At 29.0% G+C, this 72,089-nt stretch overlaps 4 protein-coding genes across 8 annotated transcripts; 2 read left to right on the top strand and 2 right to left on the bottom strand.

Moving 5' to 3' along the window:
• Nucleotides 1-3,824: 3,824 nt before the first annotated feature.
• On the bottom strand, nucleotides 3,825-8,813 carry LOC137831270 (65-kDa microtubule-associated protein 1-like). 2 transcript variants are annotated; one of them, XM_068638872.1, is made up of 10 exons: nucleotides 8,569-8,813; nucleotides 7,518-7,609; nucleotides 7,232-7,435; nucleotides 6,841-7,101; nucleotides 6,516-6,731; nucleotides 6,076-6,231; nucleotides 5,684-5,995; nucleotides 5,230-5,317; nucleotides 4,424-4,572; nucleotides 3,825-4,250 (listed from the first exon to the last, which is right to left on the bottom strand). In XM_068638872.1, exons 2-10 carry the CDS (start codon nucleotides 7,590-7,592, stop codon nucleotides 3,948-3,950), a joined length of 1,764 nt encoding a protein of 587 aa, XP_068494973.1. In that variant the 5' UTR covers nucleotides 7,593-7,609; nucleotides 8,569-8,813; the 3' UTR covers nucleotides 3,825-3,947. The 2 variants fall into 2 exon arrangements, with proteins under 2 accessions (XP_068494973.1, XP_068494974.1); XM_068638873.1 differs by lacking the exon at nucleotides 8,569-8,813 and adding an exon at nucleotides 8,437-8,556.
• Nucleotides 8,814-30,077: 21,264 nt separating this feature from the next.
• Nucleotides 30,078-32,345, top strand: LOC137831269 (uncharacterized). Its single transcript, XM_068638871.1, has 3 exons — nucleotides 30,078-30,447; nucleotides 31,318-31,470; nucleotides 31,940-32,345. The coding sequence occupies exons 1-3, from the start codon at nucleotides 30,172-30,174 to the stop codon at nucleotides 32,036-32,038; spliced, it is 528 nt and encodes a 175-aa protein (XP_068494972.1). The 5' UTR covers nucleotides 30,078-30,171; the 3' UTR covers nucleotides 32,039-32,345.
• Nucleotides 32,346-55,289: 22,944 nt separating this feature from the next.
• LOC137831268 (uncharacterized) lies at nucleotides 55,290-59,648 on the top strand. 4 transcript variants are annotated; one of them, XM_068638869.1, is made up of 10 exons: nucleotides 55,290-55,407; nucleotides 55,730-55,846; nucleotides 56,316-56,424; nucleotides 56,518-56,599; nucleotides 56,734-56,819; nucleotides 56,897-57,000; nucleotides 57,132-57,262; nucleotides 57,346-57,439; nucleotides 58,152-58,207; nucleotides 59,401-59,648. In XM_068638869.1, the coding sequence occupies exons 2-10, from the start codon at nucleotides 55,802-55,804 to the stop codon at nucleotides 59,495-59,497; spliced, it is 804 nt and encodes a 267-aa protein (XP_068494970.1). In that variant the 5' UTR covers nucleotides 55,290-55,407; nucleotides 55,730-55,801; the 3' UTR covers nucleotides 59,498-59,648. The 4 variants fall into 4 exon arrangements, with proteins under 4 accessions (XP_068494970.1, XP_068494968.1, XP_068494971.1 ...); XM_068638867.1 differs by having other exon boundaries at nucleotides 55,331-55,407; nucleotides 55,635-55,846; XM_068638870.1 differs by having other exon boundaries at nucleotides 55,333-55,407; nucleotides 55,787-55,846.
• A 9,096-nt stretch (nucleotides 59,649-68,744) lies between these two features.
• On the bottom strand, nucleotides 68,745-70,385 carry LOC137831267 (upstream activation factor subunit spp27). Its single transcript, XM_068638866.1, has 2 exons — nucleotides 70,053-70,385; nucleotides 68,745-69,069 (listed from the first exon to the last, which is right to left on the bottom strand). The coding sequence occupies exons 1-2, from the start codon at nucleotides 70,224-70,226 to the stop codon at nucleotides 68,941-68,943; spliced, it is 303 nt and encodes a 100-aa protein (XP_068494967.1). The 5' UTR covers nucleotides 70,227-70,385; the 3' UTR covers nucleotides 68,745-68,940.
• Between the last annotated feature and the right edge of the window lie 1,704 nt (nucleotides 70,386-72,089).

Here is a 72,089-nt window from a genome sequence, read left to right as displayed (position 1 = left end):
TTGAAAGTCCATAAAAAAGTTCATTAGGTTTAGATAAAATCTTATTGATTAGATGAATGATTATTCAGCAACTCAAGTGATTCTCAGGTAATCTACTGCAATTGACACTTTTGGTCTATTTTTCTCATCCCTCAATCATTGCTAACTGCCTATTTGATATATTGCATTATAGAATTCTTTGTAATGGACAGAAAAAATAAGAAGACAATAGTTTGGATTTCCAAAGTCTAAGCTCCTTCAAGAAATACATCATCTAATAGAGATAACACAAGGTTTGAGTTTAGAAGAGTAATCAATTATGTAAGCAATGAAAGTATATTATTTAAATTTTGATCCCTTCTATGCATATAATGGTTTATATGGACTTATTAAGTAGACTCTCTGAGTCCAGTCAGCAATATGAGACAGTATTTTATCTTTTTTTTGTTTTTTTTAAACAGCATAGTTAGATTTTATGAAGTATAGTGATTTTTTATATCCATCTAACATTAAAAGGAAAAAAAAATGTTTGGCAAAATTTTGTGTTACTTCACATCAAATTTGAGGAGTAAGTGTAAAATGTCATCTACACAAAAAAAAAATATACTTAAATTTAAGTCTTTTTTAAACAGGTTTTACTCTCAAATTTACAAAAATCTTCAGAAATTTAAAAATAATAAATATTTGGAGGAAACAAGTGTCATCCCACTTATCCAAAGAACATAATGTAACAAATCTAACCCATTTTATGAGTATAGTTTGCTTCCTGCTCCCTATGATTATTTTATTTTCTTATATTCTATGATTTCACCTGAACTTCATTTATTTTAAAATAAACCATTTTATCTTTTTTCTTAATTTTATAATAATCATATTTTTTAAATTTGTAAATTGTACAATTTAAAATAATAAATCAAGTTTTAATATCACGAATTCTATATTTTGAAAGATTAAATATAGTCTTTTAAACAATATTATCCCTATTATAATAAATTAGTTCACAATTGTACAATTTAAAAAAAAAATCTCAAAATCTCAACCCCCAAGGTGTTTTTTTTTTTATTCCTTAGGTGAGTTACTCTCTAATGTCCTTTTACCTTTGGTGTCTAGCCTCGTCTCATGCGCCAATGACAGCAACGATATGGTCGCATTCTGACTCTTCAGAAGCAAGAATTATCCTCGTGCTTCGGGTTTTGAGGACAACCACAAACTGAGATAAAAGTAACAACTTCAAATTGTTCTGTTCGACCGGGACCTACATGCGAATCACTTTGTCTATTTGCATCACCTTTTTCGGAGACAACAAAGAATCAACCAAGTCTTGTTACTGTTTTAAGAGGAAACCGAGACTGTCTTCAAATCTTATATTTAACAACTTTCATGTCATTGTCGTTCTCAAATCTTATATTTTAAATTTACTTTTTAGTTTAAAAATATATTTACAAATAATATCATCTAAATTATAAGATTAAAACTTTTAAGTCTTATAAACCTCTTTATTAAAAATATATTAACTTGATAATAAATTTAAGATATAGGATTTTATGTTATAGAATAAAAAAATATTATTTTATATTAAAAATAACTGTCTTACAATATTCACAACGATAAATTAGAAATTAGAAAGAATCATTTATAATAATCACTACTAAATAAATATTTCTAGGTTAATATGTAAATAGTATATTATTAAATGGGATTTTATGATACTGTTACATTGAACAAAAAAAAGGAGGTTATAAGAATGAGGTGGCAAATAAAACTCATAAAACATAAATTAAAATCCTTACAATTCATTTGAAGATTTTCTTGGAGCATTTTTAACTTTTAATAAATTTAATGGAAGAACAAAATGAAATCATCATAGGTACAAGAAGAAATCATAGAGATGCAAAAAGGAACTGTTGTTCCTATATTAAAGGCCCATTTATATTGGGCCATAATCTTTGATGCTTATGTGTGGTTCAAGTTGTGAAATAAATGAGTGGCAAGTGTTATTCACACTTCTTAATTTTACTAATATACCTCATTTTTTAATTTTTTTTAAATATCCTTTTTGAAGAAGAAATTTTAAAATTAAAATTTTAACATATTTTGAAATAAAAAAAATTCCAAGTATTAAAAATTTTAAAACCTTAGTTAAAAAATTCAATATCAAACCATTTGTGCTGATAATTTTTTATTCTGTTGGAATTGTTGATTGTTAATATTACCGGAAATATATTAATAAAACACAAACTAAGTCACTTATAAAAAGAAAACGCTTACCTACAATATATAATATCTAGATTTTTGTTTTTATTTTGATAATATACATCCCATCTAATAAATGTAAATTATAAAAGTAAATCTCCAAATTTAACTACCAGTAGTCATTGTATTGAAGGTTAGTTTTGTCCATCATAAAATATTTAAATAATTAAAATAAATAGGAGAGATAAAGGGGCATTAAGTTTACAAATAACTATTAATATATTAAATGTTACAAATTTCAATAAACAAAATAAAAATCAATTTCTATTTTAAAAAATACAAATACAATGCTCAAGATACATGGTTAGCTCACTTAACATACTGACAGGCCTAAAAACTAGGAGGCCCAAAAACTAGGTAATATAATTTGGGAGTTTCTTTCAACACCTGTCAAATTCTCCAGCACGCATAAATTATGTAAAATGATCAAAATATTTCATCTAATTCACTATTATTTCAATATACTCTGAAAAATTTATTCCACAAATACATTTTGTAACATATAAACGTTTTGGAAATTTTATTTTGGAAATTCTGGTCCAGAAAACGTTTTTCAAAAATGTATTTTATGAATTTTGAAAATTATGTTCCAAAAGCATTTAAAAAAAATAATTCAAAAGTTATTTTTAAAAGAGATGAAATAGTTTTTTCCAAAATTATGGGTGTAGGAAGAAATTTGTTGGAGTGCTGAAAGAAACACCCATACAATTTAAGCCAATTATTCCTACATCTCCATAGATTTCTTCCGGGTAAACGTAAAAATTTCCATTTTATTTTTGCTGAGTATTACAAGTCATTTTTTCTTCTAGAGGTGGGGGAAGAATTTCACACTGTTCTAAATGAGCTTCATTTTGAAGAATTCATGATCTACACACATCATGGACTAACTAAATTTTCTGCCAACAACCCATATTTTCAAATTTACCATATATAGTAAGGATAACTTAAGTCTTGCAAAAAATATATTGGACACATTAATATGAGATCTCTACAAATAAAACAGAAATCACAAATGAGAGAAACAAAATCTAAGGCAATTCTATCTTGCTAACAGTGATTTCCTGGCAGACTCTCTCCTCTTGTGGTAAGCTCCATTTAATATAGTTTTTTTTCTTTCTAAGTAATGTGAAGGTCCAATGTTGGTAGTATATGCAATAAATATTAATAAAATATAAAAAAAATAGCACACCTCTAAGAATTTTTCAAAAAGTCATATAATAACAAAATCATAAGCATTCCATCCTTGTCTACTTCTCTTGTCACTTTTGTTGCATTTTCTAAATCCAGAAGCATAGAGTAATGTGCATAAGCAGAATATATAAAATACATGTCACAACAGTTGGTCCACTCAATCATATGCAACTCTCTCAGTTACTAACCTTTCTGAAAAGAAAAGGAAAATTAAAACTTGAATGAGACTTGAGGCATGGCCAAACATTGGATTCAAGTTGAAACAAGTCAGGGAGATAGGAACCTTGTGATGCAAACGGCAAAAGACTACCTACCACCATGCATGCATTCCTTTCATGTGAAAGTGCTTCAAAGGATAAAGAAACATGTATTCAGAAAACCTCTAAATGGAACATATAAGATACACATCTCAAAAGAGTTCCTCAACTATTACTCATCAATTACGTAGTACATCTTCTTACAGATTTAAGTAGTAGTATGACAATGATACAAAATGACATTGTGGGACTAAAATACATATTTCACTAGGGTGATGTTGGAACTGGTTCAGTACCAGAAACAAGGGAAGCAGCATCTTCTTTTGATATTGATACATAGTTAATAGGAGCAACTGGTCTAGTATTATCCCTTTTTCCATCCTTGGTTGTGGACCTGCTTCCATTTTGATGAGCATTAAGAGATAGCCGTCTATTTGGAGTACCGTTTGGTCCTCCGTTCGGACGAGGGCCAACTACCTTCTTGTTGCCAAGTGGCCTTGCAGGGCTAGGTCTCGAACTAAATACAGGGTCCTGATCTGTGGTTTGCTGCTCATAATACTTTTTCTGGTCCTAAGAAACATGATATGAACTTTTTTTCAGTTCAAGAGTAATCAGCAAAATAAGAATGAACAGAAATAGATAACTTGCAAGTTCACTTTTGCTGCCTGACTGATTAGCAAATGCTCAAATAACTAATTTGAGAATCAGTTATTGTAATCAATCTTAACATAAGTGAAACTTACCCTCATCCTTCGTTTTTCCTCTTGCCGTTCATGCCTGAGCATGGCATATTCATCCAACATAGCAAGGAGAGGAACACCATCATATGTGAATGACATGTTGTGTGCCTCTTCCCAAGTGCGAGTTTTAGCAACCAATGTATCAACCAAAGCTGTATTTTCCACCCAAAAAGAAAAAACATGATCAATTATTATGTGTTCATGCATGCCACAAAACTATGATAGTACACTACTATCTACCAGACAAATGAATTTGTCAATGCATTGTATTGTTTGTTTTTTTTTTATCAGCAAAGAATAAATAAAATTAAAATGGGACACTTCAGGGATGTCCCAACCCGTATACAACAGTCAAGAACTCCATGCAACAGAAGCTTTTGGTTCTTGACCACCAATCAATGCATTGTATTGTATCTACTTGATTGCCATAAATCTACAAATGATGACACCCTCTTAACTTGAATAAAGTACAATATATTTACACAAGAAAACGTGAAGGTATATGGACAAGAGGTACAATACAATCCTCTTTACTTGTATTAAAGTACAATATATTTACAAAAGAAAACATAGTTTACACGTCAAAACCTGAAGATATATTTTATCCACAGTCTGACAATAATCATGATAACAATTTAATTTTGAATGCTTGATTATATCCATCCAGTGCCATCTATTTAAAAAATTAAAATCTTTTATTGTCATTAAAATAGTTTGTCAGTCCAATATGGCACCTTCTTTTGAGCTAATGATAATGGATCAAATATATAACAACTGTTTCTGGTGGTTGTTTATTTTCAGTCACATACCTGGAATTTTGCTGACCAGTATTCGAGCTTTCTCTGCACGTTTGAGGTTTATGTGTGCACCTCTACTTGCATTATACCTGTTTTCATCCTGTTTTACAATGTAAAGAAAAAGAAAATCAATAAGTGTGTGTTAGATAACATTAAAATTACGTTCTTGCTGAGGCATTAAAATTAAATTGACACTCAAGTAACATCATCATGTCTCAATGAAATATCATCACAACCATGATATTCATCATTTTACCGCCCTAAAATCCTTAATATTTCAGTGGAAGTTCTCACAACAATGATATCAGTTTAACCTCGAAGATTACAGATCTTATTAGCATTATTCTAAGTGTCCAGGCTAAAATGGTATTATTTATTTATTTCAACTTTCCCACCAAGGTTGCAAACTTGCTATCATAGAGAATATAGATTCGCATATAGAATGAAGATGGTTGATTATAAGTACCCTATTATAGTCTTCAAGCCAACTCTCTTCTTCACATGCAGACATCCATTTCTCAACCTTGTCCAATATTTCTTTTCGGCTTAAAGCTTCTTCTTTTGCTGCAGCTATCTGTTTGTCCATGTCAGTCAGTAATTCAGATGGTTCAATGTTTCCAGAGTCAATCAATGATAAAATATTCCCTCGAGCAGCTTCAGGGTTTATTTCTACATGAGCACGGGCATATATATCTTCAAGCTCATCTTGCTTCTTGAAAGCAATTTCTTTCATCTTGCTGGCTTTCAGCTGATCAAGCCTTTCAACTTCCACTTCAGCCTTCATAATACAAAACAAGAGAAAATCAGTTAGCATCATCTTTTAACATGAGCTTGTAACCATCAGAAAGTCATTTTTACCTGCTCAATCAAATCCAGAGCAAGGGCACCAGGAACAGTGACTTCATCTACAGAAGCTGAGATATTACAAGTAACGTGGTCAAATAGTCTCCTTTCCTCTGTAGGGGTATCCATTAGATTCCACAGATCAATCAACTGAGAAGCTAATTCTTGAAGCTGCAAAGGGTGAATAGGTTAAAGTCAAATGTATGTACACACACACACATAGAAGATCAGAAGTCATGCAAAATTGAATGCACCATGTTTCCAGATGATATCATCATTAATGAGGAGCCAAAGTGAGAATTGATGGTAATGCCATGCAAACATGAATAAAAACACTGGTTTGCCGTAGCTAGTAACCTTTGAAACAGATATTAATTGTAACCATAGTATAAGTAGAAAAATGTAAGGATGAAGGAAACAAAACAACTGAACTGACATAATTCTAAATGCATTACCTTGTGTAGCCGCTGCCTTTTATCTTCTTTCAGTGCAGAGACTGTCTTAGCCAGTTTAGCTAGTGTGCCATTGCTTATGCTTTTGGAATGAACACCAACAGCATCATTTAAGCTTGGATGAACTTCAGTCACAATACTAAAGAACTCCATACCAAGGACAGCACATATATCATGCACTGTACTCACATATTCAAGAACTTTGTGTAACCTCTCACTCTACAAGGCAATACAAAGTAACAAAACCCTCAATGTATCGATTAGCAAATCAAACAAAAGTTTCAATTTTTACTAACCGATAGATTATTTGATGATCTAGCAAAGTTACCTTTTCCCTTTGAAGTTCTTGGAGTTGGGATTGATATTCATCCAACTTCTTCAAGGACAGGTCAGACTCATCAACTGTAAATGATCCTAATCCAGTCTGATCAGGGTTCAAGTCCCCAGTTATCTCTCCACATATTTGTTCGATCTGTAACTGTACATCTGAAAACTCCTTTACTCTTTCCTCTTTTTGTTGCCAAAGCTGTTCAAGTATTGGTGCTATGGCTGCAAGTTGTTCCTTAATAGTACCTGAAGTCTTGTCAGGCTGCAAAGAAACCAAAAAAATGCACAGGAAACTAGATTAGCATTTCAGTATTTAAATGCGTCTCGACTCGAAAGTTATATCAGCAGTTATTGTTTGTTGCATTTATCAGGATATATAATTAGTCACTAACCATTCCCGTGAAACTGTTTTCACCAAGAGCCAATAAAAGACTAGACAGCTTAAGCTTAGCATCAGACAAGGATTGAAGTAGTTGTGCCCTTGACTTAGCAGCCAGCTCAACCTTTCTTTTGTACACATCCAAACACTCTTCCTCTATCTGAAGGAGCATCTTGTCTCGCTCCTCATCAATCTCACCAACCTCATCCCATATTTCCTGCAGTAAATAAATCAAGATAACCTCAATGCCTTGTAGACCAAGCCCGTCCGCAGTAACGTATATGAAAAGCATAAGTTACCTGAAGCTTATGTAACAAGGAACCGCAGCTGATTTCATCAAGAAGGGGATTTTGACCACCATTTGCCGTCGCCATTGAAGTTCACGCACAATCTAACTTGCACAAAAGGGGAAAATAATCATACAAAACTCCTACCTTCTTCCCCAAACATAGAGAAACACAAACATATCTAGACACAAGAAACAAGCATGTATCCATTGATTCCATGGACGCAAAAGCAGAAAATGGAAAACTCACAATAATGAGTACAAATAAGATTCTTGTTCGAGATCCCACTAAGGTTAAAGATTAGATCAATTTACCCGTATATAAGTGGGATGATCCTTACCTTAAAAAACAGATTTTACGAGAATGAGTTAATCTTAAACTCACTTTTTAATATGTATCAGAGTCTATTCTAACCAGCTTTTCTGGACCTATCGTGTTAATTCAACATTAAACCTTGACTCCACTCAGCACAAAAGCATAATCTTATACCCAGTTACACAGACTAAACAAAACATAGCTCTAACAGGATCACAACAATTGAACAAAACAAGTTCATCTTTAACCGAATGCACACGCGCAAAAAAGCCACCTCTCCTCTACAAAGTTTTAAACGTAAAAAAGCCAGAAACTAGCAAGAAACAACAAACAGACCCTCTTATAAATCTTCAAAAATTTCACCCATTTCAGAAGCATTCTCCAAGAATTAAAAACAAAATACAGAAAACAATTACTCCAAGAATGAATAAGAGCTAGAAGGATCACAATTCACAATCATCCTGGGCACTAAATCAACACAGTGGCAACTCAATCACATCACCAGAAGAAAGAAAGACCATCACATCCAATGTCAACCCTGACAAGAAAAAATAAATAATTTTTTTGAGCCAAATATACAGAAGCACAATGCAGAATCCAGAAGCAGCAATCTTACACCTTGCATTGACAAAGTAAGAGTAGGAAGCAAAAGGATCTTCTGGGTGTGGAAGATCAGGACAAGAGGAACTGAACACGAAGCACAGTGTAGGTAATTAAAGAAGCAGAAGAGAGAGAAAAAAATGGTTACCCAGTTGTCTTTTCAGCCTTAAGAGGGTATTGGATTTGTGTGGCTTCAGATCCAAGCATTACTCAAAAGCACACACAACACTGTGAGTGTGTGAGTGAGAGAGAGAGAGAGAGAGAGAGAGAGAGAGAGAGAGAGAGAGAGAGACAAAGTGTTTGTGTGAGTTGAATGAGAAGAGAAAAAAAGAATCTGTGTATGCAATCTTTGTGTGCAAGGACATAGGACCAAGACTATATCACACTGTCACTGCTTTTTTCTGGTTCCAAAACTCAATTACCTTATTGCCCCCCATTTGGCGGGTATTTTACCGATGTGACACTCTTGAACTGAAGGGATATTTAAATAGTTTAATGAAGAAAAAAATGTTGAATAAGTTCTTTATATTTTTTTATCTTCTTTTTAGAATCTAATAATTTTTTAAAAGTTAAATATTTTGTTTTACGTATAAATCCTTTCTATTATTTACGTATGTCAAATCAAAAACAAGTATTCAATAATTAATTAAAATAATTAATATAAGAATAAGAATAAATACGGATAATTATTATTAAAAACTCTTAAATTAAAATTTTATAATTTATTTACTATTTACTTTGAACAAAAAAAACGAATATTCAAAATAAAAACCATTCATACATCGAAGATCTCAAAATTATTTAAGAAAAAGAAATATTATTCAACTAAGTTCTGAAAAGTGAGTGGCGGAAACTTTAGACTCTTATCCGAAAATTTAAAAAAAAAAGCGTTCGAAAGTCTTATTCGTCTCTCTCTTTAATTCAAAATTAAATAAACTATGACTTAAATTATATTCTCTTTGACCTTTTTAAATAAATTAATATGTTATTTATTACAACAATTATATTAATAGATTGCTGAGTACAACGTATTCCAAAATACAGTTTTATGTAGAATGGCATGTCTATTATTCTTATATTATTTACATGTAATCATATCTTATTAATAATTTCTGTGTCATATAACAATTCAAAATAATCAATAATAAATATAAGGATAAGTTAATAAATCACTAAAAAGGTATTAAAAGCTTAAATACAAATAATAATTATATTCATCCACCCATCTTATAATTAAGGTTTACCTAAAATTTCATAAAACATTCTTCAGATATATATAAAGATTTAAAGATTGTATTGAATAATACAATTTGAATCTAATATCTATCTTATATATAATGAGATAAATAAGAGAGATAATCCATATTAATTATTTTTCTTAGTACATCATTGTCTACGTGACCAATTAGACACTCCAATCACAAGTCTTATGTTACATCATTAAATGTCACCCTTTCAACATTATTTGAGTGATTGTTGTTCCAAGTATGAAGAAAAAAAGTTAATTTGTACTGAAATTTGCTCTTTCAAATTCATATCCTTTATATCAGTTCCTAATAAACGTAATTTGACCCAAATGATATTCAATTCTGAAATTTAACTCAAATTTAATATCAACTTTCAATAAAAATAAATATTTAATTTATTTAAAATGAAATCAAATTGTGAATCTATAACAAGTTCAAAATTCAAAGAATTCAATGCAATAAAAATAATTAATAACAACATTAAATGAAAATGTCATGAATCCAACAAATTCCCAAAATGTTATCTCACAATCTATCTTTCAAACAACATTTAATTAACTATAATATGATTTAACCTATATTTCAACATAATTCCTCAAGTCGATCATCCAATTAAATAGTTAAAGTTAACTTATTTTCCAAGAGAAGAATTAAAAATCATACAAACTTATTAATTCAAACTTCCTCATCAAAATTCTGATTGATAAAATTAATTTCAACTCTACCACCTTTTAACTTATAAATTTTGAAAGAGAAAAGGAGGGAAAAAATCTTAAAAAAAAGGAAAGATATAAAAGAAATGAGAGAAATAATAATTTTAAAAAAAATAAAAGATTAAATGTTTAGTTTTTTATTATATCCCTTAAAAAATAACTAAACTATAATTTCATTCTTTATTAGTTTTAACTTTTTCTATCTAATATTCAAAAAAATGTCCTTAATAACAACTCCAATCAAGATTAAGGGCTTGTTTGTTTTTATGGATGTACATTGATATCTATTATATACAGAGATTATTGTGGAAAGACACGTCAACATTCGTGATTTTCCCAATTTATCCCAAATTTTGTTTTGACATGCGGAAGGCAAAGGAAAAATAAACGGAACAAGAAAACAAATAAAAAAATAAAGATAAAATCATATTAGAAAACAAAAATATTAAGTATATTTATAATAAAAATATAATTATAATAAAATATATAATCAATTATGAATAATATATAATTGATTATGTATATAATTTCTATAAATTAAATTTTTTAAATATTATTATTATTATTTTAAAATTTATATTATTATTATTTAATTTTAAATAAATATATAAATTAATTACTTAATTTTTTAAAATATAAAAATAAATTTGTAATCTTAATATTTTATTAACTAAAAAAATTAAAATTCCAATATCACTTGTCACATTATTCATTTACAACCTTATTATATTTATGAAAATTTTATGTTCAAAAGAAGGATAAGAAACTCATATTTTTTTAAAAAAAATTAAAATTATTTTGATGATAATAAGATTCTTCTTATTATTATTTTATTTAAAATTTTATTCTTTTTATTTGTTACTTTTTTCCTTAAGTCTGAAAATTAATATTAATATAAATTTAATTGGCTAAAATGATAGTAATTAATAGTTAAATTAAGAAGTTACAGCGGCAACATACAAACTTATGTTCAGCTTTCTTTCAATTGTTGTATGTATGAAAATATGTCACACTTTTCAAGAATAATTTGGGTATTTGAAAGTAATTATGTGGTTTTTATGCAGGATTAGGGTAATTCTGGTGTTGATTAATAATGTGTTGGTTGATGGTATATTAATGAATTGTTAGTTGAAAGTCTCTTAAAAGATTATTATTGTATCATTAATTTGTGTGATAATGGCGTGAGAATTAGGTATGGATCTAATTAAAGCATCAACTATTTGTCATAGCCTATTATTAAATTATTGAAACTCATCTTTCATGTATTATTTGAGTGGTACATATATACGAAAAATATCAAAATATTTTGTTATAGTTAATTTACCTTTCAGTGAAATCTGTGGTTAATTTACATATGATTTGGTGTATCCATATGTTGATCTTAATGTTTAAATACAATTTTAGTTTTTGCTTGAAATTTTCATAATTTGGTGTAGCTAATTGAAATAATTTGTGATTGGCTGTGATACATAAAAATCAAGCAGTTTTTTTATAAAAAAAATCCATAAGGTCAAAACCAATGTAATATGATCACCTATTAAATCGGTTTTTGCATTAATCAATGTAATATATGACTTTTTTAATTTACAAGTATATATTTATCTCAATTGTTTTAATGTCATTTAACATTTTTTTTTATTTAGATGGTGCTTTTTATATTATGATCAAAGCTGGTATAATTTTATTTAATTTTGTATCAGTTCTACAATTGATGTAAAAAGTGTTGAACTTGTTATATATATATATTTTATTACTCATAAATGATCAATATAAAAGTTATTTTTTAAGTAGTGTTTCTTCAAAGTGTATTTTTATAGGTTTGGAAAAAGTACTAATTATATTTCTATTTTTTGGGTATGGAGTAGTTTTGAATGGTTTTTTTTTTTCATACTAGTTTGAACATTGAGAAGCATTGAATATGACATATTAATTTCTCTCCTTTTCTTTACACAACATCTTTTATAGCTGACAATACTTATCTTCCTTGGTAGCAGAACTTTTTACACTAAACAATGATAAAAGAGCAAATCGTACAAGACGTATAAATGAGTCGAAGTTTGAAAATAACTCGTTTCAAAATCATAGAGTGTTGTATTTTTGCTCTAACAAATAATTCTTCCTTCTTCTTATCTCTCTAGCCCCCTTCCTCCTCATTTTCAAAAAATTTCACGATTTATTATCTTTTTTCAAAATCAAAATCATACCATAAAGCAGCAGTAGTGTTTTGAAGCATTTTTTACCAATCAAGTTTGAGTTTAGAGTAATTTTTTTTACTTTGAAAAACCTCTCAACTTCTTCTTTTTTCTAATAATTGTGAGCACATTTATTGGTTGAGTCACTTGAGTAAACTAACCCTCTTAGCTATCTTATTGAAATTTGGTTTTGTTTGGTTGTGTTATTTTAGATCTCTATAATTTTGGTGTTCTTTCAACCTCAACTAGTTAATGATTAAAGTAAAACTAATTGTTGAACAAGGTGCTTTGGTGTCTCCAAATCCAAAAGGAATGCTTGAAGACCTTTGTTGGTTTTCTATATGTGTCTAGTAGTCTTTGAATTATTAATCCACTCTTTATGATGATCCAAGGTTAATTGAATCTTAATCCTTTTGAAAAAATATGTATTTTCTAAAGAGTGTGAAAATTCAACCTGTTGAAATGTCGATTCAACCGGTTGTTTTACACTTAGTAGATTTTGAACAGGATTTGAAAAGCTTAACTTTGTTTTGACTTTGCTGTCAAACCAATTCAACCGGTTGTTTCGAGAATTCAACTGGTTGTTTTTTCTGAAAACCTTAACATAATTCTATTAAGTTGTACTAATATGTTTAAATGATTCAAACTGATTTTGGTTTTTGATTTAACTGCTTTGACCATCTGATTGGAGTATAAAAAGGTTGTTTTACACTCTTGGTCATTAACTAAGAAAGAGAGATCAATCAAAATAAGTTTACAAGAATTCAAAGTGCTTTTGGATCATCTCAAAGTGTGGAATATGATTGTCTTGTAATTCTGGATTGTAACCTTTGATTTTACCCAAGTGTATTCTATTCCCTTCTTCCTTAATCATTGTATTTCTGTGTGATCTAGTGTGGTGCAGTTTCAAAGGGTTGTTCTGGAAACTATGTGTTTTGCCAAAAAGTGGTGTGTGTTCTTGAGGGGTTTAAGATCATTACTCTTGGTGTGTGTTGTGTAATCTAGGTTTGACTACATAGTGAATTCTCAGTGGTTACCTGAGGACTAGATGTAGCTCTTGGTTAATAGTGAACCAGTATAAACATCTTGTGTGAATCTCTCTATCCTTACACTCTTTAAACTGCTGGTATAAACAATCGGTTGTTTCGCCAAAACAACTGGTTGATTTTTTGGAATCAAACTAAAAATAGTTTTCTAATTGGTTGATTTTTCATAGTCTTTCACTCTAACTTCAATACTTGCAAAAATCTTTCAAAAACAATTCACCCCCCTCCCCCCTGTCCCCTCTGTTGTTTAAGGCCTATAATTCTAACAATTGCTATCAAGAGTTGAGTTCTTGAAAGTCATTCAAGTTTTCGATCCTAAAACCTTTTTCAAATGGCTGAAAAACTACCCTTTAGGGAAGGTGCTTCAATAAACATGTCACCTTTGTTTTATGGTTTGAATTATCAATTTTGGAAGGTCAGAATGAAATCTTTGTGGAATCAATTGATAGAGGAATATGGGATGCTATTGTAAATGTCCCTTTTGTTCCTAAAGCTAAAAAAGATTATGTTTTCATTGAGAAACCTTGGTTCCATTGGACTGAGAGTGAAAGCAAAGAGCTCAATATGATTGTATTGCTGAAAACATCATCACATCTACTCTAAATTCTGATGAGTTTTTCAGGGTCTCACAACGTGTTTTAGCACATGAAGTATGAAAAAGAAATAAAAAAAAAAAACAAAGAGTTATATATATTTGCAAGAGATAAAACAATTATAAACATTTATAATTTATAATTGATTGAAAAAACGATTATAAATAATATTTTTTAAATAATGTGTATATTTTTGTTTATTAAAATTGTTTATGTTATTTTTTTATGAAAATATTATTAAAAAATTAAATATATAAAGTATTATAATCTATTGGAATAATTTATTTATTATTTTCTAATAAACTATATGTTGTATTTATTAAAAATTTTAAAAAAGATAAATAAAAAATAATAAACTAATTTCTATAATTATAAAGGATCTGACTTTAGGTTTATAAAATATAATCATAGATTTATTCCTTCAAATTCATGCTATTAATACAAAAAAAGAAAAAACATTATTAATGATTTAGTTATTATTTTTCATTAGTAGATATTCTAATATAAAATAACAAATTAAAATATATTTTTAATTACAAATTGTAGAATTCAAAATGTTGACTTAGTTTAAAATGAAAGGTATATGTTAGTTGATTGTACAATATAATAAATTAAATTAAATTTATATAAAATTAATCATAAATAATTTTTAATTTTTAAACGATATTTTGTATTATGATTAATAAGGGCATATTTGAGAAAACTAGCATAATTGTTAGTTCGTAAGTTTGATACTAGCTAATAAAGTCAACTTACTTACATTGTTTGTTTCATAAAGTAAATGTAAAATGACATCAAATGGTATAACTATATAAGTTTTATTATATAAATAAAATTTATTTCTTTTGGAAAAAAATATTATTATGTAATTATAATTTTTGATTTTTTAAATAATTAAAATTCTTATTAAATTTTTTATTACTTCTATTTATTTTTAAAAAATATTTTTTTATATGAATAAGTCATTTTATTTAAACGAGTTTGTGTAATGAGTATTAATCAATTTTATTTTTTAAAAATGATATTTGTACTATTTTTTATTGTGTATGTAATCTTAGTAAAACAAAGAATCAAAAACACCCATTTTTTATCCTTTCTTTCTCCCTCTTTCTTTCTCTTTCTTCTCTCTTTAATTTCTCTCTCATACTTTATTTATTCCAAAATCTAATCATGTTATGTTGTAGTTGAGGAGTCATGGTACATTTCTACTCGATTAGATTTTCAAATAGAGTAAGTTTATTTATACTCTAAAGATCCCTTATTCTCTGTTTTTCTTTATGATTTAGTCATCAATCTTGGTGGGGTCGAGTAATCCTCTCAACTTATTCTACTATGTACCGAATTTTTGTTTTGTTTAGATAGCTTGCATTAGGCTCTTATATCTTGAAGTTTATCTAGACCGAGGAGATAAAATTCTAGAGGTTGTTTGGAAAGCAAACAATTAAGGTAAGAGAAACTAACTTTAACTTTCAATAGTACCCTAGGTTAGATGATTTGAATGTGGAGAAGACATGGTCCCAAGTTTCAATTTCTCTTACAGAGTTGTTATTTGATAAAATTGTTTGATCTTATGTTTTGTGTGTTGTAAAAACAGAGTATGTATTGCAAAATAAAGTGCAGAAACAGAAATAGAGGATGTGCGGAAAAACCCTAACTTCTTCATAGTGCCGTTGGAGGAAATCTCAGAAGCATGGGTGAAGTGGAGATAGTTTCCAAGTTGAAAATCAAACGTTGCCCTTTCAACCTTGGATCGTGGCCGCACGAATCGAAAGTTGGGCGTCTCCGCACTGCTGGATTTTTGAACGTTGTAGATCATTACGAGAGGAGTGGGAGGTTGACTCCTTCCTTCACGCTGGTCTTCCCTCTTCTGCGGCGACAACCTTGAACCCACTAGGGTTTGAAGAGGCGGCACCCTTGGGGGTTCTCCATCTATAAATACTGTTTTCCCCTCTTCAGAAAACGCAACTCTCACTACTTCATCTTCTTCCTCCGCTCACCATCTTCTTCTTTTCCCAATTTCCACTTTTCACTTTCTCTCTCCTCTTTATTTTAATATTATAATATTTTTTGGGTTCTATTTGGTATTACTCTTTTAAAGAGAAACTTGCTAGTTCTGATCCTCGGAAATTACCGGGAAGTTCCTGTTGTATCCTGGGGGACTTACGCAATACACTGCGGATAAGTCCTTACGGACAGTGATTACTCACGCATCGGAAAACCATTTTTTGTTCGTTTTAAAGCCTAAATTACTACAGTCGTAAGGACTTATGGCTGAAAATCCGAACAACAACGACAACACCGCTACGAGAACATCAAATGTTGCTTCCGCAACGCAAACCATTTTTGCGAAACCTTTTCCGGACGTCTCCAAAATTGAAGTCTTCACCGGTCAGAACTTCCGACGTTGGCAAAAACGCGTGTCCATCCTATTGGACATGTACGAAGTTGCTCATGTACGGAGTTGCTCATGCACTTACAACTGCCAAACTCGACTCAACCACGGCTGCGAAACAAGTTGACGACTGGATCCATGCGAATAAGGTATGTCGTCACACTTTACTGAGTGTGTTATCTAACGATCTGTTTGATGTTTATGCTTCTTATAAGAATGCGAAAGACATTTGGGATTCTCTTATCCTCAAATATACTGCCGAAGACATCGTCAGACAAAGGTTCGTAATTGCAAACTACTACCGTTGGGAGATGATCGAAGGCAAAGACATCAAAATCCAAATAAACGAATATCACAAGATGATTGAAGATATCAAAACTGAAAGCATAAAATTGCCAGATGAATTCGTGTCCGAACTCTTGATCGAAAAGCTTCCGCAGTCTTGGACAGATTACAAACAACAACTGAAGCACAGACAGAAACAGATGTCTCTATCAGATTTGATCACCCACATCATCATTGAAGACACAAACAGGAAGGAGTGCGCTGCTGCAAAGGCCAAAGCTTTGTCTGCCAAAGCAAACGTGATAGAAGACAAACCAGCTCCAAAAAGGTACGAGAAAAAATTTGATCACAAAAAGAAACCTAATAACAAATTCTCTCGTCCCAGTGGAACTAACCCCACTTTCAAGAAAAAAGGTAATTGCTTTGTCTGTGGAAAGCCAGGCCATCATGCACCTCAGTGCAGACATAGGGCTAAAAACGACTATCCTCCTAAGGAAAATCTAGCCGAAGGGGAAGATACTATTGTGGCAGTCGCTTCACAAGTAAACCTTGTGACAAATGTGAGCAAATGGGTGGTAGACTCTGGGGCTACCAGACACATCTGTGCAAACAGAAATGTGTTCACCTCCTACACAAGTGTGGGGGATGGAGAAGAACAAGTATATCTCGGTGACTCCAGAACAACTCTTGTCCTAGGAAAAGGAAAAGTTCTTCTGAAGCTCACATGTGGTAAAACTCTAGCTTTGAATGATGTGCTACATGTGCCATCAATTAGAGTTAATTTGGTCTCTGTGGCATTACTAAGCAAAGTTGGGGTTAAAGTGTCATTTGAATCTGGCAAGATTGTTATGACCAAAAACAATGTTTTTGTGGGAAAGGGATATTGTGATCAAGACCTTTTTGTATTAAACATTTCTGAAATTATGAATGAATCTAAATTTTCTGCTTATATTGTTGACTCGTATGATATATGGCATGCTAGATTAGGACATGTGAATTCTTCGTATGTTATAAAATTGCAACGACTAGGATTAATCAACATGCATGACAAACAAAGTAGTAAATGTGATGTATGCGTAGAATCTAAAATAACGAAGAAAACATGTCACTCTGTAGAACGTCAAACTGAAATTCTTGGTTTAATTCATACCGACCTTGCTGATTTAAAACAAACCATGTCTAGAGGTGGTAAAAATTATTTTGTAACCTTTATAGATGATTTTTCTAGATACACCAAAGTGTATTTAATTAAACATAAGGATGAAGCTTTTGACATGTTTTTAACTTATAAAGCGGAAGTAGAAAATCAACTTAATAAGAAAATTAAGAGAATTAGATTAGATAGAGGTGGTGAATATGTTTTATTTAATGACTATTGTGTAAAAGAAGGTATTATTCATGAAGTAACCCCACCATATTCACCTGAGTCTAATGGAGTAGCTGAAAGGAAAAATAGGACTCTTAAAGAAATGATGAATGCCATGCTTATTAGTTCTGATGCTCCTGATAATTTATGGGGTGAATCTCTGCTTACTGCGTGTTTTTTGCAAAATAGGATACCACATAGGAAAACTGGTAAAACACCCTATGAGTTGTGGAAAGGTTATCAACCTAATTTGAAATACCTAAGAGTGTGGGGGTGTTTAGCTAAAGTAATGTTACCTGATCCTAAGAAAAGGAAAATAGGCTCTAAAACATCTGATTGTATGTTCTTAGGATATGCAAAACATAGCGCTGCCTATAGGTTTCTAGTTCTTAATAGTGATATAATTGAACGTAACACTATAGTAGAGACGAAAAACGCTGAGTTCTTTGAACACATCTTTCCTCTAAAGAGTAGTGGTACATCTGAACAACCTATAGATAGTGCTAGTGATACCTTGAGTGAGGATATTAGGAGAAGTAAAAGATAGAGAAAGGAAACATCTTTTGGAGATGACTTTTATACTTATCTAGTTGAGAATGATCCAATAAGTTTTGTAGAAGCTATTAGTGCTCCTGATGCTAAACATTGGGATAAGGCCATTAAAACTGAGCTTGATTCAATTAAGAAAAATAATACGTGGACCTTAGTAGATTTGCCTAAAGGAGCAAAACCCATTGGTTGTAAGTGGATCTTTAAGAAGAAGTACCATCCTGATGGATCCATAGAGAAATATAAGGCAAGATTAGTAGCTAAAGGGTTTACTCAAAAACATAACATAGATTACTTTGATACTTTTGCACCTGTTACTAGGATTTCCTCTATCCGTGTATTGCTAGCCTTAGCATCTATCCATAAGTTAGTAATTCACCAAATGGATGTTAAAACAGCTTTTCTGAATGGTGAATTAGAAGAGGAAATTTATATGACTCAACCTGAAGGTTCTGTAGTCCCAGGTCAAAAGGAAAAAGTATGCAAACTTTTAAAATCTTTGTATGGTTTGAAACAAGCACCAAAACAATGGCATGAAAAACTTGATAATGTTTTACTTTGTGAAGGTTTTTCTACCAATGATGCTGATAAATGTGTGTATTCTAGATCTGAAAATGGTGAATATGTCATTATATGTTTGTATGTGGATGACATGCTAATTTTTGGTACATGCAATGATATAGTTTTTAAAACAAAATTGTTTCTTGGATCTAAGTTTGAGATGAAAGACATGGGTGAAGCAAGTATGATTCTAGGAGTTAAAATCATAAGGAAGGGAGATAGTATATTACTATCCCAAGAAAAATACACTGAGAAACTTCTAAAGAAGTTTGGTTACTATGACTTTAAGTTAGTGAGTACCCCTTATGATGCTAACTCTAAATTAAAGAAGAACAGAGGAGAATCTATTTCTCAAACTCAGTATGCCCAGATAATTGAGAGCTTATTGCATTTAATGAGCTTTTCTAGACCAGATATTGCTTATGCAGTAGGTAGATTGAGTAGATACACTCAATGTCCTAGTCAGGATCATTGGGAAACACTTGCGAGACTCATGAAATACTTGAGAGGTACAATGGATTATGCCATTGAATATAGTGGATTTCCCGCTGTGCTAGAAGGGTACAGTGATGCTAACTGGATCTCTGATTCAGAGGAGACAAAATCCACTAGTGGTTATGTATTTACACTTGGGGGTGGTGCAGTTACATGGAGATCAGCCAGGCAAACTATTATTGCAAGATCAACAATGGAATCTGAGTTTGTTGCTCTAGAAATGGCTGGTAGTGAAGCTGAGTGGTTGAAAAACTTCTTAGCAAACATTCCTTTAGGAATGATTCCAACCCCATCTGTATCAATGCATTGTGATTGCCAATCGACAATAGATATAGCTAAAAATAAAAGCTATAATGGGAAGAATAGACATATACAATTGAGACACAATTTGGTGAAACAGCTGTTAAAGAGTGGAACGATTTCTATTGACTATGTCAAGTCAAAACGGAATCTGGCGGATCCTCTAACAAAACCCCTAGGGAGAAAAATGATTTTAGAAACATCGAGGGGAATGGGACTTAAGCCACTTGCAAACAAACAAGTGATGGAAACCCAACCTTTGTGATTGGAGATCCCATGAATAAGGTTCATATGGGTAAAAACAAGTCACTTGTTTGTTCTGCTAGCACTAATATTGATTTTTAAATCAATTTTGTCCATTCCTATGGTGTGTGTGAAAGTGCTAGATACTGCATAATCGAGAGGATAAACTTTGTGGTTAAAATTCAAAGATAAAAGAGTTTTAATGATTTACAAAGTTTTAATGATTTTCATATCTCTTATGGGTGATGTATAATTTGCAGCATACACTTGATGAAATCACCTATATGAGTGTCAAGTGGGGCCGCTTGCATGAGATCTTGGCAAGATCTCTATAGCACTCATGAATACCGGGCACGCGCATGGCCTAGTAGCGCAACACAGCGATAACAACAAGTAATGTGGGGGTGTATTGTGATTGATAAACCTCTAACACATACTAAGTGTCTTGGTTCATATAGCTTGCTATACCAACTACACTATGTGTTACGTTCATTAATCTAAGACTGGTTCATATAGCTTGCTATACCTGATCTGATGCATTACATCTTAGATGAATCCAATTTTTTTCTTCTTCTTATCTCTATGTTTTATCTTTTGCAATATGTGGGGGATTGTTGTAAAAACAGAGTATGTATTGCAAAATAAAGTGCAGAAACAGAAATAGAGGATGCGCAGAAAAACCCTAACTTCTTCATAGTGCCGTTGGAGGAAATCTCGGAAGCATGGGTGAAGTGGAGATAGTTTCCAAGTTGAAAATCAAACGTTGCCCTTTCAACCTTGGATCGTGGCCGCACGAATCGGAAGTTGGGCGCCTCCGCACTGCTGGATTTTTGAACGTTGTAGATCGTTACGAGAGGAGTGGGAGGTTGACTCCTTCCTTCACGCTGGTCTTCCCTCTTCTGCGGCGACAACCTTGAACCCTCTAGGGTTTGAAGAGGCGGCACCCTTGGGGGTTCTCAATCTATAAATACCGCTTTCCCCTCTTCAGAAAACGCAACTCTCACTACTTCATCTTCTTCCTCCGCTCACCATCTTCTTCGTTTCCCAATTTCCACTTTTCACTTTCTCTCTCCTCTTTATTTTAATATTATAATATTTTTTGGGTTCTATTTGGTATTACTCTTTTAAAGAGAAACTTACAAGTTCTGATCCTCGGAAATTACCGGGAAGTTCCTGTTGTATCCTGGGGGACTTACGCAATACACTGCGGATAAGTCCTTACGGACAGTGATTACTCACGCCTCGGGAAACCATTTTTTTTTTCGTTTTAAAGCCTAAATTACTACAGTGTGAACATGTATAAATATTATATTTTTATATTTTCGAAGTTAAATACTGCTTTTGATGTTGGAAAAGGTTCTTGAATGTTATGAATTTCTAAATGTTGTGTGATTGAATGATATGTATTATATATGAATGATGAAAATTGTATGAAATTGATGTCATACATCTGGGATAATGTATGAAATTCCTATGTTTAACCGAGATCCTCCAGCTTCATTGATGATCTAAGTCATATAAATTAAGATATCAGGTGGTGAGAAGTTGATAAGAAAGTTCATACACACCAGATCTCGCGGTATTGGATGTTTGAACTTACCTTGATCCTTGATGTATGGATTAGATGTTAGTCTCTGGTAGGGACATACTTAATGAGTCTTCCGAAAGACATGGTGGATTCATGTGTAGTCAGTGTGATTGAAATGAAATCAAAGTGTTATGGATTGAAATGAAATCCAATGATTGTGATTGAAAATAGATCCATGTGTAGTTTATATGAATGATGAAATTGATATTGAAATTTTATATGACGACACTTAAAGAAATGTTTATAAAGGATTAGTCTAATTGGTTCTTTTTGCATGAATTAAATATGATATGTAATTTCTTTTCGTTAGCTTACCATTGTTTTTCTTGTTGTGAAGTGAATTGTGATGAATGTACTATGTATACAAGCAGATGATCATACAGGTGTCGGACGACTTTAGGATGTTGTTTTGAACCTTATATTTTAAATATTTGTATTTTTATAAGCTCTAAAAATGTATTATAAATGTTTTGAAAAACTCTAAATTTGTATAGAAACATATAAAACTTGTATTATAATAGTTAGATGTAACTTTTAGAGTGTTAGAGTGTAATTTTCACATAATCAAACTAGATTATAAGATGGTCAAATAAGTTACTAATTAGTTTACCAAACATATTCCAAGTACATTATCAAACATATTCCAAGTACATTATGAATTATGATTAAATATATAAGCACTTTTAGATTGAGTTAAAAGATGTTTTAGGGAGGAGTGAAATATTATTTGAACGAATGTGACTCATTTGACCAATTTTTTTATTGAAGTAGTTAATGTCTTTGCTCAAATGGTACCCTACCTAACCCACATAAAAAGAAAAACAAAATAATAGAAATTAACCCAATAATTATTTTCTTCATGGAAACTAAATGGTTAATTAAATAATATTATTTTATTTTATTTTATTTAAATTACATACATAATAAAAAGAGAATTTAAAAAAAAAATAGTAAGGAAATTTTGTGTGAATATTGTGGTTCAGTTCAGCCACATGCTTTACTGTGCGTGGATTCTTGAACTTAATTCATTAATATAAAAACATTCATTTAATAAGTGGACCTCGTTGAGTTGGTACTATTTTTTTTAATGGCATGACATTATTGTAATCACATAATAGTCATAATATGTTTTTTGAGACTCATACAAACACTTAATTAACTAAGCAGAGACCAATTTAAGGTATTATCATGATATTTATTCTTCTATAGCAGTTATAATATTACTCTTGTTATTATTATTTTAATATTTCTTAAAAAATTTTAAAGCAAAAGTTTCACATATTTAATAAAAATAAAAACATTTTTCAGACGAAACAAGTTTTGAGGGCCTAGACGATTTATTTTTCTATTTTTATAAGTGAGAATTAAATCTCTTCGTATTAATTAATTAACTATGAATTTATTATTTTCTATAATAATTAAGTGTAAATATATTTTTTTTATAAAGTTTATTTAAATATATTTTATATCACAAAAATATCAAATTATACCAATATAATTTTTAGTAATTATTATTTCGTTTAGTATCTTTCAATTAGATTTATTTTTCAAAAGTGATAAGATATTAATATAATATATATATATATATATATATTATAATATCATATCATATAATATAATACTCTCATAAAGCTATCTATTTTACTATAAACTCAACATGACAAATTTTTAATATGGTATTTTAAAATACACTTAAACATACACAAATTATATATATATATATATATAAAATACAGTTTATAATAAAAAAAAAATTCTAGATGATGCTTCTATATGTAGTTATATACTTATATATGTTCGTGTGTAGATAGTACAATTTCTAGCAGATTATCACAAAAATAATTTATACAAAATTAAAAGTTATTAAAATAAAATTTCAATATAAAGAAAAATGTTTTTAAAATAAAATATTTTGATTAATAATCCAAAACAATTCAATTTTATCAAACACCAACATACAAAAATCATAAAGACCACATATAGATTTATACATAAAACATATTCAATAAATGAAATATCAAATGATGTCTTCTAGAATATTCATATTAAGTATGTTCTGCAAGATACTAACATTTGGCCCAGTCCAAAACTTAAATTAACAAACGAATCCAAAAGTAATGGATAATGATAAGATCATTACAATTCAAGTCGTACATATATACATGTCATGGTGTGCAAGAACTCTTCTCTTAACTTCTTACCACATGATATCTTAGTCAATGTGATTTAGGTTATTTAGATTATTAGTGAAGCAATGAGATATTAGTTACAATATAGTAGTCATTACTTAGTGCACTATTCAATTTCATAACACATAATTCATTTAAAAAAAATCACAAATAAATTAAATGATAAGTTAATATTCATTTTACATTTATAATAAACATTCAAATTCAATCCATTAAAGAGATCATAAGGAAAGATTTTTTTTTAGATTGAGCGAAAATTTCTTTGTTTGAGCGAAAACTAGTTGAGAGTAAGGGTTGAATTGCATCTCTATTTTCAATTGAGCAAAAATAGGGTTGAGAATATAATTTGGATCTCTATCTATTCTTTCTTGAGTTAAAATCTTTTGCTTGAACAAAAATATTTGAAAATGAACTTCATGCATCAACCAAATCTATTTTCAAAGTGATGAGGACCTGAGAGATAGCACATCCACTGACCAAGCTCAGCCCTCCAGAAGGATGACTTAGAGCATGACCCAAGATTTAGGGCTAGGTCAGGACCCACCTCTAGCCAATGCTTTAGCACCTAGTCTTCCCCAGAGGATCACAAGGAGTAAAGCCCAACCCATGGGAGCTAACATCAGCTAGTTTCTTTATTTTTAATTTCAGTAGAGTAGGGTTCTTTTAGAATAATAGGGGCTGTGCTTATCATTTTAGTTTGTGTATATCCCTTTAGGAAGGAAGGTTGCCCTACCTTCTAGAAGACCTAGCCAAATGGGCAGTTTTGACCTTAGCCAACCCCCCTTGGCCGCCCCTCCCTTTTTCCCTTTCTACCCTTGCTCAACTTGCCCATCAAGGCACCATTTCCTATAAATAGGATGTCTTGCCTCATGTATTGGTACATTGAATTTTGAAATAGAAAGAAAACTCTGCCAAATTGTGAGTGAGTCTGGAGTGCTCTCTTCATTTGTCTTATCTTGTGAGTGTAAGAGCTCTTCAAGTGACAACCTTCATCACTTATCTTGGAGATCTCACCCCTCCTCCAAGTGGTGTATTCCTTCATTCCAATATCCATAAGTTTTCCTATCCTTTACCTTTTCATTCATTTTCCATCACGCCATTATTTTCCCTTTCTGGTGTTCTTGTTTTTACTGCATTTCAATTTAGTCATCCTCTTCTTGTTGCTTTAATTTTATGTTCTTTCTTTTTCCTCAAACATCATCATCACCATATCTCATGTTTTCCCTTTTGCCTTTAGAAATGAACCTTCACACTTACTTAACAACTTGGTTAAGTTCGTGTCCAGTGAGAATCTTCTCTAGGTCTCACACCATAATTGTTAAAATTCAAAATCTTAAATAAAGTGTCACCATAAAATGGACAACTCTAAAATCAACTCACATCACAAAGTTTTACCCAAAACTAGTTTAATCAATGCAACTTTCAAACACATTCAAAATGGTCAATACAATCCATAATTTGCTTAAACATCATTCTTCACTCATTTCAATTCGGCCTTAATTATTCAAATTTAATATATATATATATATATATATCCATTCACAATCAAACTCATAAGTTAATTTATGAAAAATTGTAGGAAAATAACTTTACTCATCCAAACCATATTCAAAAACTCAAATTAAGAGACTTTATACTTTAACTTGCATAATCTAACCACTATATTAACATCTAAACAAGAGTATCATATTCAAAATATTAAAAAATCTCCTATTAATAAAAAAAAACTCAAATAACACTCATTTACCTAGCATTTAATATTTTGTTTCAAAATAACCATAATTTGAACCAATTTGTCCTAGATGCAATATTCTAATACCAAATTGATAAAAAAAACTACAACAATTTCTTTTATTCAAACTATAAAATCTCATCTCATTAAATATTAATATTAAACTCAAACATTTAAAATATGTTCAAAGATACATAACCCTATATAAAACTCAAGATACTATGATCACGTCACCTTTACATTCAGAGTATAAGTTTAACCAGGTTAAGATTATTGCTTTTCTCAACCAATCCTACTAAGATTGGGGACAAATCCAAAAGAAAAGGAAGAAAATTCTTAAGAATTGGACTTTAGATCTAACACAACCTTACAAAACCAACTCGTAAGATGAGATTTGTACCTATTTATTTACTGTGAATTATCTTTATGTTTAATCGATGTGGGATATTTGAAAAAAATAAAATATCTCGAGAGGAAACATGAACTTACTCTATTTCAAAATTTGATCGATTGAAAATGATCTTAACTCCTCCACTACTGCGAGGTGTGATCAGATTTTGGAAGTGATGAAGTTTGGAGATGGAAAATTAGAGAGAAGTTATAGAGAAATTCTTAAAGAAAGAAAGAACGATAATGAGGAGATATGAATGAAAAACTAGATATGAATGAAAAAAAAAAGTTGTGTTTTACGTCTAAAATTATAAAATTATGATATATATAATAGTTTTTTATTATTGTTATTTCTTTCATAAATATGTATAATAACATAAAATAATATTTTATTAATTAGAATAATGAAAAATAATTTTTATATAAAATATAAAAAAATAATGTAATAATTAGTAAAAGTTATATTCGTGAAATTTGATTTCTTCAACTTTTTATTGGTTAAATTAAAAAATTTGCACCTAATGATCAAAACAGGAAGAATGATAGTATAATGCATTATTTATTTTATGAATTTTATCATACGAAAAATAATTATAATGAGATTATAGTATAAGAAATATCATTGTCTGGTTAATTATCATAATAGATATTAACTTTCATAGTAATTTTATTTAAATTAAATTCAATATAATATTTAATTAATTAATAATTATAGAGAACAAGAAAAAAAAATAATGGTTGAATTATGTCTTAATAATTCTATAATTCTTTTTTGTAAGCATTGTATGGCAATGATAATTCAGACGATAGTATTATACTTCAATCGTTCTATCAACAATTTTCTTAATAGGGATTGCGTCTAATGAGATGTGTCAAGCGTAATAAAAAAAAATCATCAAATTATAATTAATTTTATAAATCAAAATAATTAGTTCTATTAAATTAAATTATATATTATTTTAAAGATTAAAGTGATATTGATATCTAAAGTATTTTATATTATTAATAAAAATTTATAGAATGGTTTTAGAATCTAAAATATTAGTAGCTAAAATCCTAGTAGCTAATTTAGATACCAATTTAGAAACCATTATATAAATTTTTATTAATAATAGAAATCACTTTAGATACAAATAATTTTTTAGTCTCTAAAACAGTATCTAATTTAGTTAATATAGTGATTAATTATTTTTTGTCTCTAATTTTAGTTGCTATTTAATGAATTTATTGTAGTGAACTACTTTTCGTGTGATAGATTCACTTGTTTAAAAAAATTATTTCTCAAAAATATTAGTTTTTACAATGGCTATCCCTCTTATATCAATACAAATGATAATAACATGCAATGTAAAAGAGATAAGGAAAAGATAAATACACATTGTACTTTTATACCAGTTCGTCTAATATAGCCAACTACATATAGTTCTCAATCAACAGATTGAGTTCCACTAAGCAGACTAATGTTGTGAAGTATAAATCGAGTGTGCTTTGAGTACATATTCAATCATGGTTAACCCCTTAAGTATTATTTGAGCTTGTAGTCACTCATGACTAACACCTTAAGTATTGTTGGAGATTGTAGTTGTGTATTGTTTGGACCACAACCACTCTTGGGTAAAATGAGTATTCTTTAGACACAACCACTCCTGACTAAAATGAGTATTCTTTGGATGCAACCACTTATGGCTAAAGCGAGTATTCTTTAGACGCAATCACTCCTATATAAAATGAGTATTCTTTAAACCTAGTCACTTTTGGATGAGATAAACAAAGAGTTATATGAATAGTGATCCACAAATCAAAAGATTGCTCACTAAAGAGTGATTGTGTCCTTCAACATATGTGAGGATATGTTTTATGTTCTAGTTTGTTAAGTGAACACGAACAATGTTCTCTATGAAGCTTTTTTTGGCACATAAGAACTGGATAGAGTTTTGACACTATGCAATGTAGTCTTTTGTATTCTTCATCATGGTGAATGACATTCACTTTAAATAGGAGTTGAGGAACCTAGTGATTGCAATTTTGTTTTTGGCCCTTTCAACAACTTTAGCTTACTTGAATGTTGTCCTTTCGTTTGATTAGCTTGATTCTCAAAGATGCATAAAATTCACTCTATTGTCTAGTGAGAAATTTGTCTAAAGCTTCAATAAAGAATGATATGTTGGATTTCAACGTGATTAAGTTTTTTGATATTAATACTCGTAGTGGTAAAGTTCTTCGTCCTCTTCCTATTAAATGAGAGTTTCCTTCACCAGGATGGATTAAAATTAACACTGATGGGGCTGTTAAAGGGTATCCTGGTATTGCTACTTGTGGAAGTATTTTTCGTGTGAGTATGTGGGAGTTTATTGGTGCTTTCTATGCATTTCTTGAAGTTCAGACTACTATGGTTGCTGAGTTTTATAGAGTTATACATGTTATGGAGGAAGCTCAAAAGATGGGGCTTACTAATGTTTGGCTTGAATGTGATTCTACCTTGGTTTGTACTGCGTTTACTGCTATGACTAATGTTTCGTGGATGCTTCGTAATCGATGTAATACTTGTTTTAATTATGTGGGAAAATCAGGTTTAGGGCTACTCATATTTTTCTTGAAGGGAAATGCATGTACTGATAAGTTGGCTAATTTAGGATTTATTCATAGAAAACCATTTCATTGATATAATAATAGACTTCCATCTAGTCTGTTCTTTGAATTCTTTGTGAATATGTATAGTCTACCTATGTATCGTTTTTGTTAGCATATGAGTTTTGGTCTAATCTCTTATATTTTTGTATTTTTTTTAATAATTTTTTTATGTAATAACAAATAATTGTTATTTTTAAAAAAATAAAAAATATATGTTGATGTAACAAAATTGACCTTAATTTATGAAATCAATGTTGCCAAATATGCTTGAGACTAGTTACATATGTATTAGATAAGAAATACTTAATACAAATATTCTTCTGAGAAGCATCTATTTATTATTATTTATTTTTATATTTAGTTATGATTGGTTCAAATAAACTTATTTTTGTAACTGTTTTTATTATACATCGATTCAATTGTTAAATATGGTTATTTAATTTCCTATAATGATTATTCTTACTACATGAGTAAAAAAATAAACTTTCTAAATACTTGTATTTTTTAAACTCTAATGTTGAGTAGTTATACTTTGAAGTATAGGCATGGATTATATTATATTTTTTATGATAATTATTAATATATATATATATGTGTGTTTTTTTAATTTTATAGTAAGTTTAAAAAAAAAATCGAACCTTATTGAATAATATAATAATTATTAAGAATTATCATTTTGTAATTTAACATGTTTTCTATAGAAAAAGAACCACCATTCAATTGTAAAATTTTGTCCACTTTTATAATAATAATAATTTGAATAAATCGGAGTTTAGGTCTCTTAAATTTTATAAAAACATAACTTTTGTTTAATTTTACATACATTTATTTTTATATTTCAATTAATTAAAATATTTTTATAATACCTTGCACAGATTCAATTAGCAATTTTTTAAAATTTGACTGAAAAAATTAAAAATTACAACCACAGACTACAGATTAAATAAAACCAAGGCTACAATTTCACTTAACAATTTATAAAAAGTTTACAAGAAATGAAAACTCTAATTTTACAAGGAAGAAGAAGAAGAAGAAGAAAACTTTAATTTCTTAATTAATAAATAAATAAATAAATTTAAAAATTCACAATACTACAAATTTATGACATCAGTAATAATAACTTTGAAAGCTACCACTCCTTATTTCTTCATCTCTTGCTTTCAGAACATAACTCACTTCTCACTCTGCCACTTTGGTGACAAACTCCACACCATCTTCCTCCACCGCCACCACCGCTAAATGGAGGCCGTTGGTTCCAGACTCAGCCGTGCTTCCTCTCGTTACGGTGCCTCCACCGTCTTCACCGGCCCCGTCAGGAAGTGGAAGAAGAAGTGGGTCCAAGTCAACCCCTCTTCCTCAGCCAGCAACACCACCACCACCAACAACAACAAGGGTTCTCATGCCAATTCCAACTCTTCCTCTCGCCTACTCCTCCGCCGATGGACCCCCACCACCGCCGATGACGCGGCCGCTGTCTCCGACGAGCCTCCCAGAAGGAAGTTCCGTTACACTCCTGTATGTCTCTCTCTGTTTTTGTCCCTTTTTTGTTTGCCCTTTTTTCATTTTTGGGTGAATATTTAATTGGGCTTTTGCTTTGTGGTGAAAAGTTTCGATTTATTGTTTATGTTCCTGTGTTTTGGTGATGGGGTGTAGTGTTTAGGTGGGTTTGGGATTTTTCTGTGGAACGAAAAGTGTTGGGTTGAATTGTTTCGTTTGCATGTTGCATGAATTGGGATTTGGGGTTGTGAGAAAGATGGTTTTTTTGCTGCTTTATCTGTGATTCTAGGTGGGTACTGATATATGGCGAAGAGAGGGAAAAGAACAGAGAAGATAGATGAGAAAATACAGAGTAATAATTTGTTTCTGGGGAGATGTGTTTAGTTTCCATATCCTCTGGGAAACTTGATTTTGGTTTATGTACTCACAAATTTATGAATTTAGTTCTCTAGTTTTTTGAGATATATAAATTTAGTCCCTAGCCATGTTTAAATTTAATATTTGGCAATGGATTTTGATTGCTATAAAGTTGGGAAAATAGATTAAATTCACATATTTTGTAGCTAGCCTGCTAAATTCAATTCTTTTGAAAGTATACGGACCATGATAAAGTTTGACCTAGAGTAATGAGATGAAAAAAAAAACTCATTTTTCTAAGTTTTTATTTGGTTGAAGAAAAAATGAAAAAAATAAGTTAACTTTAGAAGTATAAGGCAAGCAAGAACAAAGTCTTGTCTCTTGGGAGAGATTGGTTATAGGGATCATGCAGTGTCATTCAGTTTGTGCATTATGTAAACAGGTTTGTGCTTTATTTTTTTGGTTCATCATAGTATCTGTCAAATGAGTCCTTTTCATCATGACTAAAGGTTGGTCAATTCCATGGTGCAGATTGCGGTGCTAGAAGAACAGAAAAAGATTATGGTTGTAAAGAAAGAACATGAATCCGCAACTGAGAGTGATCAACCAGCAGTTAGACAGAAAAATATCACCCATGAGAGGCAAGGGAAATTAAACATGGATGAAATATTGGAGGAGACCAAGGTAAAGTAACAGAGTTCTCCATTCCTGTTTTGAATGGTCTAGTATTCTGGTTACAGTTTTTGGACTTTCGAAGTTGACATCGGATTTCATGTGCTTTAAATCTGTATTCTTCCTCACTCAGACTGCCCTTGGATTATCCTTTGCTGACTAAGTTACATATTGACACACACAAACCTTATTTTAACATTCAAGAACAATCATGTGTGCTTGCAATAAACCATAATGCCATGTAAAGACTTCTATCATTTGTCCTTTGGGGATTCCAAAACCATTTTCCGTATTCAGGTATGACACTATAATTTTTGTCTGTGTTGCATTTAGTAAATGATCCTAAATCAGATGGAAGAGGAGAGGAGGGCTGTGTTAGGCAATTGAGATGATGACCATTGACAGCATGACCTTATCTTTGAAGATTTGGAATTTGACAAAGTTTGTTTTTAACTTTTGTCTGCATATCAATGTATTGCAGGATTCAAACATTGTTAAATTGGATCATGGTTTGGACTTGGAAAGCAACAATGATGAAACCAGCCTGAACAGTGATAATCAATTGGAAACTAATATCTAGTGGTTGGTCCATGAACTGACTATATGATTCCCAAGTACAAAATCAAGCTGTCAGGCAGGGAAGTTTTCATTCAAGAAATACCAAGCTAGTATATATGACCTCTTATCACCTTACATCCTACCATCCTACATTAACATGTAATGTAATATATGACCTTTTATCACCTTACATCCTACCATCCTACATTGACATGTAATGTAATTGAGCCATAATCTTGTGTATAGTGCTGCCAGTAGCATAGGAATGATCAGTTACATTTCATGATGGATCATATGCATAATGTGATGCTTACTATGTCTTGTCTTAAGTATGCTGCATTGTAGGCTTTGGAAATTCATAACTATGTAGAACAAAATCTAGAAGCAATTTCTCTATTTAATCAAAATTAGAGTTGCATTTGGTAATATGTGTGATAAAAGTTTGTATTGACGTCAAGATATATTACTGAAGTGAAATTTTTAATTTTTAATTTAAGTTTTAAATGGAAACCCTTGGTAAGAGAGGGAAATGAGAAACCTTGTAACAGTCCTCATCTTTGTGATATTCTAGTTTTAATGTTATCCTTGTCTGGAAGGGGAAAAAAATATAGAAACTGAAAGTATGTTTTTTTTCAAAATAGAGAGAAATATTGTAGAAGGAAATGAATGAGAAATTGTGACTTGTATAATGAAAATTTTCATTCTTAGTCCCTTGTAAATTATGATTTCTTCATGCCATTATCACCCAGTTGCTTTGTTATCATCTACTTCTTGAGTTACACCAACTTCTGCTGGACCAAGAACACAATCATAGAAAGCAATATCCAAAATGCAAATATGACTGAGTGATTTGTGAGGAGAAAGAAGAAGACAATGAATAAGGGAAAATTTGCTTGGACAGAAAGAAAACAAATGTTGGAGGTTAGGGTTTATGGAAATGCTTCTCTAGTTGACTATATTGCCCTTCTATTTTGGGGTTTGGAAACTGCAATGTTTAATTTTTGTGGTGTATAATATGGGAATTTCATTGTAGTTTCCAAATTGGAAGAGTCTAGAACAATGGAACATAGGCAAAAGAGAATCATCTACCTGGTAGATTGACGAGAATTTCTAATTATATTTATTTTCTTCTTCTTTTATTATAGAAGGGAGACATATCAATCCATTTTTCAAATATTTATTTTGTATTAAAATTTAATTATAAATTTAATCTTTGTAATTTCGAAAATGAACATAATTTTGATTCTTATAAAAATTTAATTATATATTTAGTCTTTATAATTTAATAAAAATATAATTTTGATTCCTATACAAAATTTAATTACTCGTTACTTTTTTTTATCAGCAACTCGTGAGTCCTTTAGTTTTTTCAAATCAATAAAGTGTTTGCTTTTATAATTGATGTATTATTTATTTTCAATACCAGAATTAGTTTATCCTAGAAAAAATATAGTTAAAAGGGTTTTAGAGTATGAATTAACTGTGTGCTAGGGGTGGAAAGAGAAAGAAAGAAAGAATAAAAAAAAGGGAAAAGTGATGTTTTTTAATTAAAAAAATAAAACAAATGTAATAAATATAATTAATGTGACAAAAAAAAATTAATTGGACAATTAAAATACAAAATATCCCTAGTTTAATTTTAATAAAAAAATGGGTATAAATTAATATTTAAAAATAATTAATTAGAAAGTAATTAATCTATAAAAATAAAAAATAATATTTAAACTTCTTTTAATAACATTCCATAAAAATACATGAATTTACAGAATAATTAATTTTTTAATATAATTTGATATTTTCATGTAACTTTAATTTATTTTGTTAATATTTCTTTTACAAGAAAAGGAAATAAAAATCACTAATATTATCAAATTAGTATTCAATTGAACTTAATTTTATTTTAATAAAAATAAAATAAAATAATTAAATATTTTAAGATCCGTTTAAATTATCAATGAAAAATATTAATTGTTTATATATATATATATTATATTTAAATGTCATTATAATTATTAGATTTAATTTTTATATCACTTTTGTAATAGCGTGCCACAGAGTCCATTCCATCCACCGTTTTTTTTTCTTCTCTATCCATATTCATCTATTTTACAATCTGATGGCACCACATTGTAGATGTATGTCCTTAAATCTTGAAGAGGACAAAGTTCTAATAGTTGCTTGGAAAACAAGCAATTAAGGTAAGAGAAACTAACTTTAACTTTTAATAGTATTATAGACTAGAAGATTTGAATGTGGAGGGGACGTGGTCTCAAGTTTCAAGAGATGTTATTTGATAAAGGTTGTGTGAACATGTCTAAATATTATATTTTAATAATTTGAAAGTTAAATATTATTTTTTATGTTGGAAAAATTCTTGAATGGTACGAATTTTTAAATCTTATGTGATTGAATAATATGTATTATATGTGAATGATGAAAATTGTATGAAATTGATGTCATACATTTGGGATAATGTATGACTTGTTGTTTGATGACATTAAGTATGAAAAACCTATGTTTAATGGAGATCCTTTAACTTTATTGATGATCTATGTCATATAGACTAAGATATCAGATTGTGAGAAGCTGAGAGGGAGTTTATACACACCAGGTCCCACTGTAGATACTCGGTATAGGATGCTTGAACTTACCCTAATTCTTTCTATCGGATTCGCTAGTAATCTTTGGATCAAGTGTTAGTCTCTGGTAGAAGCATACTTAATGAGTCTTCCGAAAGACGATGGATTCATGTGTAGTGGGATTGAAATAAAATCCAATGTTTGTGATTGAAAATATATCTATGTGTGGTTTATATGAATGATAGAATTGGTATTGAAATTTTACATGACAACATTTAAAGAAATATTTTTAAATGACTAGTTTGATTGGTTATTTTAACACAAATTATATTTGTTATGAAATTTCTTTTCATTAGCTTACCATTGTTTTTCTTGTTGTGTTTGAACTGCGATACTTACAAGAGCTTTAGGGTGTTGTTAAAACTTGTAAATGTTTGTATTTCTATAAGCTTTAATCAAGTATTACGAATGTTTCAAAAAAACTCTAAGCTTGTATAGAAATATGTAGAACTTGTATTGAAATAATTAGATGTATTTTTTAGGTGTTACAAGTTTTATGATGTTTTTTTTTTAATTCAAAATAATTATATACTAACTTTTATTTTTTTTAATCAATAACAAAATTTGTTAAACAATTTAACTATAAAAAATATTGTTTAATATTTTTAATTTAAATATTTTTTTAAATAAATTTATAAAATCCTTTATTTCATTTCAAAAATATAATTTACAACATTTTAAATAACTTTTCCTACCTCAAGTGATAACATGACTAGAATCAGTTATCGCATATGAGATATTATCCACTTTGAAATTTAAAACATCATTACAATTTTGTTCTTAAAAGGCATCTTAGAGGATTACATAATAAATGTGTATTTAAATTGTTTTTAGTCTCAATTCCTAAGCTATATGGGACTATTGGACATACAAAAATAAGCTTCCTAGTCGAGGTTTAAGGGGAACGAGGTTTTGTCTTTGAAATCACTTTTCTATTCTCTTAGTCAAGGATTAAGGAAACAAGGATTCATCTTTGGAACCACTTTTCCATGTCCTTGGATAGTGAGGATTTGTCTTTGGGGCCTCTTTTCGATCTCCACATACGACGCTAATATTCCGACTTCAAGTCCATTAAGATAGCATAAGTAGGGTCAATTACATTGTATTGTCCACTTTAAAACTCGGTGCTCTATCTTTGTCCTTAAAAAACAACTTGAAGAGTTAAAAGAGGAAGATGTATCTAAAATAATATGTTGACCCACTTGTGACTTGCATTTGCTAACCTATGTTGACCCAATTTACACTCTACACAACATATACAAGACTTATATATGAAGTTCAATTTTATAAAAGAATGAAGATTATTTATCATTGGATTCGAATTTCATTTCTAACCCTCACATGCATGTAAATAGTTACAAAAATGAATAACTGCTTATACCCATAAATAAATGAATCAACCGGATCAAAATTTTATTGTCGAAATAAAGGTCACAATTGAAAAAATTGCTCATATAAACAATGATAAATAACTCCTTACATATTTATTTCTCTTTCTTTTCAATTAATCTGATTTCAATGGTAATATATATTTTAGAAACATAAGTAATTTTATTAATTAATTAAATATTTAACTATTTTTTTACAGAAAAACAATTTAAATATTTTTTGACTGAATTAATATTTTAAATTATCTAAAATATATTTAATTAGAATATAAATAAATAATTAACAACATTATCAAATTTTAAAAAATTAAAAACAAAAAAAACAGAAATAAAGAATAAGGGAATAAAAAAACAAAAAAAAAATACTAAAATGCATGATTTAAAAAATAAAATAAAAGTAATACTAGCAACCACAACCTCACAAAAAAAAATGTAAAAGTACTATCAAATGCGACTTCAATCAAGAACAAAAAAAAGCACAATGCAAAAATTTATAAAAAAATAAAAAATTACAAAAACATGTTTACTAACACACTTTAGCAGAAAAAAATCACAAAATTATCCTTTGAACGGAAAGGAAGATTTTTTTTTTTTATCTTAAAGTTGTTGTTACAATTTTAGCAAACGTACTTACCCAATTTTATAATTTTTTAAAAATATATTTATTTATATAATTTATAAACAAAATTACACTACTTCTATAAAAAAAAAAGTCTTGAAATAAAACATATGAGTAAAATAAATATATGTTACTCTTAATATCAGCCTTCTATTTATTTTACACTAACGACTTAGATCATAAATACACTTTAGTTGGTGAAACACATAAATTTGTTAACATCTTGTTTGTTTGTTGGAGAATGAGGATTGTAATTCTCTCATTTTCATTAATATATATATATATATATTATAATTGTTTTATATTAATAAGTTAACACAGTATTTATTACATCATTTAATGCATTTAATGAATTTTTAGTATGAAGTAGATAATGTTTAAATATTATCTACTTTCTATATGGTTAAATTCACAATAATATTAAGAGTTAAACGTGAAATTGATTTTTTTTATAGTTTAAATTTTAGAAATTTGTAAAAAGAAAATTATTATAATTTATTTTTATATGATAAATAAATTTTGAGTATAAATTAGGATGTTAAAATATTTTATATTTGATTTGTGGTTGATGTCAGTATGTTATATATTATAATATAGTTTATATTGAAAATTCAGTTATTATTATATATAAAAAAATATTTTAATAGTATTTAAAAATCTAAAATTTAAATTAAAAATCAATTTCACCTAATTTTACCTTATAATACAAATACAAAAAATATGTTTAATCATGTTTTAAAATAAAATAAAAAATAACGTTTTGATTTTGGAATGTCTACATTTAAATAAGCATAATATATATATATATATATATATATATATATATATATATATATATATATATTGTATGCACAATTGATTACAAAAAATTGTAAGCACAATTGATTACAAAAAATTGTAAGCATAATTGATTTATTTTAAATAATTAACATTATTTAATTTATTAATTTGAATTTGAATAATTGAAACAAAATATAATAATAATTTTACTAATTAATATTATTAACTAATTTTTAATTTAGCATGATCATAAACATTAAAAACATCTAGAAGAATGTTCGGAATTATTTCATTAGTAGTGTATTGGGACACATTTATCAAGAAAAATGTTATTATTTTCATGAAAGAAAATTAAAGTGCATTTTTGCTAAAATAATCTTAGTTGTTAATATAAAATAAAAAAATAAAAATATTAACATTTTACTTATTCTTGGAGTAAGTTGATTTATATTTTTCTTGTTTACATCAAAAGACATTTTTTTAAAAGGCTAAAAATATTATTTTGAGAAGGACATTGATTACACCCTCCATAATAACATAAATAAATACATTAATAAATTAGTTTATTAATGTAATTTCCAACTTTACTCAAAACATCAAGAATTTTAATAATTTCAACTTAATTTGTTGGAAGACACATGTTGGGCTGATCATAAAAGATTAAAACCTAACTTAAGATTTAAAATATTTACTCACACAATATTTCTTAATTAGTTAGGGTAGTTTGTATGTATGTGTTCAATCTCATTATCAACATATAACTTTATTAAAAATTCACATCAATATCAATAAATTCACAAAAAAAAAATTATTTGATTTTAAGTTCACTTGTATTTCTATTATTGTTTAAAAATATGTAATTTTAGTTCCTATAAAAAAATTAATTATGCATTTAGTTTTTCAGTTTTTAAAAATTAATTAATTTTGTTCCATTATTAACATATAATTACCAAAATTAATGAAGTTGTCACAATTATACTATTGTCTTCTCATTTTTAAATAAAAAAACACATTTTTATTGAATATAAATAATTTTTAACTATTTTTACTTTATTTAATGATATTTCTAAAAAAATCCTAACTTTAATTAATTTATAATTTAGTTTAAGTTGTATATTATTAAAACAACTCTATCAAGTAAAATCTTGATGACATACTTACGACCAAGAAATTATTTGACAATAACTTTTTTCAAGTTATTAATTCTAATATTTCTTAAATTAATTGAAAATATTGTACGTTTTTATTGGAAATTGCTTATAATATATGTTACTGACTACAATAAATAAGTTTGATCCATTCAAATACTAAAATCACTACAAGAAAAAATAAGGCAAATTTATTTTTACATTATTTAAGGTTAAAATCTCTATTAAGTCATTTATCCAGGGTTGTCGTTTCTCCCTCCTAAAGTTTTATGAGGTTTTTTAAACCTCAGAAAAAAGTTTTTTAGAACCCTTGTTAAATATCATAGGTTTAAAAACTTTCGTAAAATATCATGAGTTTAAAAACCTAACCTTCAATCCCATTTTATACCATCTCCAACGATCCTCTTGACTCCTCTCTTCTTCCACCGTAGACACACTGCTTTTTGGCAGAGGCTCAATGGTCTCCGACGATAGTCCTAACAAAAAATCACAATTCAGCCACACTTATGTCTATTATATCTAAGGAGAAGAAACACTAAATAAGACACCATCTTCTTTTTACTCCAATATTGTTTCTTCCATCATCTTAGTGCCCCAACTTGGGTCACAAACCATTGTTACCTAACTCGACAACAACTAGTGTTTATTACTGCTTTATATATCCTAAATAATTGCATTATTTGTCAGATGTGGGCGGCTTCAAAGCCATGTGTGTTCTTGACTAAAAATTGCGAAAACATATTGCAAGGAGAAATTAACTTTATTACTTCTTACTTTCACAGTGAATTAATTATTAGATTCATTTTAAAATAAAGGTCGTAATTTAAAATATTTCAAAATTATGAAAATTAAATATTAACAATTATAACTAAAACTAAAATTGCACATAAAATATATGTACATCAAAAGTTAAAACAAAATAAGTCAGATTTTTGAAGTATGAGCTCGTAACAAAAAAACTAGAAATCATATAAATCAACTATACCATTAATCATAAGAAATATGCAAATATTGTTGAAATAATTATTATCCAAGATTAGTTGTTGAAATACTTATTATCCAAGATTAGTTTTTGAAATACTTATTATCCAAAGGGTATTTTGCTGAGTTTTTAAAATAAATTTTTGAAACTTTAGAAAACTTATTTGTAATGTAAAATTACACTTTCAAAATTTTAAAGAATTTATTTATAAAATATATTAAAACTATATAGTTTTTAATTGTTTATTTATAAATAGATTTAATTATATTTATTTATTGAAGTTTGAAAAAACTGAAGTTTTTTATTGAGATTCTACAATAAATTTTTTGAATTTAACAAAGATTAAAAAATCTCTATTATTTTGTTGAGATTTTAGAATAAACCTTTGAAACTTAACAAATGTTAAAAAGACTTTTGTTAATTTGCTGAGGTTGTAGAATAAATTTTTGGAACTTAGTGAAAGTTAAAAAAATCTCCATTATTTTGCAAAGATTTTAGAATAAATCTTTGAAATTTAACAAAGATTAAAAAAACTTCATTAACGTAAGTTGAAATTAACGAATTATATTAACCTCCGTTAATTTTTTTTCATGAATTAAACCTATATTATTAATTAATGTATACTTAATCCATTTCTTTTTTTTATCCATTTTTTAAAATTTTGATAACATATTTACAATAATTTACACACATATTTGATATTTGTTGTGTTTGATAGAATGATAAATAAGTAAAATATGAAATTAAGCAATTAATTTATCAAAATAAATAATTTCTTTTATATTAGTTGATTTCTGCAAAATAATATTTAAAGAAATAAAAAGGAATAGAGAGAAAACACTACATTAAACTGTATTTATGAATTATTAAACAAGTCAAACTTTGAATACTTCATTGACGGTTGCTATTGTTTGTATATAGTAAACTTAAATTGAATATTAATGCAATATTTAATGTTCTCACTACAATATTCATAAAAGTATATACAAAACATGTTTTGTGTAATATTAAATATTGTACTCATTCTGTTACTATATAATACTTTTTTAAGATATTTATTACTAAAATTAAGACAATTATTTAAGTTTTCTATTTTAATATAATTTAGATAAGTTATCTATTATATTTCTTTTAGTTTTTTTTTTTCGAACAAATTTCAATGTATAGTAAAAATGGAAATAAGCATATAATTGACGAAAAAAGTTATTGCATCTTAAAATTTTAAAAAATAATAAATAAAAAAGAACACATTTTGATAGAAAAGGCGAGAATTATAAGAGAGTATTTAGTATTAAATGTAATATGTGTATTTAATTTAGTAAATATTATACATGTTTAATATCGTCCCCGATGTAATATAAATTATTAAATAATTTTTTTTCTTAGATTTAAAATTGAAACATATAATAGTATACTATAAAATTATATATGAATTAGTAGCTCAATGTTTATAATTAATAGTCTGCCTCTGCACATTATATTTAATATATATAACTATACAACTATATTTAATTTTAATATATATGTTAACTATGGCATTTCTTAAAACTATATATTTACTAAATAATATTTTAAGTATTTCATTAGCAGTTGTATATAATAAAATATTAGATTATATTTAATAACTTTGACCGGAAATTGAATAAAGTTTTTGGAAGAAGGTGATATTAAATATATGTTATTAGTTAATATTAATAACAAACATTAAATATTTATTTAGATACATTAAATATTTATTTAGATACATTAAATATTTATTTAGAAACATTAAATATTGTATGCCATTGACAAATTGCTATTTAATATAAAATTTATATCAATTAATATATTTTGTATAATATTAAATGATGCATTTATTATTATAATGTATTTATTAGACTTAATAAATGCAATATATATAATAAATTATTTAATCTAATATATTATTAAATGCAATGTATTTATTACAAAATACAATACCTAAACTTATTGAAATACATTAAAGAAATTTACTCTTTATTTTCTTTTTAATCTAATAATAAGCAACTTATTAAGTTATAAAAAAAATTATTTTTAGTAAACATACGACATTTTGTATGATTTTGGATGTATGAAAAACATATTATTAAATTAGTAGTAGTAAACTAATAGTAATATTGTATTTGAAGCTAGAAGTTTCTTATAAAATCTGTATTTATTAATATAATATATTTATTAAAAACCCAAATTTTGGTAAATTATGTTTTAATAACTCATCAATTAATCTTATGTCATGAACTAGTACCAATAATCAAAGAATTAAAAGCATATTTTAAAAAAAAACACATGTAACTGTTTCTTTAAAATTCTTTAGTTGTTTCAGAATTTACAACAAAGAATTACTGTTTTAGTTACGAATGAAATGCAACAAAGTGTTATATGATTTATCAATAATATACAGCACTTAATTTTTTTATTTGAAAATATTTTTATGTTACTCATTAGAGCAATAATTTAGAGTTTAATAGTTATAAATCAGTTTAAAATAAATTTACACTACAATTCAATTACAAAAAAATTATTGATATAATTTTTACAGAAGTACAAAATTAGATACCATTGTAATTATTTTTCATTTTATAAGAACGTAATATTTTTTTTTCTCATATTTTCAATAGTTAAATTTTATAGCATTTTAAATAATATTTAAATTTAATATAAATATAATTTGCAATTTATTTTGTGAATTTTTAATTAGACTAATTAAATTATATGAAAAAACTTCTCTATACCACTTTGAAAATTACTCTTTTAGAATTGAAGTATAAACAAAATTAACCAACTTTGCTATTTAAAAAAGTTAGTTAATATCATTTAACTATAATTACATTTGTCTTTTTTCCTATCTTAAAGTATCCTGGTTATAACTTAAATATGAAGTGATTTTGAACAACATCTCCATTATTTGGAAGATATTTGAGGAAATACATCAATTAGAGTGAAAGTAGCTAAAATGTATTTATATTTGAGTTTTAAGTTTAAACTTTTTTACAGTTTATATAATCTATACTCTCATTAACATTCATATTAGATAATCAAAAAATTTATACCTATACCTCACTTATTTATAATTATATCAACCATAAATCATACTTCACTAACATTACTTATTTTTTTTAAGAACAACACAGATATTTTTATTTTTAAAAATATTTAAAAAATAGTAAAATGTTTTTAATTTAAATCATAATATATTTTTAACCCAATTTATTTAAAAATATTTAAAATACTTAATACATATTTTAAGATATCAATACTTAATATATTCAATTCATGTGAAGGAAATTTTTTAAATAATTTTAAAATTATTACATAAATATTTTTTTAAAAATTCAACCAAGTTATGATTCATATGATGATTTCAATTAAAAAAAATTGGATAAATTAATTTCTTAATCAAAGTCGTAATTAATTTTTAAAGTAAAATGTCGTCCATGCTTTTCCCATTTCAGTAATTTTTTATTACCCATTCGAGTTATTTCGGTGTCAAATTACATTATTACTATTATTATTATTATTATTATTTCAAATAATGGAGTATTATAAATATACATTTAGTATATATATGTTTGTCATTTTATATATTATGATATCCGAATGAATTTGTAACATTTAGTTTGTTTTATGGGGAAAGCAAATTTATTGAAGAAGGCCAGCTAATAAAGAACAATGTTATTATATAACTTAATAAAAAATATAATTAATTATGTAATAAGAAAATAGTAGTATAAATATGGCTATCATCTAGCATTCTCAGTGTGATATAACAAGCTTTCTGAAAGGTGCTTGTGCTGCTGAGTTATTCTTACTTTGCCTTCAATGGAAGTCTCAAACTTTTTTAGCTTCATAGTGAATAACCCACAAGCCCCACTCCCTTATCCATGGGAAAGAATTTTTGATATTCAGGTAAATCTATCACTGTTTCTAACATGAGAAAAAAGAAGTGTTCTTTGTTTATGATCTTAATTTTTGGTGTTTTTGATGACAGAGGAGAGTTGTTTACTATAAGCAGAATGAGAATGGAGAGATAGTTTTTGATTGCAGGTCACCAATCAATGTTGGAGGAGGTGTTTACATGGAAAACTCTCCTTTATCAAGCTACATGAATCAATACAGTCGTTTTGTTGTTCATCAATTGATAAGAGAGTATCAACATTCTTATGAATGTCCAAGAGTTTTTCTCTTCAGCATCAGTCGCAATTATGAGAGACCCTTTTATCACATTGTACAAGAACCAGCCATTCAATGCCCATCATGCTATATTACCATTAGAGGGCTTCCATAACTTTATCATCATCTATGTAATATCTATGAGAATCAAATAAAAATGTCAGCTTTAAATATGAATAAATTTCATACTTCACACTTGTGTTTAGATTTAGGGTACACTGTTCACGCAGACGGTTGTGAGGGTGCGTCTTTATAAAAAGAAAGTTATTTTTATCTTCATTAGGGATTGAGGGATTGCTAATCCCCCATGAATATTAAGGAACGATGGCGAGATGAGAGAAGAAGGTCGTCAATAAACAAAATGAAAATTGAAAACAGTTTTAAATTGGAAAGTAATATTGAAGACGACTGATAAACAAAGAATCGGATTTGAGTCCCACAATTAAAAGGTAGATTAGGAAAAATTAAAGAGAGAAAAAGTAATAAAAATTAGCCAACATATCGAAATTAAAAGAACCAACTTTTTAATAAAGGCTTTGATGATAGACATGACTATAATTACAAAAATTAAAATCACCAAACAAGTATTCGGACGGAAAACTTATCATAATTTATTATGAAGTGGATTTTAAGCTTAGTTCAATCTTATAGGCTTGTAAAGTGATATTTGTACTCATTTATATACTATGAACTCTGATAGAAAACCTATCATAATTTATTAAGAAGTGGGTTTTAAGCAACTCTAATAGAAAACCTATCATAATTTATTAAGAAGTGACTTTAAGTCTAATTTAACCTTACAAAATCGGCTTGTAAGTGAGGTTTGTGCCTATTTGTATACTATGAACTTCGATAGAAAATCTATCATAATTTATTAGGAAGTAGATTTTAAGCCTAATTCATCCTTACAAAATTGGTTTTTAAGGTGAGGTTTGCACTCATTTACTTATTATGAATTGGTTTTATCTCTATTCGATATGCGATTTCCAACCTAATTTATGATAAATATTTATTATCATTGAAAATTCTATACTTTAGTAATGACGTTTAAGACTAAAAATACTTCTTTTTGATATCTTGTATTAAATGAATTTAAAAGTTTTTGTGACGTTTCGTTCTGGAGTCTAAACAAATGTTTGTAACAAAATTTTATGATAATAAATAAATAATATATGTAATAAGGTTATAATGTGAAGTTGTTAATACTTAGAGATGTGTACAAAGTAGTCAAGTGTAGGTAAGAATACCATTTTGGCACGATATCCAAATATGTGATTTTGTTGGGTTCTTTTGAGAGTAAAGATCAAATAGATTTCAAGTATAAGTTATAAAAAATCTCATATAAATGATTATGTTATCACTTTCAAGTAAATCCTTTTAAGGTAATAAATTTGTGTGTTTTTTATTCTTGTATATTGCTTCTCTTACCTATTTTTATTATACTCAATGTGGGACTCCAACTCACATTTGACTTTAATAAATCTAAGTCAAATAAACTTTCAATTTAGTGACAATTCAAAACACAACATATCGAAATATATTTAGCTAACTATAATTTAAGTCTCATAAAAAATAAATTATATTATGCAATGTGATGAGCATATAAAAAAATATGCAGATAAAAAGGAAAACCTGATCACCAAAATCAAAATGTTTAATAAAATTGGTAAGTTTTATGATATTTTATATATTTTTGTAATAATTATTATGAATTATATTAATAAATATAACCACATCTCAAATTATATTGTAGGTACAACTTTTACCTTAATTTCTCAATGTAATAACCTAATAAAAAAACCCTAATTTTTACTATGTTGTTCCAATCTTGCCTTCAACTTTGCCTTCACACCCACCCCAATGAAGTGAGAATCCTATGATCCTCCACCATCCACTCTTAAGCAAGGAGGAGAAGTCCTTCATGACCACGAGCACAACACTATAGAGGTAGAGTGACTTGTGTAATAAAGATAGAGGAAAAGCCACACGGAGGAAGTAAATGATGAGTAATGGAGTCAAAGAAGCCATGGGTAACATCGAGAAGCTAATGTCATCCAATATCTCGTGTCCCTTCATCTTAAATTTTAGGTTAATGTTTTCCACATAACACTATGAATTGTCGAATTGAAGTATATGTGCATTTGGGGGTAAAGGTTGATGTGGTAGTAGTCATTCAACTTTCTAATAACCATGTTAGTAACACAAACAATGGTAGCACAAATTAGAATTGTATTGAATATATAAGGATTGTTTACAATGTTGAATACGATGAAGCAATAAAACTTCAAAAAAGGTAAATTTGTTTGATCGTATACTATTCTTTACTTAGTTATGGTGTATAATGAATTTTGTATCTAGGTTCATTATGTTTCAATGAATCTTTTAGATGATGAGAAACAATATAAGGTGAATTTGTAAGAGAAATCTTATGTGATTTGCAAGCTCCCGAAGATGACTTCTTTTTTCTAAAAAGACTAGATGGTTTGTTAGTATGCATAAGGATTGTACAGTGATTGAAATTATGTTGTTTGAATAAAATTAAGAAGTTGTACACTAGAACAAAATGGCACATGCTCTTAAATCATTGTGTTTGTGTTTGTTTAGATTTTGTATTATTAAAAATCATCCAAGAGTATTGTTTAATGCAATTTTATAGGTTTTCTTATATTTCAACGAGTTAATTTTTATTTTGATTTTAGTGAGTATTTATTTTTTCATCTTTAAACTTTGAAATAAAGATTCAGGTAAATATGTACTTCTAAATAAACCACCTCTTATATTTTTCAATGGAGTTTGTGTACATGTTCATTCATGGTATACTTTTGGAGGTTGTTTCAATGAATCTTTTATGTTATAAGTAATAATGTTAGATGAATTTGTAGGAAGAGTCCTCTGAATTTTGCATATTGAGAAAGATGACTTAATTTTTCTTATCTTTTTTTCCTAACATATTAGGATTCTTTCTTAATGTGTATAAGGATTGTAAAATTATTGAATTGTGCTCTTTGAGTAAAATTAAAAAAGCAATGCACTTAAAATAAAAAAGTATGTACTCTTTAATCACTATGTTTGTGTCTTGTTGAATGTTGTATTATCCAAAATCACATATGATAATTTGCTAATGCAATTTTATAGGTTTTTTTTTCATTTTAAGGTGTTATTTTTTATTTTGATTTCAGTGATTTATTTTTCTTCTTTGTTCTCCTCTTTAAAGTTTAATAACAACATGATGTTACATTGTTATAAGTTTTGTAGATTTAAGTATTTCTCCTTTTCTAAAGAAGTGAACTCTTCATTTAATTATAGTATACAATGAAATATGTGCACATATTTACTTATGCTATGCTTTTGGAGTACATTTTAGTTGATCTTTTAGCTAACAAATACTAATATATGATGAATTTATAAATCTTCTTTCATTTTCTCACTAAAGAATTTACCTTCATTTTTTCTTATATTTTTATTTCATTTTCCCTAACATATTAGTATTATTTATTGGTGTGTTGAAATTGTGTTATTTGAGTAAGATTCATAAGTAGTGCACACAAAAAAATGCATATACTCTCAAATCAATATGTGTTTGTTTGATTGTTATATTATTCAAAGTTATTATGTGTTTGTATGAATGTAGTATTACCTAAAATCATGTAGGAGTATTAATTAGTACAATTTAATAGTTTTTATTATTATTTTAAAGAGTTATTTTTTATTTTGATTTTAGTGAGATTTTTTATTTGTTTTCCTCCTCAAAATTTAAAATAATATGTTACATTGTTATGAGTTTTGTAGATTTAGGCATCTCTACTTATAAAGGAGTCCTTTCGTTAACCATAGTTTACAATGAAGTTTGTGTACAAGTGCATTATTACACTATTGGAGGATATATCTTCCATCGTTTGCAAGGTTGATGAAGATAACTTCATATTTTTATCTTTTATCTTTTTCCTAACATAATTGAATGTTATGATTTGTTAGTGTATGGATAATGATTACAATATGATTGAAATTGTGTTATCTAAGTAAATTATGTAATATACTATAACAAAAAAGGAATGTGTTCTCAAATCACTATGTTTGTGTTTGGTTGAATGTTGCATTTTCCAAAATCACATTAGAGTATTAGTTAATGTATATTTTACAATGTGATTGAGATTGTGTTATCCAAGTATATATTATGTTATATACTACAACAAAAAAGAAATATGCTCTCAAATCACTATGTTTGTGTTTGGTTAAATGTTGCATTTTCCAAAATCACATTATATTTTAGTTTATCTTTTAGCTGACAAGTACTAATGTATGATGAATTTATAAAAGTCTCATGTCATTTTCTCACTAAGAAATATGCCTTCATTTTTTCTTATATTTTTCTTTTCTTTTCCCTAACATATTACTTTGTATAAGAATTGCTTAGTGATTGAAATTGTGTTATTTGAGTATGACTAATAAGTAGTGCAAAAAAACAAAAGAGGTATATACTCTCAAATCACTATATGTTTGAATGTTATATTATCTAAATTATTATGTTTTTTGTTTGAATGTTATATTGTTCAAAATTATTATGTTTCTGTTTGAATGCAGTATTATCCAAAATCATGTAGGATGGTTAGTGCAATTTAATAGATTTTTATTATTTCAAATAGTTTTTTTTTGTTTTGATTTTAGTGAGAATTTTTTTTTATCTATTTTCCACTTCAAACATTGAAATAATATGTTACATTGGTATGAGTTTTTTAGATTCAGGTATCCCTACTTATAAAGGAGTCATTTTGTTAATTATATTTTACAATGAAATTTGTATACAAGTTCATTAATGATTACACAATGAGGATATACCTTTCATCATTTGCAGACCGAGGAAGATAACTTCATCTTTCTTATCTTTTATCTTTTCCCTAGCATAATTGAGTGTTATGCTCGATTAGTGTGTATGGATAAGATTACAATGCGATTGAAATGATGTTATTAAGTAAATTATGTAATATAACAAAAGGAATATGCTCGCAAATTACTATGTTTGTGTTTGGTTAAATATTGCATTTTTCGAAATCACATTGGAGTATTGATGAATGCAATTTTAGGTATATATGTGTGTATGTATGTATGTATATATAAAGAGAAATTACACTCACCTCTCTTGATATATTCTTATATGACACTTATATATTCTCTTTCTGGTAAATAAACATCTTTCGATTAAACTCATTATAAGGTCAAAATAACCTATCTCTTGGTGTATAAGTTGAGAAGGGCACTCTAATGAAGGTTGAAAATAAAATTACATAAAGATCCACACGTGAAGGATGCTCTAACGCTAAAGTTGGTAAGTGAACAAGAGAACAACTACAAAATAAGCACACATATTAAAAGAATGAGTTCAAGTTGAAGTTTGTCTTCTTATTGTGGGCGTGCCATTATATATGTTTGTTTGGACTTATCTTTTAGTATATATTTCTATCATATTAGATCATATAAAGTTGTTGTAATCAAGTAATATGCTGAAGATAAGAGTTTATCCCTCAGGCTCTGTTACTTGGTGGTTATGTAACTAGTGTGTTTATGCGTGCATATATATATATATAATATACACACAAACACACACACACATATATATATATATATAATATAATATAATATAATAAGTCATGTCCTAAGACTTTATCTCTTTATAACAACATAATTATTATTTGAATATGTAAGATAGTAATTAATTATAAAATAATAATTGATATATAAGATAATTGGTGAGTATCTCAACGTATATAGGTACACAAGTTCCTAAACTTGAAATTTGCATATAGTATGAATTACATAGATAAATAATTTGTTATTATTGATATTTCAAGAAGTTAGACAAAGTTAAAAATGGTCAATGCATGAAGTTGACTTGAAGATGCTTAACAATTAACAAATAAAGGTCAAATAGAATAACCAAGTTAATAATAAGTTGTTAGACATAAATTTATCTTGATAAAGTGGTACATTAATTTTACATTGTTTTAAACAAAGAAAATACAAATCCAAGACAAAATAAAATTTGTGATAATTATTTTTTATATTCAAATTTTAATTAAGCATGTCAACGTGACTATGAATGATTTTAATATATTCTCTTAATCACGTTTATCATGTACAAAAGTACAAGAATTATATAAGAGGTTTTTCCATGAAGGTGTATACAAATTGTGTAAAAGTTTGATTTGGTTTGGTTCAAATTGCATAATTAATTTAAATTAAACCAAACTACATCGCACATGTTTTATTTTGTCATTCTTTAGTACAAACCGAATCAAATCGCACCATGAATATCTTATTCAGAGGTTCATTCAGAGAAGTTTGACTTTATTTACATGAGTGTATGAGGTACAAAAGTGATATTGCATTAGAGGTCCATCCATTAAAGTGTGATTGCGTCTACATGAGTGTGAGATGTACACTAAAAGAGAAAAATTGTATCAAAAGATTTTCTTGGATACTCGATCTCAGAAGGTCAAGAGTGGTATAGATCTCAATCTGGGTATACATCGATAAAGAAATACATTTTTCTTTTAAGACACTTCGTGATCCTTCGTTTACTCGAGCTTGGGGAGCCAGTATATGATATGTATTTGACCACTTGTCCACTCGCCTTGATTGTTGTAGTGATTGTATTATTACTTTGTGATTGCAAGAGGTGGTTAAACAAATGAATAAGGAATTTATTTTTGCATCCTCTTAGGGGGTGTGTAAAATATGAAGTTGTCCCTAAACTTGGGATACATCATCTTCATCTTCCCTCCTCTCTATCGTTATTCGTTGCTCACTCATGCATCAATAGCTTGGACCTTTTCTCACAATTTTTTTCATTGTCACTATTGTTGCAATGACAACCACCACATACCGTGACACCATTTTTTTTCATGAAAGGTGTGTGATGCACTTTTATCATTTAATTTATATGGGTTCTATAATACTCTATATTACGTTATCCAAGAATTTCATGGATTGTGTAATCAGAGAGTGACTTATGGATTATATAATCTAGAAGTGTTTTTGTGGGAATAATAGCTAATGGGTTGTGCAATTTGGAAGTAACTTATGGATGAACGTTGTCCTCTTCTCAATTGTTGGATCCACTCTAATCCAACAAGTTCAAATGGTTGAGCATGAAACGACATGACCAACTGAACCGTTAGATCTCTTATATCAGGAAATAGGTTAAACTCAAACGAAATACTAAGAAACGCACGTCTAATCACCATTAACACTACAAACCATTAATGATCAAAATTGTCACTTTCTACCTCGAGACACCAAACAGTGACATCTAGAATATTTCTAAAAGTTTCTCATCAAGCCTAGGGTGCAAGTGTACCGTTCGGGGCCGAGTGAACCACGTCACTCGGTATCGAATGTCGTCTTATCAAATATAATTCATGCACCAAAGTATATTTTAGCTTTAGCTTAATTTGCATATGTTTTCATGAATAGAAATAAATGAAGAGATTCAACTCTACCTACATAATGTTCTTCAGTGAAGAGTCGTGCTCCACAAATTACAAATTGCTAGAGTTAATTTATCAAACCATTAAGATACCAAACCGAAATGAAATTCACCACAACTGAAATCTCTAAAACCCAAAAATCAACAAAAGGAAACCATACCAATTCAATCCAATCAAATCAGAGAACATTGGATAAATCGAATTCAGAAAGAATGTGAACAAACCTGAACAAATCCTTCCGCGAAGGCGCCGATGGTGGCGATTTCGGATAATCGCGAAATGATTTCATACAACTTGGTGACAACTTCGTGAGGAGGGTTCATGAGGAGCGTTTGAGCGTTTAGGGTTTGACTGTGAGGAGCGTTTGAACATTTAGGGCTTCAAGTTTAGACAGAGAGAGAGGTTTGAGCGTTTAGGGCTTCGTGTTTAGGCAGAGAGAGAGGTTTGACTGTTTAGTCAAACCAAATTTTCAAAAATAATTGGGAATAAACTAATTTCGGTTATCAAAAATATTTTAAAAAATAATTGGGAATAATGAGGGAAGAAAAACTTGTTTTTATTCTAAAGTATAATTGTGACAGTTGAAAATGACATATTTTGAAAGATAATTGTGGTGGTTAGTCAAATGACATATTATATTGAAATTTGTGGCGATTATTAATAACCGCCATATTAAACCGTCACTTTTTACACGATTTTTTGTAGTGCTTTCTCTAACAAGTGAACAACACATAAAATATCAAAATTAATTTGATACGTAAATGAATTTTAATTACAATTGTTCTTATAACTTCTAGAGCAATTTGTTCTCCAATCCCAATATTTACTTTTGAAATATTAGATTTGTTGAACTCTTTAAAAAGTTCTTGATCATGAGTAATGTGACTTGTACAATCACTATCCATAAGTGAATCATGTGTAGATTTGTTGGTTGTAAAATATGATGCAACAAGAAGTTATTACTCTTGTGATTCGTCCTATACACTCTTGACAAATTCTTAGGGATGTTGGAATTTACATATCTTTTCTACATGTCCCAATTAACAACATTTGTGAAATTTTATATCTAGCATTCACCAATACCTATTGTGTTAGTGAGTTTTTTTTTCTGCATTAACAACAAGACAAAAAAATGTGTGTTATTATTTTGGTTGTATTTGCTCCTTTTGTAGTTATTTTTTAAAAGCACCTTTGATAATATGAACTAAAGTACCTTCAAAACACAATCTTTTTTCATTAATCTCCATTGCTCTTGTACTTGTAAAACATGTATGACTTCTATCAAAGTAATTGTAGACATATCCTTTGTATTTTCCAATAAAGTAATAGATAGTTCATATTTATAACACTATTACCAAAATTTTCTCAACTAGTCTACAATCACGAAAATCCTTACCCAACAATTTTTCTTGTTAGCAATGCCAAACAACGTGTTTGAGTATTTAATAGTTGTCGTTTTGCTGTCAAATTAAGATTATTCTAGCATAGACCTATTTCACGCTAGAAAGATGATAGTATAGATATAGTCAAATGACCCCAAGTCGTCTTCTAATGGTGAAATTAGTAAATCAATGTTTAGAATATATCTACAAGAAAGAAAAGTTAGCAATAACAATAAAGATAAAAAGGGGTTAAAATTGTTGTGCAGAAAAAAAAAATCAATTAAAAAGCGATTGATCCCAAGTTCTTCCACCATTGAATTCTTCACAGGTTCTCTAAAGATTATTCCTTTCTCAATCGTCCAACAGAGTTAAACCAGATTGAACATGCGCCAATCTAATTCAAATGAAACTCACTAGTAAAGTATGCGTTTATTGGTTTAATCAGTGTACCTACTTTGTTCCATACCTATACTTCATGGGAATGCTTTTCTCCTCTCCCTTGAATCATGTGCCCAAGAAATTAATTAGAACAATGCAAACTAACTAAAAAACCAAAATTTAAGATAGGGAAGACTCTTAATCATGCATTCAAGTATAACCTCTCACAAAAACCATTTTTCCAGGAGATTAAACTATTCAAACAACTGCTATAGAGAATTAAAAATTGAAACTTTTATTGAAAAAAACCTCAAAACTCAATTTACAAAATAATCAACAAAAAAGGTTTAGCCTTCCATGCGAAAGTGAGAATGAAAAACAAAAGAATTACAAAGAAGAAAAGAAACTAAAAAAACCCTATCAAACTCCTCTAAAATGCGATCCCAAAAGCTCCATAGTCTCTTTTATAATATTCTTTTCCAAATAACCTCAAGTTTTATTATTGCTTCTCTTTCATAAATATTGTTTCCCAATTTTCTTCATATTTGTGCATTGATTATAATTGATTCCAACATTGATGTGAGAGATATTGCAGAAGATTTTCTTAAATAATGTCTTCAAATTATATTTTCTCTATTTTTGAAGGATATTGCACAAGAATAATTGTAAGATTTTTAGAGAATATTCCGACAAAAATTTGCATTCAATTCTTAAAATATTTACAGATTTAGTTCTCTAATTCTTTATTTCAGATTTTGTCTCCTATCTTGATCCAAAAGAAGAAACTTAGGTTAAAAATACAAAATTAACATAAATAAAAATAAAGGTCCAAATAAACTTAAAATTAGAAGAATATTAATTAAAACAATAAATTTATTATTACATTCCAATAATTTATGATTAAAGTTAATTATTGTGAATAAAATTATGTTTATCAGTATTTCTTAATTCTTGGAGACTCTTTGATCTTTACAATTCAAATTCACTTATCAAATTTAACACTTTCAAATATTCTTATTTTCTTTATACTTTTCTTTCAAATAATCTCAAATTTCTTTGAATGAGTTTAGGGTCATGATTATAGGAGGATAACTTGTAAAACACCAATAAATAAACGTTACCTCGCCTTTACCTTCTTTGTTATTTTTTCTTTTGCATTTTATTTAGGGCATGGTGGAATTTTTAAGCAATGAATAAAAAATGTAATCTCCTTCTACAACCTTCCATATAACTAATCCATTTAGATACGTCTTGCAACTCATAGATAATAACTTTGTCATCGAAGAGTAAAATAATGACTTGTAAGAAATTTATTTCTTTTGTCATTTTATAAGTCCTGTAAAAATAATCAATTCTTAAATTTTGAAATTTGAAATATATTTTAAAAGTATAAGAAATATATTATATAGAGAACCTATGATTTAGTTTATTTATGTACAATATATATATAATAAAAATGTAGCATAATCTTAAATATTAACAATATCTCAATTTTAATTTTCTATATCTAAATAATAGTTAAATATATTTTTATTTTAAAAAAATATTTGAAAAAGTAAAATAGTTTTTAAATTTAATTTATATAAAAGATATTAAGCAAACAATCTTAACAATATTTTATTTTTTATCTGGTATAAAGTTTCATGGATAACTTTTTCTTAAACATACACAGTTGGATGAATATCAACACACTCTTAGAAAAAAGAAAATAAAAAAAAAATTATATATGTTAATTTGTAATAGTTATTTTTTTCAAAATCAAATTTTTAATTTATGCATAAATTTATTTTTAGTTCCTAAAATGTTTATTATTGTCTTTTCTTCTTGTATGTTACATTAGTTTTTAGAGTTCTTTACCATTTTTATTTCAACAGAATTTTTTTCCTAGACCTACCCTTTAGTTAAATTTTACTTAATTGTTGTTATTAAAAAAACAATTTTTATTTCCTATAATCTAAAATTTATTTTTTGATTGAGAATCTTAAATTTATATTATATGATCTTAAACTCATAATCTAATTTATAATGATATGCATAAAATTTCTAATTTATTTTCTTTTTATTTTATTTTCAAGATTATAACTACATATTTTAAGATAAATAGTCTTATTTTTTTTTGTTACAAAATATGCATGACATTGAAGTTCAACATTAATATATATATATATATATATATATATATATATATATATATATATATATATATATAAAGGAAGCAAAATATGTTATTTAATATTCATAGTAATTAAATTAAATTTTATTTTATTTTTTATTATTTTCTATGGAAAATAATTAAACTAAACAGGGTTTGATATAAGTAGCAGCCACGCCATATAGTTGAATGCTATTGTCTCCCTCTTCAAGCAATCCAACCCTAACACACTTCAGCCACGCTTCTCACAGGTTTTGTTATCATGAACCAAACTCATCAGTTCGTTTTTCTTTTTTGCCCCTTTTGTTTGTTGAGGGAAAATCTGTTTCTTAGTATTGCAATCGATCAGAAAACCCAAGCCTTTAGAATTTAGCATTTTGCAATGAAAAAGCAATTAGGGAAAATCACAAAGCGGGAATTAAGCGATTTTTTTATAAATATTTTACTCTTTTTGCTTTTGATAATTGCTAATGTTCAGGTTTTGTAGTAGTGTGTGGTGTATGGCCTACACTGATTTCGTGAATTTGTTGTTGGCCGTTGCGGTTTGGTGTACTGCTTACCTTACTGTTGCAGTTCTCGCTTCCGTACGAGCAGTCAATTACCTTTGTACTTTCTGAAACCTCCTTGCAGTTTCATAAGATTACCATGGGTTATGCACAGCTTGTCATAGGTCCTGCTGGTAGTGGCAAGGTAATTTTATTGTTTTCACAGAATTTGTTGAGTTAAACCACATACCAAGGTTTTAAATTTGCTATTTAACAAAAATTAAATTACTGTGAAAATTTGCTAGCAAATATGATCTTATTGTGTTTGTCAATTTTGCCTGAGTTAAGCCCCTATCAAAGTTTTAAATTGCTGTTACATTGCACAATGTAAAAATGTAATTACTGTGGAGATTTGCAAGCAAATGTGGCTGCAAGTTAATTTTGTCCATTTTGCTGAACTTGCTGAGTTAGACAATATATAAAGGTTTTAAATGGAAGTTACACTGCAATTACTGTTGAAAATTGTTAGCAAGTGTGGCTGCAATTGAGGTTTATAGAGGTGTTGCTTCCATTGCAGTTTTAGATCTCAGTTTGGAAACTTGTTGTGTATGCTTGTAAGCTTATAATTTGTTTGAGACGTGCTTGTGCTTATCTGTGTTTTTTTGTGCAATCAGTCTACCTATTGCTCTAGTTTGTATGAATACTGTGTGGCTTCGCGGCGAACAATTCACGTTGTGAACCTTGATCCTGCTGCTGAAAATTTTGACTATCCTGTTGCAATGGGTAAATAAAACGTGTTATTATGTAGTTCTTTCTTTCAAGGGTTTGGATTTTTGTTATCCTTGGAGGTTGACTTTTGGGCTGTGATGCTGGCAGATATCAGGGAGCTCATTTCTCTGGATGATGTTATGGAGGAACTTGGATTGGGTCCTAATGGTGGTCTTGTTTACTGCATGGAGTATCCTTTTTCCTCGATTATGTTTAACAGTCCAGTTGATCTGTTTCTCCCTTTTCCCTTTGTTTACCCATGTTAGTTTTTTACTGTTTTAAAAATTTGATTTAAGATTTGGTTGCCTTAATAATTATATTTAGGAACCTTGAAGATAACCTGGATGATTGGCTCACTGAGGAATTGGACAATTATTTAGATGATGATTACTTGATTTTTGACTGCCCTGGTATTCACTCTTTACAAAGATTTTTGGTTGACTTGACAAATTGAGATAAAAAAGCTTTACCTTGTAATGTTTTACAGGTCAGATAGAACTTTATTCACACGTGCCAGTGCTTAAGAATTTTGTGGAACATCTGAAACGGAAAAATTTTAGTGTTTGTGCTGTTTACTTACTTGATTCTCAGGTTTGTGGTAGTTTGCTGAAACCAAATTTTCTTTTAAGCTTTTGGCTCTCTTGTATTCCTTCAGGCTTCCAGCTGTTGTATATTTTTTGGATTATCATCTTTGTTGACTAATGATTTTAAAATGTTTCCAGTTCATGACAGATGTGACCAAATTTATAAGTGGATGCATGGCATGCCTTTCTGCAATGGTTCAACTTGAACTACCTCATGTTAATATCCTCTCAAAGATGGACCTAGTGACTAACAAGAAAGATCTTGAAGAGTAATCACTATCACTAATTTTTCTTTCCCAAACATGTTTTCATAATTTCATTCATTGAAGTTATAATATACTTTTGCTCTTAGTTTTTTGGATCCAGAGCCCACCTTTTTACTGTCTGAATTGAATCAACGGATGGGTCCTCAATATGCAAAGTTGAATAAAGCTTTGATTGAATTGGTGGGTCATCTATGATTTTTTTAAAGTTATGCTATTTTCCCCCTTTCCCAATAGTATTATAAGTTAATAAAAAACTATGTACATATTGGTTTTCAATGTTAAACCATTGATTAATGTATGTGTGATGTGCCATGTGATGTTATATTACACAATTTGATAGCAGTTTATGGGTGCTGGGTTTGTGTAGAATGTTGGACTACTATCAAGGAACATAGATAGCTATTTCATTAGAGTTGTTATATCCTGAAGTACAGTGGATTTGTGTAGACAACAATTTCTAAGTTTAAATAATCATTTCAGTTGATCCTTAGTCTTTTATAAGAGTAATACTTGGGGATGTTAAGATTATTGGTTGATGTTTCTTTTTTAAATATCATATTTTGTCTCAGTACAGTCATACTCATGTGGTTCAGACCGGCCACCTGTTTTATTATTTAAATGCATTTTGTTTCCAAACTTTGGGGTCAGTCTACTAAACTAACTCCATTTTGCTATGTTTCTAGTCACAGTTATTCATCACCTCTTCAATGTGTATGTATATATATGAATTTTGCATTTCCTTTGGGATCAGTCTTAAAAAATAATTAAGGGATTTGGTTCTGCTTAACCCATTCCCATGTATCTTCTTGGGACAATCAATCCCTATTGAACTCTATGTCAGCATTTTTTTCTATTCTATCAGTTTTTTTATTTATTTCCCCTTTCTGAACAGGTGAGTAACTATAACATGGTGAGTTTTATACCACTAGACTTGAGGAAGGAAAAAAGGTATTTTTTTTTTTTCCTTGCATATCTTAACTACGTGTTCATTTCTTGAACAATCTTATACTTATATAGTTAGCATATAGTGGATATAATTTTGTATGTGGCTGTGCATCATAGACTGGTATTGGACATCTACCATGGGTGATACTGAAATATTAAATCTGAATGGAATGAACTGAAACAGGTGTAAATTATTTTTACCGAAGAAAGAAAAAGAGAGAATGACAACTATTGTAGTTGATGATAGTACCATGGACCAACTGTAGGTTCATGGGCCAAGACGGCTGTATTTTACACCTGTTTCCCTAGGCTAAAGGCTTAAGCTTGACTGTAATTCAGATGAGGCACTAGTGGAAGGAATTTTATGTTAGTTATTCGGAGAGAAAGTGTAGATATAGATATGTTATAAAGAGAAGATATAGATTCATTGTATCAGTTTCTTATGTTTTTTGTTGTACCCTTATTTTCTCAATCAATACAAATCACAGTTTTATTTGATAGGAACTGATTCCTATCTCAAATTATGACTCTTGTAGCTTGTGCTTCCAGATCTGTTGGATGACTGTGAGTTGGCAAATGGTTACAGGCTTGAGATGGTTATGAATTAACTTTGACTTGATTTTGTATTAGAGCTTGCCTCTGCAGTATAATGGTTGAAACAAATAGAACATACAGTTTGAATAGTGTGAGGAGTGGGAAGAATAAGTCAATGGTTGAAACAAATAGAACATTCAGTTTGAATAGTGTGAGGAGTGGGAAGAATAAGTCTCATCGTTTAAGAAAATAGACTTGCTTCAATTGTCTTCATGAGATATATGAAGTATGCTGTACTCTGGAATCAACATGCTAACTTGGTGTTGAGATCCTTGAATTCAAACTTATTTTCCTATGTTCAACTGTTTTTTTTGAAGAAAAATACATTTTTTTTACAAAATTTATATTTTTTTATTATGTGAAGTCTGATTTGTTTTCATACAATTCATTATCTTTAAATCTCTTTTCAGTAAACACTTGTCATCAAAAAATTGTTTTTTTATTATAATTGATTATAACAATAAATTTAATTTGGAACATTATAATTTGTTGGCATTACTAATCATGTTCACCCTAAAGTTTCATTGTTTAACCTATTTTGTCGAGTTCTTTTATCTATCCTATTTTCCTTTATACTTTTTGTTGGATTTTTGTATCTGCAGTATACAATATGTACTGGCCCAAATTGACAACTGCATCCAGTATGGGGAAGATGCAGATGTGAAGGTTAAGGATTTCGATCCCGAGGAAGATGATTAGCAATATCTTTCTACACCTCTGTTTCTTTGTATTTTGTTTTACTTGGACATGATGGTGTATGAAGCTCACTCACATTGTTAATACATAGTGTCTGTTCTAAATGTGAATTGGAAAAGCTAAATATTTATACAATTTATCCTTCAATTGGAAAGGTTGTTGGTCATTCTCTTTCTATTATTGTTTGGTTTTTGGTTGTAACATGAGAAGAATTTAGACAGTTGGTTACCACTCGTTGGCAAAGTAGAGAATTAGGAATGACAATGGTTACAATTTCTGTTAAGGTATATCTGAACTGTTATTCCAAAAATTTGGGGATCCAACTACATAAATTTTGGAACTACATAAATTTAACTCTTTTGGGCAAAGTAGAGAACATTCTTGATTTTCACATAAAGAACTACATAAATCTTAATTTGAATAATAGCATTCACTCTTTTCTTTTAATTTTGGAAAAGAAACCAAATAAAACAGGTTCTATAACTTACCATATTCAAATATCTATGGGTTTCTTAGTTAATTTGTCTAAGATCTTTTATTAAAGCTACATACACATTATGTATTTTTATTATTTAATATACAATGTATTTTTATTATTTAATATACAATGTATTTTTATTATTTAATATAAATGCTTTATATTTTTTATGCATTAGTGTCATTGTACATATTTGATCATATTTTGTGTTTAAATCTTATTTTAATTTAATTAGAAATTCATTTGATCTTTATAATAACTAAAATTTCATTCTTAAATTACCTTAATATAACACTTAAATTATAATTATTCAAATGTAAAATAAAAAATTCTAATATAACACGAAAAGAAAAATCAAATATTACCTAGGGCCATTCAAACACAAACCATAATTAAATAACAATTTAAATATAATAAAGTTAAAGTATATGATATAATTATTTGTAGATATATAAAACCATTTTTTTTGTAAAACATTTCGTCTATAAAAAAATTGTAGATATGTTCAACAAATTTATTTTACTCTTTTTGATAAAATTTTCATCATTTTTCTTGTTTTGGTAAAATTTTCACCATTTGTAGATAATAATTTTTTCTTAATTTAAAATATCAATGGAAAATATTCATAAAATTAGGATAAAATAAAAAAAATTGTATATTAAAACCAAACATTCGTAAAGAAACAGTTTAATACTAATTTTGATCTAATAAAAGTTAAAAGTGAATTAAGTCTCTTATTTATTATTTTGTTCAATGTCATTTCAATTTTGTTTAAAATATTCAATTTGATTTTTTTTAATACAATAATTTGTATAATGACTCAGCGAGATGTGATACATGTGTGTCATTCTATGTTGACAAGGAAAATGTGTGGCCTTTTTAGGCATTTGTTGAGGTTGAAAAAACGTATTTTTTCCTTAACATTCAAGAAGAACGAATTTGGGGTTTTTCTTGAAGGATTGTTGATGAGATTTGGAGAGTGATCTTGTGTATTATAGTGGTGGTGATTGGGTTTGTGGTGTTGGCATTGTTGGTCAGTGTAGTGGGGTGTTTTTCTATTCACTTTGTAAGGTGAGTCTCTCTTGGTTAGTCTTCGATTGTGTTTCGGGTGTTTGGTTTAGGGGTTTTTGGTGAGATTAAAATATTATTGTTTGAGGTTTTGGTTGTTTCTATGTAGTTAATTGTTTAGTTTATTAATTTCATTGCACTTTTTGAGTTGATTATGTTTTATTAGGGTCTCACCACGTGGAAAATTTTTGTTTTCTCTGGTCCATCATTTCCTTTTCGGTGTTTGTTTTGTTGGATTACTTTGTAATTTTTTTTATTCTTGTGTGCATATCCATATTTGACAGTGTTAGGTATATTTATTGATTATGATGTACGAGAGGTTTTTTTGATGTTGTGGTCCACCATTAAGGGGATTTGTAAATATTGAAACTAGAATATGTTGGTCAAACAAGTACATTGTCATGTGATTTAGATAGATGGAGTTATTTTGAGATATTATGCTTTTTTAAGGAAATGTGATATGTTACAATGAAAGAGTTGTGGTATACTCATGGTGGTTGTTATGTGTTGGAAGATAAGTTGCACTTGTTGCTGATGATAATGGTGCAATCAATATGGTCAATATTGCAAGGTTATATAGTGAAATACATTTCTTTATGGTACACATGGTGTTTCAATCTTAGATTGTTGATAATCTTTTGAAATATAGGGCTTGGAATGATTTTGAAGGTAATTATGGGGAAGGAATGAGGTTGAGGTTGATTCTAGAAGGGGGAATGAGGCCAACTTTGAGGTTGAGAGTGGTGATATGGGTGATAAGGTGAAGAGGGGGAATGAGGTTGGAGTTCAAAGTGAGGTTGATGCTGATGTTGGGTGTGATAATCATGTCAAGGAGGCTGATGCTAAGTGTGATAATCAGGTTAAGAATAAGAATAAGGGTGAGGTGGGGAGTGTCGGTGAGGGTCAGGCAATATGAGTCTGAGGCTGAGATTGGGAGTGATTATTAAGCTGACTCTAAGTTTGACAGTATGAACGATGCTGAGGTTGAAGCTGAGAGTGATAATGTAGAGAAGGCTGAGAGTGGGAATGTTGAAGGAGGTGATAAGGTTTTGGAAGATTCTTCTTGGTTAAGGGACCCTAATGAAGAATCAAATTATGGTGTATGTGAAGATACTTTAGGACGTGATGAACTTGTGGATGTGGAAGTTGAAGGTGAATGTGGTGTTGAAAATGAATGTAATGAAGGTTTATGTGAAGGAAATGTTGAAGTTCATATGGTATCTAATGAAGATGTGTGTGGGACAATTCACGTTGATTTACATGGTAGTAAATGCTTAGTCGAAAGTTGGAGTATTGTATTAGACAAAATTCAATTTTGAAGAGTTTTAACATATGTAATAAAGTTAATAAAGTTGTCAAGAAATGGAACACAAGTATTACAATTATAAGGTCAAAGGCACAAAGGACAACATAAATGACATTAAGACATGTGCAAGATTCATTTCAACAATAGTACAAAATGATTATGATTATGCCTATGAGCTGTTGAGATCAAACCCTATGTCCATAGTGAAAGTCAAAGTTGAGTAAATTAATGCAGTGATAGTGATGAAGTTCTCACTTTCCTTCCTTAAGTTCTTCAGTTGTAGATGATTTGAATGATTGGAGAAGACATGGCATCGAAAAAATTGAATAGAAATGGGTAAGAAAATGAATGAGTTTGGGCTTGGAGAATGGTGTTAAGAAAGAGGTTAGACCAACCTTCTAGCTTTAGGGTTTATGGTTAGACCAACCTTCTACACTTAGAGAAAACAAAAGAAAAGTGAGACTTGAGAGAAATTTTGAAAACCATTTAGGCAGAAATTCATTACTCAATTGAAGTCTTATGTTTACAATAGTAGAACTCTCTATTTATAGAGCCAAAAGTGATTAGTGGAATTGAAAAAACTCTCCATTCATGAGTTGCCATGTGACAATTCATGAGTTTCCATGTGACAATCCATGTATCCCAAAACTCTCCATTCATGATGTGACAAGTGGCATAATGAAGAGGAGAAGGCAAGTAATAGGTGTCTCTTTGCTCCACGTGGAAGAGGAATAGTCACTTTGGGAAAAGGAAGGAAAATGCTCCATGTAGGTGTCTATGTGACGCCTATGTGGATGCCAATTAGACTTCCCTTCAAGCTCTTCAACTCTAATATAAAAGTTGGCCTAAATACGAAGCCCAAAAAGTTTACTACAAAAATTTAAAGATTGAATTAGAAAATCCTAATTACTCTTTACAAATTTACAAGGCTTAGAAAGAGAATCTTCTAGGAAAAAATATTCTATTCAACACTTCTTCTCTTCTAAGCCTAATGATTTAGGTGACTGGGATGGTCCTCCATCAGATAGTCTTCAAGAGGATTTTGTACATGTTTGAAGGCATGCAAGGACAATTTTTTGTAATGTAGGTCCATCATTGATTTTGGGTATTTCTTAAAGAGGTACTATGGAGGTGAACTTTTAACTGTAGTGGGAAGGGACCTTAATGAAAAAATGTTGTCATTGGCTTATGCTTTAGTTGAGGTTGAGAACAACAACTCATGGTAATGGTTTTTTCCACTATTAATTGAAGATCTGAGAGGTGTTGTAATGTGTGCCTCAAACATGTTCATATATGACCAACAAAAGGTATCTATTGCATCTAACTTGTGTATGCTTTTGTATATGTTTTGAATCTAACAAAGTTAACACCAACCACATCTACACAAAAATAAAGATTATACATAATGGTAAAGTCCACCCATCGTTGGGGAGAAAGGTAAACAATGAGGATCTTTTGGGTGGGTAACCTCTTCGAAAACTAGTCTAAAACCTTGAAAACCTCTACATCTTTAGAGGTCATCATCGACCTCGGCAAATTATGGTATTGAATGGGATTTTGGGTTCAATAAAAAAGGGAACTTTGATTTCCCCTCATCATAGAAAAATTTATTACCTAGAGGCTCTACTACAACATTTAAAAAAACCCTTAAAATTTTATACGAGGACGTATAATAAACACGTTCTCAATTGGCCGACAAATGACAACCAACCAATCAGGTGAGTTGGTTGTGAGCTATAATAGTGAAGAAAAACTTGAGAGGGGGAGTTGTTTGAACAACTCACATAACAAGCAAAAGTGAACATGAAGGTTTATAAAAAGATATGCGTACATATAAAAGAAATCGTACAAAGCCCTTTCTCAGCCATGACATACATTGTCAACAACATTACACTGCTCCAATCTTGAAGGTAGAACTGACACCCACTATGATAATCGAAGGTTCACTGAAATCCTCTGATGAGTACCTACCCAAAGAGGTTGATGCACTCATAGAAGAAGACATCACTAACCTTGAAAAAAAGTAAACTCTTTGCACCTAGCCACTACTTAGATGAATAATAAAATATGGGTGGTCCTAACACAAGGACTCATTCCAATTTATAGAATTTGGAAGCAAAGAAACCTAAAGAACACATATTTTTCTAACCGTTAGATCTATCCACATCCAACTGACACAACCATTCTAAACAGGGATCATAGGAGATATAATTTCAAGTACCCAATTATTACGTACTAAGCATCTTCTAGACTTTACACAAAAGTCCCATTGAGCTTGAGGGCTAGGGAGATAGTTGAGACCATCTCGACAACCACCAAAGAAAATTCGCAAAAACATTCTTGCAAAGACTCTCAAGCAAAGCTTTCCAAGCCCGAAGGATTGGTGTACTATTCACGACCGATATTACCTATACCATAAAAGGCCGAAAATATTACATAAAGATCTTGGAAATTTCTTCAAAGACTTTTTTGAAATGCTGCCATAAACATATCGAAAAACTGATAAACAAGAATAATTAAACACGACACTTGATGGAGGACCATCAAACCACCACAACTTCGGGCTAAAAATATTGAAGAAGATAAAACTTTGATTAGAGCATCCATTTCTATGAGTTTTTTTTTTCTCATTTTCTTAGTCTTGTAAATTTGTATAAAGTAGCGTAGTTTTGGTAATTTTTGTGTAGGATTTAATTGAGCTTGTATTTGGACCTTTTTTTGGCTTGTACTTGGGCCACTTATTGAGCTTATTTTTATGGGTCATGTATTGGACAATTAGAGTAGGGTGTAAACAGAAAAAAAAAAGAATATAGCTAAAGTTACAACTAGGGCTCCTTGGACCCAATGCAATTCTAGACTATCTAGGGTACACAAATAAATTACAAGAGTGCAAACAGAAAGCATGGAGTGACAAGAAATGCATGAAGGTCCACATGACAACCCCTCAATGAAGAGGACTCCCACCAATGTCAAACCACCACTTGCCTTCTTGGAAATGGAGATGATTCTCTCTTGTTAGAGGTGGACACTTGTCAACCTCTAATTTGAGAGGATTTGCTCCAATGAGAGGAAGTCAATTGTCACCATGGGAATGGAGAGTTTTTGGGGTTAAAACCTGCACCTTGTTGCCTTTAGCACTATAAATAAAGTGTTAGCCCTCTTGTAAAGGAGCTTAGAATTGATTAAAGAAATGATCAAATTTGTGCACATCTTATCTTTTTTGCTCACTCTTTGTTAGCACTAGTTTTGTGTCTAGCTTAGAATCTCTTAGGAGTTGGCCTAACCTCTTCTAAGCATCTATATTCACCAACCAAATTCATCTTATCCATTTAGTTTCTTTATCCATTTAACCCACACAAAACATTCATCAAACCACAACATATAAAAAATTACAAAGAGTTACATGGATTCAAGTTAGGGCTACATTAACGCTAATCCTAAATGAACTCAATTAACATATCGTATTGTCATACTAATACAAAATTAGTTACAATATCCGTACTAATCCAAACTCCTCCGTGTTGAGGTCCAATGTGAATCTATAAATGTGTTTGCTTAAGATAGGTAAATGTTACATTTTAATAACATTTATCACTCTCAAATACTCAAAAAAATAATTTGAACGTCGAAACACCTTTTGTAGATCTCATACAAATCTTTCAAAAAAGCGCGTTCCCCACATTTTAGCGTTGCATCTACACTATCTACATGAATGTAGGAGACACACCTATATAGAAAATGTATAAGAGATTTTTAATCATAAAAATATAGCTTTAACCTTTAACCATGTTAGAGACACACTAATATTAAAATTGACGCACATGATTGATTGTAATTATAGTTACATGAGTGTGAGAGGTTCAATGTATCAAAATTCTATCTTTATACACACTAATAGATATGAGATCTGTACTACACCCATATAAACATGGAAGGGACATGAGTATATAATTAGAAATTCATATACTTATGTCACTACTTGAACATAGTAGGTTTAATAATATTTTATTTTTTATAAGAAAATTTATAAATAAGTGATAATATAATTTATTTATTAATATATAGTAATTGAATTATTCAATTTTTTAATGAAAAATTGTTCAACTTTTATATTTTAAAAATTTAATTTAATTTTTTATTTTAATTTATGTAAATAACATAAGAGATACAAAGTACAATAGAGTGAAAAGTATATTTTAAAATTGAACCGTGTAGTTTTTCTTTTGACAAGATATCATAAAATGTAAGTACAATTTCTCTATATATATTATTTCTTTTTGAAAATAATTTACATGTATATTTTATGAACATGTAATATATATTTTCAATGTAAGATAAACAATAATATATAATAAATAAAATGAAAAATACGGTAACTTTTTTAATCTTTTTCAAGTTAATTGTAATAGTTTCTCATTTGAATTGCAAATTCCTTGAAGTGCAGCCACTGGAGACATCTCCAGATAATGAAATTGTGCAAGTAATTTCTTTTTACCAGGAAGTAGTTGGTACAGCTTATTTCACATTGACATATTGAAGGTATGAATATCAGAATTATCTTTTACCACATTTTTAACCTTAGAAATTAAATATATACTACAAAATTTACAATAATTGAAACACTCTACTTAATTAAGTGAACTATCCTTTATATCACATATCTTCAAAAAAAAGTGAAATCAAGAGTTTGGTGAACTTTGAAAGAGGTTTTAATTGTATAGCTTCCACTAAAAAATATTTGATATCTCACATAATGCGTTACATGTGACACATTTTTTAACACATTTTTCACACTAATACAATTAGTTACATGTGACACATTTTTTAACACATTTTTCACACTAATACAATTAATTAAAACGTAGACAATCTATAAGAGAATAGACACTTCTAGTTGGCATCAAATGGTCTGCACCAGACAGTCTTCATAGACAGGTACATCAGATGCTTCTCACTACATGATTCACAAGAAACTAGGAAACCTTAAAGAGACTTGTTTATTGAGCCACCAATAATCCTTGATTCACCATAAATATATTCCTCCTCCCAATCTTTTACTTATGTTGTCACCATTCATCGGTGTACAACAAGAAACTAATGTACAAGTACAAGCAAGAAGAACAAATAATACTTACTAAGTTACTACAAAAATAAATGACTAAATAAGCACACTATAAAATAACCATTGAGAAGGAGCAACAAAGAAATGAAAAAAACATTGCCAAGTTTCTTCCATTCCAACTTCAAAAGCATAAATCAACATTGAGAAACAAAAGGTTAGCAATGTTCTATCTCATCAAAGGAACCAGATTTCAAGATGAAAAACAAAAAATAGAGGATATCAATGTTCTATATCATAGAAGCACAATGTCCAAAGTTTTTTATGAGTTGTATGAGGACTTCTCCATAAAATAGCATGTACATGGACTAAATATGGTATGTAAAGAACTAAAATGAATTATTTTTTAATATAAGGACTGAAAGGTGAAACATGGACAATTATAGGGTCTAAGTGAGTAATTAAACCTTAATTTTTTTTCTCATAGTATAACACTACTGACCTGCAGAAACTTACATGCTAAGTTTGGATGATAATCAATTGATAAACTAGGTTTATCCTCTTCAACGTTAGGGAGAAACTAAACATCTAACTTTGGGAGTGCTCAAAAGTTGCATAGATATCTAAGAAACAAACATGAGTACAATAACAATATTAGAAAGAAAAAAAACTAGATGGATCCAACTAGTGTTTGTTTCCCTCCTTAGGGCTATATGAGAACTTTTGAAAACACAAATATTAACTTAAATGAACTTCTGCAATCACAAAGAAGAACATGACTAATATTAGATTAGTCACATGCTGCAGAACACGGTTTATACAGCAAGATTGAAACTTAAAATTATTAACAATAGAAGTATTAAAAAGACAAACAATTTTATATGGCAAACTCTTTTTTTAACTCATTGACATTACTATCCTCAAATGACACCCCCATAACTACTGTCTGATTCCATTTTGGAGCCACATCATCACTGTTCACCTTAGACCAATCATGGCTTGACATTAATATTTATCTTAGCAGTGAGTTTTGTAAAAAATAGCATCGCCACTTCTGTTGATAGAGGCTACATGAAGCAGACTAGCACAGTCCAGATTGGAGATAGCATGGTTTACATCACAAAGTAACTCAGAATAGATCTGAAATTTTCAAATTATAATAGATACCCTATCTTTCTGATAATGTAACTTTGGCTCCCTTTTCAAAAATCAATTCTAAGGACTCGCAAAGTGATTTGCCATAAATGATAAAAGCATATTGCATACAAAAACAATATCTAACTTACAATTTTAATTACAAAATTTAGGAAGTGGCAAAAGCATGCTGTGAAACAGGACATTTTAAGTTGAATCACATGTAATAAGATTAACCCATCCATACAAAAGAGAACTGCCCATTTGGTAGCTCTGAAGCTAGATTCCTACACATATGACGTTACAGTATGGGGGAAATGCAAAAAAGGAACAAATTCAGAAACCCGTCTTGAGGAAGGCTACACTCTCTCTAAAACAAGCATCTTATTATATCACCCATGTCATTTGGGCTCTTTCGGAAAATGCATCTTGATTAGTGCAGGAAGTTCTGCTAAGTCAACCTGAGGTTTCCCCAACAAAATACTTTTTAACTTATCATCACAGTTGACCACATTCTTGTTGTACGGATCCTGCTCAATTAAAGAAGCAACTCATCTTAATCAATCCATGGGAGCTGAATATCAATATATCAAAATAAATGCCCCCAACCCATAAAACACCAGAGCCAACTGCAACTGGATACCCTCATTTTACAAACTTAAAACTTACATTTTTATAAAATCACAAATTTAGTAGTTATAAAAGATTATATAACAGTTCAAAAACGTCAGAAAGAGATCTACATTTTGGAATAATATGTAGATAATGCATAGCATAGCTCAAACAAGATAAGCAGCACAAACTAGAGATTTCGTGTTTTGCCTCAACCCGTGTATACAAGTGCATAGTTTTGCTAAGTATTACTGTACAATTAAAGCTGCAAGGACGCATATCATAGCCAAATATAGAGCTGTGATTGATTTATGTAAAACAATGAAATAGAGTAAAAATGTTTGCATTGTTTAACATAGGAAGAAATGGAATGAAACATAAAAGAATGCATTCCATTCAATCAAATACTCCTTTATTTCTTCCATTCCAATCTGGGGGGACAGAATCACACTCCTTTTTTCCATTCCGTTATAAAATTACCCAAACAATAGAACTATAACTTTATTCAAATCCATTCCATTCCCCAATACATATTCAAAACTGGGCTAGGTGTATCATTATTGAATTACTCAACTACCTTATAAAGGTCCCATTCCAATAGTTTACAGTTTCTACTTCCCACCTCTTTTAATCACTGCCACTCCAAAAGAGAATGCAATATTTATTTCAAAAACAAAACTCCTTGAATTGGTTAACAAAACCCTTAGCTCAAAAGCCATATCTGAACACTACCTCTTCGACATCAATCCATTAACAAACAATTCACATAATTCTGTCATCACAAGTAACCTTAACATAAATTTTACAAACTTCAAAAGCGAGGCAAAATCCAACTCCCAACAAAATAGAATTGAACTTAACTTCAACAAAAACATAAATATTTAAAGAAAAGAGGGGGAACCTGCAGATTTTTGGTTTTGATGTAGGACCAAACGCACATGAAACAGCCCAAACGGGAAATCTGAGACTGACCCACGAATTCTCTGAGCGTGGATGGAAGGTTGACGAGGTCAATCAAGTTGGCAAGCTTCTTAGGGTTGTCAGTGATGGCTTTCTTGATGCCCTGAGGAAGCATTTTTGTTTTGAATCCCTGAAATTTAACGCCTATGCGTAGTTGGGCACCGATCAAAAACGAAGCTTGGCGAAGAAATAGAGGACTAGTGTGGTTGGAGTTTGAAGGATGCTGCGAAATGAATGAAAATGGAAAAAAAAAGGAGTTTGAAGGGCAAAACCTTTATTCACACAAGGTTTAAGGTATTTTAATTTAAGTTAGGTTTAGCAATTGATTTAATCTCCATAAATGTAACGGATTCCTGATCTCACCATTAATTTTTTTTAAAGTATTTTTAATGTAATTTTTTTTTATTTAAGTAGCATATTAAAATCTTATTTTGGTAACAATAGGACTAATATCCAAATAAAATAAAAAATAAAAGCTAAATTTTTTAAAATTAGTTTTTAGATTTTTTAGGTAATTGAATTCACTCTCAACATCTATTCAACCGTAACAAATATAATTTTAATATTATTTTATAATATATTAACATCTGTAATGAATATTAACACCTTTTAAATAATGTTGTTTAATGATTTTAATTTCATAATAATCTCCTTAATATTTTAATTTTTTTTATCAAATTTGTTTTTAATTTAATCATAATCTCATCAATCTAAAATATTTTTTTTATTAATAAGTTGTTAACATATAATAACAATATTATAAAATGTCATATAATAACAATATTATAAAATGTGATCTTACACTATAAATTTAAAGTGATTGCAAGTATTATATTTCCTTTTCTCAATCAACTCATCAAATCTCTTATTAGCTTATTAATATAATTTTCTTCTCATCTTGTACAAAATCTTAATACCCATTTATTCCAACTCAATAAAACATAACATAAACATTAGAATGGACATATAATCATTCTTTTCCCTCCCAAACAAAAATCAACTAATTCTTATTCTTAGCTAAGTGAATGCTTTCAATCCTACAAAACCATAATCACAGCACTAATAACTCCAATTCAAATCACGGGAAATAAAAAAATAATTTAGTGTCCAGAACACAGCTCGCATAATGTGACAATTGCAACAAAAATAGATAGAATCTCTCTATAAGAGATATTGAAAAAAAGATTGAAGTCAGTACCATCCTAGCCAAATCAAATACGTGTCGATTTGACCTAAGTTGGGTTTATGCTGATAAGGTCCATATTAGATTGGTATCGACCTGATACTAATCAGTTGTCTCTCCTAGAAATCAACCTAAAAATTAACCGTTTATGAAGATACAAAAATATTAAAGATATATTAATTGATAAAATCTTATTACTTAAATTTTGTTATGTTAGTTTTTTTTCTTTTTACATGATATTATGCTAAAATAACTAATAAAAAAAAATAAGAATGATCAGGTCCACCAAAAACTCTATAAATAGATGAAGACTTTCGAAGAAGTAATTCAATTAAGATATTTTCAATATATGTTACACTCATATATTTTATACTATAACTGACTTGAGCTTCGAAAATTTTTCTGTTGGTGGAGTTCCTTCCTCATTTTGTAACTTCCAACATCAAAAGTTGCAGTTTGCAAAGAGATCACCTCAATACCACCTCAGATCATCTGAGCTCATCTCGGTGAGAACAAAGCCAATGCATTATATTGTGGAATAAAACCATTCATTAATAAACATGCCATGTCCCCAAGGGCCACATCTTCCGTCAACCGTAATCCTACACTGCTTCTCAAACAATCCCTCAAAGCAAGGCGGTGTTTTCCTATCCAATGAATTGATCGATCAAGTTCTCAAGAAGGTTCTCTTCAGGCACGAGAACTAAAAATTAAATTAATTATGTAATATTTAGTTACACTCGTAAAAAGTTATTAGATTATTTAATAAAAATATTTAACACATAAGTCTTGTTA

The sequence above is a fragment of the Phaseolus vulgaris genome, chromosome 6 (genome assembly GCF_000499845.2).
Source record: "Phaseolus vulgaris cultivar G19833 chromosome 6, P. vulgaris v2.0, whole genome shotgun sequence".
Lineage (NCBI taxonomy): Eukaryota > Viridiplantae > Streptophyta > Magnoliopsida > Fabales > Fabaceae > Phaseolus > Phaseolus vulgaris.
Note: the sequence above shows the minus strand (reverse complement) of the source record. Positions and strands in the feature narration are given on the sequence as shown.

What these genes read in the sequence shown, in the direction of transcription:
- LOC137831270 (XM_068638872.1), bottom strand. Translation starts at nt 7,592, where the DNA reads ATGGCGACGGCAAATGGTGGTCAAAATCCCCTTCTTGATGAAATCAGC. An exon ending in AAAACAGTTTCACGGGAATG is followed by an intron (nt 7,102 to 7,231) that starts GTTAGTGACTAA and finishes GTTTCTTTGCAG; the next exon opens with CCTGACAAGACTTCAGGTAC. An exon ending in CTCTGGATTTGATTGAGCAG is followed by an intron (nt 5,996 to 6,075) that starts GTAAAAATGACT and finishes TGTATTATGAAG; the next exon opens with GCTGAAGTGGAAGTTGAAAG.
- LOC137831269 (XM_068638871.1), top strand. Translation starts at nt 30,172, where the DNA reads ATGGAGGCCGTTGGTTCCAGACTCAGCCGTGCTTCCTCTCGTTACGGT. An exon ending in GGAAGTTCCGTTACACTCCT is followed by an intron (nt 30,448 to 31,317) that starts GTATGTCTCTCT and finishes TCCATGGTGCAG; the next exon opens with ATTGCGGTGCTAGAAGAACA. An exon ending in AAATATTGGAGGAGACCAAG is followed by an intron (nt 31,471 to 31,939) that starts GTAAAGTAACAG and finishes AATGTATTGCAG; the next exon opens with GATTCAAACATTGTTAAATT.
- LOC137831268 (XM_068638869.1), top strand. Translation starts at nt 55,802, where the DNA reads ATGGGTTATGCACAGCTTGTCATAGGTCCTGCTGGTAGTGGCAAG. An exon ending in GGTCTTGTTTACTGCATGGA is followed by an intron (nt 56,600 to 56,733) that starts GTATCCTTTTTC and finishes AATTATATTTAG; the next exon opens with GAACCTTGAAGATAACCTGG. An exon ending in GACTTGAGGAAGGAAAAAAG is followed by an intron (nt 58,208 to 59,400) that starts GTATTTTTTTTT and finishes TTGTATCTGCAG; the next exon opens with TATACAATATGTACTGGCCC.
- LOC137831267 (XM_068638866.1), bottom strand. Translation starts at nt 70,226, where the DNA reads ATGCTTCCTCAGGGCATCAAGAAAGCCATCACTGACAACCCTAAGAAG. An exon ending in TCAAAACCAAAAATCTGCAG is followed by an intron (nt 69,070 to 70,052) that starts GTTCCCCCTCTT and finishes TTAATTGAGCAG; the next exon opens with GATCCGTACAACAAGAATGT.